Source organism: Pteronotus mesoamericanus, unplaced genomic scaffold (genome assembly GCF_021234165.1).
Source record: "Pteronotus mesoamericanus isolate MK-2021 breed Mesoamerican mustached bat unplaced genomic scaffold, CSHL_Meso_final contig_75, whole genome shotgun sequence".
Classification (NCBI taxonomy): domain Eukaryota; kingdom Metazoa; phylum Chordata; class Mammalia; order Chiroptera; family Mormoopidae; genus Pteronotus; species Pteronotus mesoamericanus.
In genome coordinates, this window is record NW_026555249.1 from 10,882,150 (window position 1) to 10,941,295 (window position 59,146).

At 41.1% G+C, this 59,146-nt stretch overlaps 2 protein-coding genes across 2 annotated transcripts; both read left to right on the forward strand.

Moving 5' to 3' along the window:
- Positions 1 to 13,865: 13,865 nt before the first annotated feature.
- Positions 13,866 to 33,275, forward strand: RIMOC1 (RAB7A interacting MON1-CCZ1 complex subunit 1). The gene is made up of 6 exons (XM_054583978.1): positions 13,866 to 14,167; positions 17,349 to 17,455; positions 19,663 to 19,806; positions 20,913 to 21,044; positions 21,928 to 22,042; positions 28,570 to 33,275. Exons 1-6 carry the CDS (start codon positions 14,068 to 14,070, stop codon positions 28,851 to 28,853), a joined length of 882 nt encoding a protein of 293 aa, XP_054439953.1. The 5' UTR covers positions 13,866 to 14,067; the 3' UTR covers positions 28,854 to 33,275.
- A 1,183-nt stretch (positions 33,276 to 34,458) lies between these two features.
- FBXO4 (F-box protein 4) lies at positions 34,459 to 45,702 on the forward strand. Its single transcript, XM_054583979.1, has 7 exons — positions 34,459 to 34,648; positions 35,826 to 36,061; positions 38,563 to 38,783; positions 41,337 to 41,412; positions 41,526 to 41,701; positions 44,836 to 45,011; positions 45,490 to 45,702. Exons 1-7 carry the CDS (start codon positions 34,460 to 34,462, stop codon positions 45,577 to 45,579), a joined length of 1,164 nt encoding a protein of 387 aa, XP_054439954.1. The 5' UTR covers position 34,459; the 3' UTR covers positions 45,580 to 45,702.
- The last annotated feature ends 13,444 nt before the right edge of the window (positions 45,703 to 59,146 follow it).

Genomic DNA, 59,146 nt, shown 5'->3' on the forward strand with positions numbered 1-59,146 from the left:
TGAGGTGTGAGCAGGCAGGCCTGTCGAGACTGTCCCGAGACAAGAGGGGCACGATTCGGACTCGGGCCCTGATCCTGGCACCCCGCCTTCCCCTTCTTCCCCATCATCTAAGTTTGCATTTCTCCGGATCTTGGATGCTGGGGTCCCGGAAGCCCCGGGGATTACTCAGCAGATGCGAACAGAGCGGTGTGGATTCGTTTGACCTTAGTTTTGTAACTTTCCTAAGCCGAATCGGCATTGCTTCTCATACTCAGGACTGTCATTAAGGTATATACATAAAGTAACTCATGCCAACTTCCTGGCCTCGTTATAAATACTCATATATAAGAGTTAGGCATTATTCTAAATTTATTCAGGTGGCAGTGGCGGGCTGGCATGGCACACAATCTTTTGAAGCCTTATCTCGACCAACTCCTTAGTAAAGGAGCCAAGTCTGACTTCTTAGAGTGGAAGGACCAAGCGGAAACTCAAGAAGCATTTTGTTTAAGGACTGACCAGGCTCTGGGAATATGGCTGTTAGTTTTGAACCAAAGCAAAACAAGATAATTACCTGAAACCTTGGCTTCCTTAGCGAGCAAACTAAGGCCAACGACCAATCCCGGTCTAGTTTAAAGTGTCCATAAAAACACTTTCCCTTTCATGGTATTCTCTTAACTCTGAACTCTTCCTCCCCTCCTCCCCAAATGAATATAATATATATATTCTTCACCCAAGGATATGTTTACTGATTTTAGAGCGAGAGGAAAGGAGAGAGAGAAACATCAATGTAAGAGAAATATCCATCTGTTGCCTCTTGTACTCACCCTGGCTGGGGACTTGAACCCACAGCCTTTTGGTGGACAGGAAGATGCTCCAACCAACTGAGCCACCCCTGCCAGAGCTAAAAATATCATATTTAAAGGAACAGAATACCAAGTGAGACTATCCAATTACATAAGAAGAAATTAACTTAGTAATGTCCTGTATTTTCAACACATTTGAAGAAGTTGGATACAGGGGAAATTCAGGTATGAGAACTGAAGTCCCATTAGTAGTCCTAATACAGCACATAGCAGCTGTTGTGTGGCTTGCAGAATGCGAAAAAGCCAACGCTCACTGCTGGGCCTGCCCTTCCACATCTGCCCTTCCAGAGGGCACACGAAATGGAAAACAGCATTGGCAACTCAGTCCGGCAAGTGGTCATATGATTCACTCTTCTTGGCCGCTCTTACTCTGTTGCTCCTACCTATGTGACTCTAATCAAAAAAGAAAATCAGCCTCTCTAAGGCCAAAACATACTGTACTATTTTTTTTCTTTAGTCCTCACCAGAGGATATGTTCATTAATTTTAAAGAGAGAGGATAGGAGAGAGAAAGAAATATCCGTGTGAGAGAAATATTGATCATGCTTGCCCAGGGATCGAACATGCTTGCCCAGGGATCGAACCAGCACCTGTGTTTGTGGCCTGACCAGGAATCAAACCCGCAACCTTTTGATGTACGGGGCAACATTCTGATGATGCTCTGACCAACAGCCACCCAGCCAGGGCTATACTATACCATTTTTTGGTATAGTATACCATTTTTTGAATTTATGGCTTCATTTTGTACTTTTTAAGTAAAATATGAATATCTTCAACTTGAAAAAATTACAGAAAAGTTCTTCTATACAGATTTCCCTTTTGGTTCCACAAAGCCATCTCAGTTTTAACCTGTAAAAACCTTTTCAAAAATATATGAATTTTCCTGAACTAGTAAGAATAGTTCCTCCTTGCTTTGAAGGGTAATTAGTGGCAAGTACATCATATTCTGGAAACTTTTCTTTGTGTAACCTTGCGGACCTTAACTTCCGCATTTTAAAAAATTGGGAGAATTGGATTGAGTTCAAAGCTTTTAAACAAAAAGGTCTGATTCCAGACAGTTAATGAGGAAAGTTTATTTTGTATTATTTTATATATAACATGTATTACATTATGTATGAAATATATTTATAGTGTATGTAAATATACAAATTATATATTTATATACATATACTATATATATCTCTTTCAATCAAGTGAATATAGACAATATGTCAGAATTGGTAAGATTGTATAACTCATCATTCTCTACTTGTGGGATTTTTTTTATTTAAATTCTTCTAAAATGTGATGAATTAGCATCATCTCTCATTATTGAAAAATAGGACATGCAAAAAAACAAACAAACAGGACATGCTGCCTTCACAGTCTGTGGAGTATTCCTGAAGGCTAATGTTGAGGGAGCTTGAAGACTTGTTTTTCAAATGTCATTTGACTGGTTTAACTACCAATAGTTTTTAACTAGATCATTTGTGTCAATGAAGCATGAAGGCTTCACTTCATACAATGGTCCTTTAAAATATGGAAGAGAAAGTTTTTCAGACAAATCGTTCTTCTTTAGTGGATTTGAGAGACATAGATTTGAAATTTTACATGAATTTGTATATTTTGTTATTGTTTTATAATACAAATCATCACCCCCTAATTTACCTATTTTTAATCTTATTTTCATAGATTATTTGAAGCAGTGCTTTGCATTAAGTAAAGTTTTCTTAATATTTGCTCAGTGGATTAAAAAAATGAATTTCACTATAGTTTTCTTAGGAAAAAAAAGTGAAATAAATGCATGAGATAGTTATAGAAGCCTCAACTCCTGGAATGAAAACAAAAATTGTGTTACGGTTCTAAACATACCGTAGTGATTTTGTATGCATTCCAGTCTGATTATGTTACTTCTGCCTAAAATGTCTCCATAGTTTTCCCCACTGCCTGACATCTTTTGTGTATATGGCAAAAACCATGAAGTCATGTGCAGTAATGGATGAACCTATCCTGTGAAAAGAGTGTCACTTAAGTGCTAGGCGATTGCTTGCTAAAGATAGATACCTTGTCAACTGAATGTCAGTTTTGCACGTAACAAGTTGTGCTGCCGAGAACTTCAAAGACCAGACCCCTGCGCTGAGGCGGGTCCCTGGGACAACCCAGCCCCTTCCCGAGTTCCTGACTGGGAAAAAATCAGGAGAGTCAGAAGAATGTACTGTTTGTTCTGGCCAGCACCTGGCGGCAGGCCCCTGCCTTCGGTTTCTCAGAGCTTTCGCTTACAATGACGAATCCTTCCTCCCTCCCTTTGGGATGTTTGTGTATCTTCTACTATTCGGGGCTGTTTTGCACAAGACCCCAAAGCTATTCCCTGGAAATGTGATTTACCAGAAAGGAGGGGCCCCTGTCTCTCAGTTTCAGTGGAAGAGTAAAACCTAACTTAGTCCACGGTCGGCCAGCAACCCTTTCGACACGACCCTTTGTACTGTCGCTGCCCTGACCGCGCCCACTCATTCCTACTCGCTCACTCTTCCCCAGAACACCCAGTCACCACTGTACAAGTTGGAAGGGAGCTTAGCTCTTTCCCCTACTGTCAGTAGCCACTGAATAAAAATCTGTTTTCAACATTTTAATGTCCATTTTTGTTTATCCTTGACAATGGCAATAAAGGAACAGGATACTCCATGTAATTTCAACGTCATTACAAGTTTAGCAAACTAAATATAATTTCTATAAATATGCTTAAGGCAGGAAATTTGTACTTAGGAATGTAAAAGGAATATGAAAAGTCAACACTTCTTAAATAATTATAAAGAAATAACAGCTAAATAAACAATGTAGAATTATTAGCATAAGATTATGTATTAGAGTTCAAATCTGAAATTTGTAGGTATAGGACTTGAACGGTGACAAAGATGGCCCTTTTATTTTTATTTTAAAATTTTTTTAAATTACTGTTGACATTCAATATTATTTTGTATTACTTTCAGGTATATAGCACAGTGGTTAAATAATCATATACTTGACAAAGTGTTCCCCTGGATATTTCTAGTACCCAGTGGGCACCATACATAGTTATTACAATACTGTTGACTGCATTTCCTATGCTGTACTTGAGGTCCCTGTTGACTGTTTTGTAACTACCAATCTGGACGTCTCAATCCTTTCATTCTTTTCACTCAGTCCCCCAAACCCCTCCCCTCTGGCAATGATCAGTCTGTCCTCTGTATGAATCTCTTCCTGTTTTGTACATTCTTTTATATTGTTCTTTAGATTTTACATATAAGTGAAATCGTGAAATTCATTTTTCTCTGACTTATTTCACTTCACGTAATAACCTCTAGGTCCATGCTATTGCAAATGGTAAGATTTCATTCTTTTCAATAGACAAGTAATAGTCCATTGTATATGTGCACCACAACTTTTTAATACGCTGGTCTATTTTTGGGTACTTGGATTACTTCCATAGCTTGGCTGTTGTAAATAATGCTGCAATGAACGTATGGGTGCACATATTCTTATGAATTAGTGTTTTGGGTCCCTTTGGTTACATGCCCAGAAGTGGAATCTCTGAGTCGTAAGGCAGTTTCATTTTTAATTTTTTGAGGAACCTCCATACTGTTTTCCACAGTGGCTGCACCAATTTGCATTTCCACCAGCAGTGCAAAAGGGTTCCCCTTTCTCCACATCCTTCCCAGCACTTGCTGTTTGTTGATTTATTGATGACAGCCATTCTGACAGATGTGAGGTGATATTTCATTGTGGTTTTAATATGCATTTCTCTGATGATTAGTGACGTTGAGCATCTTTTCATTTGTCTCTTGGCCATCTGTATGCCTTCTTCAGAGAAGTAAGATGATCTTTTTAATCAGTAGAAAACGATGACCTAGTCCCTAAATTTGTGTTACGACAATGTGTTGTAAATTCAGAAAAAATAATAGGTCTCTATGTCTTAGGGTGTATATAAAATACAACCCAGGGCAGAGCAACATTCATTACAGATTGGCTGGATTTTGTAGTGTGAAAATATAGGGAACCGAGAGTGCTCATTCAGGTAATCAATCCTGTGACCCAGGCTATAAAGCGGGAAAGAAAGTGGCCAGAAGGGAGACAAAGGATTGAGAGAAAATTTCTAGATCAAAGGTCTGTAATGGTTTGAGATCTTGAGAGAACTGCACAGGTTATATGAGATAGAGGATGAGTTTTGGAGTTTAAGACTTCTGAGGTCCACAGCCCTGTTCACCGGTCTACCAGGACATCCCTTGGGCTTCGTTAGGGTTACGGCGGGGTTCCGGTGAAGGTAAATGATGTAAACCAAGATTCGGTGTCTTCACTGAATGTGAGGGGAAACTGGAGGTAAGGAGGGAGGAAGAGAGCTATGGTTAGGGAGCTTAACTTCAAGCAGATGAACCAAGTATCAATAGTTAAGTGTCCACAGAAACAAACACATGGAAATTTTGAGGAGATGAAGTTATTTATTGACATCGGAATAAGGGTTTTAAGGTGCACAGTGAAAAAGGGGAGAAGAAAATGATTATAAGGAAGAAACTTGTTGTTAGGAATAAGCGTGAGAGATGAGGTCCAGAACAGTAAGGAGATGAAGGTATGAAAGTGAATTGGAGGTTGTGGGACTTCCTAGCCCTGAGCCCTGTGGGACCGTAGGGCTGAGAAATATGGTTGGAAGGGGCTGACCTCAAATGACTGAAGTTGCTTTGAGCCAGGGAAAGTGAATTGAGTTTGTCAGAGCCAATTAATTATTATAGCCAATTAAGTCAAAGGGAGGGAAACTTCTGGACTGAATACAAGAAATGAAACTATAGGTCTCCTGGCTGAAGGCTGAGAATTCGGTACTCTCTTCTAACGTAGCCTAAGACAACTCTCCAAACAAGATGATAGCAAGGAATCAAAGACGAAGCCACACCAAATTCATAGATCAGTTGAAAATCCTCATCAAAGCATTCAACCAAAAACCTTATCCAGGTTACACTATCAAGGAAAAGCCTGCTTTAGAAATCAACATTGGGGTCTAGAGTCCAGATTTGGTTTCAGAATCGAAGAGCTAGGCTCCCAGTCAAGAAAAGATCAGGATCTGAGGAGAACTTTGAAGCAAGCCAAGACTCTGCAGGGAAGCTTCAAAGTAGAGAAGAAATTGAAATTTATTAAATTCTTAGATATTGGCCCTGGCTGGAGTGGCTCAGTGGATTGAGCACCAGCCTGCAAATCAAAGGGTCACCGGTTCGATTCCCAGTCTGGGTTGAAGGCCATGTCCCAAGTAGGGGCACATGAGAAGCAACCACACGTTGACATTTCTCTCCCTGTCTTTCTCCTTCCCCTCTGCCTAAAAATAAATGAATGAATGAATGAATAAAATTAAATCTTTAAAAAATTCTTAGATACTGAATTTTATTGTCTATTAATTATTATTGATAAGTTGAGGAGAAAAACTAAAGCTGCTTAAATCTTGTGCCCAGCCAAAGTACATTAAAATCATCTTTAATCGCTAAAGTTAATGTAAACATTATACAATGGGGCAGGGAGAACGTTTACTTCAATAGATTAAGTATTTAGAAATTAAATGATGGGTTTTTCTTATCAGCATGCACAAAGTGATGTTCTTGGGCTTTAACGTGGTGCTAAATTAATGACCAACTGTGGCTGATTCTACCTTTTAAATATCTGTCTTATGCCTCCCTCCCTTCTCCACCCAAACTAACACCCTTGTTTAAGCTATTACTCCCTCTCTCTCTTTCTCCAGGATTACTGCAACAGCCTCCAACCTGGTCTTCCTCCCTCCAGACTTAAACCTCCCAGTCCTTCCTCCTTACCACGCCCTTCAGAAATCTACCCCTGTCCTTACCCTGCTGAAAACTATTCCGAGTCCCTCATTGTCTAAAGAAGACAGTTCACAGTCCTTATCATGGCTTCCCAGGGCTCCATAACGTGTCCCTGCCAACTCCAGTTTCACTTGTTGTTCAGTGCGACCAGTAGGCTCCCATCTAATCAAGTCCAAGGAAACCATCCAATCTAGTTTTTAAAAGAACCCTCCATTTTCTAAAAATTTCTAGATATCCATCTAAATTACATGCCTGTTCTGTGCCTCACAAATCCCTAGTCTAGAGTAATGCGTCTTAACGGTGGAGTGGCTGGTATTTCGGCGTGGCTCTTCCACTGCTGACGGCTGTTACGGTAGGAATGCTGTAAGATTATGTCAGTGCCTCAGTCTTTCAATTTGAGGGTAAGAATTTCTATGGATTAAGCTTTAGATGCTCAGTAGAAGGCATTTTTAAGGCAGCTTTATTGAAATACCATTCACATACCATGTAATTCGTTCATTTAAATTGTACATCTTACTAGTTTTCAGTATCTCCGCAGGTGTGCGCAACCATCACCGCAGTCAGTGTTAGAACACTTTTACCGCCTCAGAAAGAAACCTCGTGCCTTTAGCCGCCACCCTCAAGTCCCCCATTCACCCCAACCCTCAGCCACCATCAATCTCTTCCCTCTCTCTGTGGGTGTGCACGGCGTGAGCTTTTTAAAAAAATGGAATAATGTAATATGTGGTCTTTTGTGTCAGGCTTCTTTCACACAACATAATGTTTCAGGGTTTATTCATGTTCTCGCATGTGTCAGTACTTCATTTCTTTTTATGGCGGAGAAATATTCCATGGTGTGGTTACACTGTATTATGTTTATCTGTTGGTAAAAATTAGTAAGTGTAATGTAAATATAAATACATTTTTTTCATTTAAGTTACTGTGTCTTTCAGCTCCAGAATTTCTATTTGGCTTAAAAAAAAAATAGCTTCTTTCTTTTTGTTAAGATTCTTTACTTGGTGAGACATCATTCTTTTTATTCTGAGAGCATGTTTATTAGAGCCGGGGACAGTGAAACAAGGAAGGGCTTAGGACAGGAGAAGAAACAGGAGAGCCGGGGGGGGGGGGGGGCTCTGGTTTGACTTTCTAGAAAGGTTATGGGAAAGAAGGGAGCCCAGGTGGGGCTGCTGTGAACTCACAGGGCAGTCAGAGAAGGGGGCCTTGGAGACTGGATCAGAGGGTGCGCCTGGGACGAGCGGCTGCGGCCCATTGCATCTCTTCAAGTGATGCGTCAGGCAGGAGAGTGGGATAAAGTCGCACTTTCTTAAATTAAACGTTTTACTTTCAGGTGTTGATTCACATGTGGTAAGAAGGAATGCCAAGAGAGCCCGTCGTCCCCTGCCCCAGTTTCCCCAGTGAGGCATCGTACAAAGCTGTGGTCTGAGATCACACCCAGGAAACGGACACAGCTATAACCTGTGGACTTGTTCAGATTTCACCAATTTTACAGGTGCTGGTGGGGGGGCGGGGGGCGGTGCAGGCAGGGGGGTGCGCGCACACGGTCGTGTGTTTAGTTCTGTGGAAGTTTATTGCACAGGCCCTGTGTCCACCCCCACAGCCCGGATGTGGACCAGTTCCAGCGCATGCCCCTCTTCTACAGCCAGAGCCACAGCCCCCTCTCCGTGCCCCCATCCCTGACCTCCAGTAACCCCTTAGCCACTGCTCTGTTCTCCGGCTGTGATCGTGCCATTTCAAGAATGTTATATAAATGGAATCCTACCATATGTAACCTGTCGGGTTTGGTATTTTCCATTCACCACAATTCCCTCAGGGTTCATCTGTGCTGTCATGTGTGTTGAGTCCTTTCTTTTTATTGCTGAGTCCATGGTATGAACATAAGTAATAAAGTTTTAAAATGCTCTTGTGGGAAATAGGGGAAGGAATTGAGGAAGAATCACTAACTCAGCTGAGGGTGGGAGCCATTAATTTATATCAAATCCATCTTCTCTGCGGTATACTTTTTATAGAGCAGCACTCATGTTGCCTTCGTGTGTGATCGGAAAAGCCGACGATGGCTGAAGGTTGGGGTTTCGACCTGCAGTTAGTTACCATTTATTCCTTCTTATTTACTATTTACTATATGGTGGGAGATACACTGACACTCTACATAGATCATTTACTATAAGCCCCAACGCAGCCTAAGGGGTAGTTATCATCGTTGGTCACATGAAGAAAGTGAAGCCTGGGAATTTTCATTAATTGTCCCCCAGTCCTACAGTAAGTGTAAAAGGACAGAGATGGCATTTGAACCCAGGTGTCGCACAGTCTGGAGCCCCTGTTGGTCATCAGTGTGATGGAAAGCCGCCCCGGAGCCAGTGAGGCAGGGGCAGTTTGGGGAAGCGGAAGGGTGGGCACACAGTACCGGTGGTAGCGCCGGCGGGAGGCTTGAGATCTAGGAGCTGGAGTTCCTTAGGTCCTAGGGAGGTTCCAGGCTGTGCCCTGCCACTAGCTAGTGCTAACTTAAGCAAGGCGTGTAAGTTTTCTGAGCCTTGGGTTTTTGCCTGTAAAATGCGGGGAATACTGTATGTACCAACTTAAAGGAGTTGTTGAGAGGATTCAGAGGTAAGATGCAGAAATTCTCAGGGAAGTTAAAAGTGCTACACAAATATAACTTATTTGAATAGTAAAATAATTCATTTCTAATACCACGACCTCTCTTGCTATGTGAGCTGTAAATCATGTTCTATGAACCAAAATGTATTTTTGCCTTCCAAAATTTGAATTACAAAAAAAGTATAATAAATATGTTAACATGCAAACAGACACAAAGATATATTGTATGTATGCATAGATATATGTGTGAGAAATATTTTGGTAAGACCTAAGAAATGCAATAGAAATTGTCTCCATAATATCACAAGGGTTAAATTATAAAATGTGGTCAGATTTACTAGACAAGGGTATGTCAGACTTTTGGATAATTTTCTCGGCAGGACTCAAAGATGGAAAGTTCTCATCATCTGTATCCACATAGGAAAGTTGGTTAAAACTGGGAATAAAGGTAGAAGATTAATAAAGACCATGAAGACTGCGTGGGAGGGGCATGGGGAAGGGAAGCCGGGCGGGCAGGACTGCTGGGAACTGTTCTGGCGGCGTCATGTAGACTTCCCCGTGCCCCATGTGTGTGTTGGTTAAGTAACAGCCAAATGTTCTTTTAGGCAGTGAACTGAACCGCTCTCCATTGCAGACAGAGATGAGGGACAATGCAAGTACCTTCTGCAGAGGACGTTTGTGGTTTTGTTCCTGAACAACTCCTATCACCCTTTTCCTGGCGCTAGGACCCACAGTTTTTAAAATGCAACCTTCCTTTCCCTTCTTTCAAGTCTAATAGTTTGAGTGGGAGGGATTCACCTCCCCCAAGCGTGGTAGGTAATCTCAACCTTGCCTTGGACACAGCGGTGTGATCGGGAATAAGCATGTGATCAAATGCAGGTGAACAAGTCTGTCAGGCTCTTCGACTTGTTCTGGTTGTTAAAGAAAAGGCTCTTCTCTGACGATCCCTCAGCGTGAGGTTGGGAGCCCAGCGAGCTGCCTGCCCTTTATCACCCTTGGGTCAGCCTGTTGGAGAACGAAGCAACACAAAGGCAGGGAGAAGGCAGTTCCCAGAGTGACTTCATTTTGGCCTCAGTTTTACAGTTACATCAGCTGAGCTTAAGGTATTTTAGGTCTAATTTCCTGTCAGTCACAACAAAACAGCCTCCGTCGATTATGGCAGAGGTGGCCAATATCCATTCTCATTTCCTCCCACAGTAATAAGACTATGGTAACCAACTGTTCAGCACTGGAGTCGTGTGTGTTATGAAAGCCCTTAGTTCCGGGTAAACCAGGACATTTGGTGACCTAGAAGGCACGTGGGCTGCCTGGAATAGAGCCTGCATTTTCCAGCCTATTATATATAACCTGGGATGGTCTTGTGATCAAGTTCTGCCTAGTGGAATGTAAGTGGAAGTGGCCAGTGCAGCTTCCAGGAAACCTCCGTAAGAGGAGAGAACAGGAGCTCCCTCTCTTCCCTTCCATTGGCCTGCTGCTTACTTGGCACTCACTCTTCTACCTCCTAACAGAACCCCAATTTTAAACAGATATCCATTTCCACCCTTCCTCACTCAAGTTTGGAAATGGAACTTGTTCTGGTTACTTTTACGTGTCAACTTGGGTTAGCTATGGTATTGTTATCTAATCAAAAACTAATAGCGTGTGTGTGTGTGTAAAATCACCCCATTGGTTCCATTTCTCTGGATAATCCGGCCTTGTGCAGATTTGATCATTTTGAGACCAGTTTTGACCCTGGTGTCTGTCATTGGTTTCGAACCCGGATGTGTGACCCAGATTAAACCAACGTATGAAATTCTGGAGTTCTTATAATTCTAGGAGAACTTTCCAATAGCTACTGCCTCTCTGTTCCTATGACAGTCGTTTCCTTGGACACCTGACCTGGATGGGCTGAGTCCTTTCACTGTCAGGCCAAGGACGAAGCCAACAAACTGTCTGGGTCTTTTAAGCATATTTTTCCTTTGTCTGCAGACTCAGTGTTAAGCTTTGTCAGTAGAGGGAACTAGAGACACATTGCAGGAGGCAAAAAGGCCTTCCCAGCCCCGCTTCCCTTGGAAGGCTCCGGCAGCAGCTGAGTGGGCAGCTTCCCTGGCCTCAGGCTTTGCCTCACAAGCAGTGTCCCTGGCACCCCTGGGCGGGTTTGCAGCAGAGTGCCTCCTCACCATGTGCAGCATCCTAGAGGTGCAGCAGATTTCTGGCAAGTTCCTAAGGGTGAGGTTCCAGCCAGTCCCACTGGTATAGACGCAGCTCCCCATAGCCATGAGCTCTCCCACAAGGTCTGGATTTCTATCCCAGCGGATTTCCTTCTCTCTACTATTCCTCTATTCTCACCAGCCAACCCATTATGACTCCAGTCCCTCCTTATAGTTAATAATTCTTCCTATCAAATTTTCCCTGTTCAAATTACCATGTGGTTTCTCTCTCCTGATTGAATCCCCAGACTGGTACACACCCCTACTCTTCACCTGGATTTTACTCATCCTTTAGGTTTTAGTATCATTTTCTCATAGAAGCTTTCTCTGATGTCTCAAATCAAACTATATCCCTTTCCTTTTTATTCATAGCATCTTCCACATTTTTAAAATCATGCACTTCCTGTGATATTATGCCTTTGTCTTCCCCCAAAAGATAACAATCTCTAGGAGGATAGTGATCATGTTTATTTGTTGCTATAGTGCCAGTGCCTATCATAATGCCTGACCCAACAATGGGTCATTAAATTAAAAGGGAAGTAAATGTTTAATGAGGTCCTATTACATGCAAGTGGCTGGTGGCAATGAAAAAAAAAAATAGAACTCAAATCCTGTTCGCGGGGGGGTTGGCAAATTTATATGAGAAAGTAAGACCCATCCACACAAAAAAAATATAAAGCAGGCAAGGGAAGTTTCCAAGAGATGACATAAATTGGAAGTACTAGTAATTCAGAGGCAATCAAGAATTTTATTTTTTAAAAGATTGTATGTTGTTATATAAACATCCTGAGAAATTAATTTCCTCTTAGGTAACGGGATTTTATCTATTAGGTAGAAGTGTGGAGGAAAATGGAACAAATGAGATCAGTTATTTATTTTAGAAGATACTTTGGGTAGATTCATAATGAGTTACTAATTCCTGTCAGCAGTTTTTTAAAATGTAGCATATTATTATTTTTTCTATTCATGTAGGTTTCCTGAAGTAAAAATAACTAACTATAAAATTGGAGAAAATTACTCATATTTCTTCTTTTCTAGGGTAGGTGTTCTTCGGCTTTAAGAACTTTGTTGAGTGTGCGTGGGTGAGAGCTGGCTGTTATCTGTTGATGTCCACAGTCAGACAGTCTTCTGGGTAGATGGTTACTGTGGCATGATCTTGGACAAATCACAGAATCATGTATTCTGGAGTCTGGAGGGGTTAACAATCTCATTCTGTCCTGTTCCTTCATCTGGAAAGGAGAGGTTCTCCTGTACACTCTCAGATCCCTTCCAACTCTCTGAAGATGTGCACACACTTGAGAAATCAGTTGAGCAATAATTCCTAGTGTTGAGTATGTTTCCTGCTGAAAGTCCATGGTGCTTTAATGCATCAGCGGAACTGTAAATTTTATTTAAAATACACAGTAAAGTTTCGCATTTTTCTGAGTCAAATGCTTATTAGCTTCCACTCTTTAGCCCACGTGGATCATATAATGCAACTTTCCTGGCCTTCAGCTTTCTGATTAAAGAATAATGTACTGCCAAGATAACATGAAGTTTTTCTTCAATTAATGAACATTTTCTGAATATGAATTACGTACCAGGCACTGAGGACACAGAATTAATACATAATTCCTGTCCCTTTGTTTAATGTGAAGAAACTGGTGTTTCAAGATCAGTTTGAAAGACGTTGTGGTCAATCACTTACACATCACAATACACCATTTCTTTTAGTATAAATAAATAAAAAAAGACTACCTTCCATAAGAACTAAGATAGAATGGGGATTATTCAAGATGTACTGTGTCAAATTGTAAAATGGACAAAACCGAGTTAAGGATTTGTTCGACCACCGGTTTGAAAACAGGGAATGCAAAGTGTTGACGAGGGGCTTTTAAACTCACAGAGGAGAGGATGCTCTTTACACTCAGCGAGCGCTTTCAGGGAGGGTCTCGAGATGCGTAACAATAAACATTTTTCCAAATGCAAAATGTTGGTATTATTGCACGGGAGTCGGTCAAAGTACATTAAACAAGAGCTAGCCAATGCAAATCAGACATAAAACAAACCCAGCTGCTAAAATTAAGTTTTAGAAAAGCGAAACTCAACCACGTAGACTGGGAACTTCCACTAGTGTTCGGAACTCTCCACCCAATTACTTCTCGGCGGCTTGGATGAGCTACAAGAGGGGCATCATCAGGCTTTCCATTTCTGACCAGCAGATGAGAATTAAGCACCTTCCTCACCACAAACCCAAATCCGACTTCCCCCCTCGGCTCCAGTCCCAGGGACCGCGCGCTATCCGCCCACCCAGTTCCTCCCAGCACCCCGTGGAGAGAGCGGCCTTCCCATTGGGTCAGCGTGGGATGGACGTCTCCGATTGGCTTAAAGGAGGGGCGGGGGAGAGGCGTTTCCCGACGGCACACCCGCCCCTAAAGCCTCCCTGCTGCTCAGGATTGTGGGAGGGAGGGGAAGTTCCAGGAAAAGAAAATACCCCGGAACGCCCTTTCCGGGCCCGGGTCTGCTCTCCTCCGGAGCCGGGGTCCTCTCCCCACAGCCGGGCGAGCTCCGCCCCCACGCCGCACCCGCTCTGAGGGATCAGGTGACCACCGGCCCGCGCGGTCACGTGGCTGGGGCGCGCCTTCGCTTTGTGGCCATGGCGGCCGCAGGCTCCAGTGTGGTGAGGCGAGTGGAGCAGCTCGGGGACCTAGCTCAGGCCCACATACAGCAACTCAGCGAGGCCGCTGGCGAAGACGGTGAGGGAGCGGGGCGGGCGGGCGAGGGAGCGAGCGGACAATGTGCAGAGCTGGCTCTCCGCGGCCGTCGGGGCTGGGGCTGCGGCCTGTGGTCCCTGTGCGTCCCGCGCGCCGTCGGTGGTCCGGCTCGCGGAGCTCCCAGGCCCCGAAGCCGAGGCGTTGGCGTCGACGCCGCGTTTTCATAATCTAGGAAAACTGCTTACAGCTCAGATCCATGCTTTCATTGTTTCGGTAGCCACTGGGGAAGAGGGCAGAATCCGGATAACGACCCACGAAAGTTTACGCGAGTGGTTAAAGCTGATGACAGCGCGCGGGCGGTGGTGGTCTGGGGCGCTGGAAGGCGCTGGGCGAGTGTGACTGTCCCGCCTAATGGCTACGTTGTGAATTTCTGTCTTGTTTGGGATTCTCAGCTCAGCTGTAAACAATACGCTACGGACGAGCTTTACCTGGTATAGGGCACACGATCCTTTGACGTGCACCGTCTTAATTCCCACAGGGCTGTCTGGATCAGAAAACTTCTTTTGGAAAAGTCCAAGCAGTTTCCTTAAGCCAAAAAAATAAAGTAAAATAAAAAAGTCGAGAATTGCCTCGACTTCTGGTTTTAAGTTCAGTTTCCTTTTATTCTCAGCTGCCTGTAGATTTTACATGATTTCTGTTTTGACTTTTGAGCCTTTACTGCAAGACAGATCGGCTTTTAAATTCTTGTGAACGCATTGTGATCACACTCATAGGAAAACAGTAATGAGATATCTGTTTACCCAAGTGATTGAATAAAGAGTTGGTGAATTTATTGAATAGGGCCTGTGATGAAACAGCTCTAGTTCTAGTGAAGATTATTTGCCGAATTATTTTTTTCTTAGGAGCATGTTCTTCAAAACCCACAGAATGCCCAGAAGCTGACCTCTTTTTCGGTTTGTGGTAAGTGAATCCCAGGATTCACATGAATAGTTAGTTCATGGGCAGCGGTAGGTCTCACCTGCAAGTGGATCTAAGTTACTTATAAATAAGCTATTCAGTGACCTCGCCCCGCTCCAGCTCCACTGAACCCGTCTGAAGAGATCAAAGGTTTTTTATTCACTTGTCCTTGAACCCAAAAGCCATTCACCTTTTCTCGTGGAAGAGTTATTTAATCCAGGCTAAAATGAAGGCTGTAAGTCAGTCAAGTGATAGATATTCGTGTTTGGAGGCTTTATAGTTATGAAAATTTACTAAAGTGAAAATGATACTGGCGCATATTGTGAGTCTTTAGTATTACTGGCATGGTTTTCTTATTTTAAGAAGTTTAATAAAGATATGGTCGTATGTGTTTGAATTGAAGTTGGCATTCTTTTCCCACACAACAAAATTAATATACATTTAAAATTTGTCCAGTAATGTAACAACTGTATAATTGTATTTGGTTACAGGGCTTAATAGTTATCGTTGGGTTCATCACGTTAGATCAGATACAGCCAAATATCCATTGAGGAATGTTTTCCGTTCTTCCATTTTTGTTACCTTATTTCTCCCTTTATAAGCACGCTATGTTTATCGTAGGGAATTTTGCCATGAGATGGACTTTTTCCAGAAATATGCACTTTTGTCTTGCACGTCATCATTTTTACTGCATTTTTCGAGTAAAAATACTGCATTTCATAAAAATTTTCTAAAATGTGAGCTATTATTGCTTCACCCTCAGTAATTATGCCATGAATTCATGTGAGATACACCTAAAGTGAATTCGGTGCAGGTCTTACATTTAAAATAATCCTACAGATTATGAAGAAAATGTTAATGCAGTCTCTTAAACACAGGAGTGTCGTGTTCCACACAATTCCTGTTCATGAGAGATTCTTTTTTCCTGGGTTATTCACCTGACACAACTCTCCTGGGCTGAGGAAAGACGGGAGGCCAGTGCTGAAGAAGAAATCAGGCCAGGTGAATAGTGTGCCTCACAGCAATCAGAATCTGGCCTGGATACAGGTGAGGCCTCGCCAGGGAAAACAAGGCCATCCCATGATTGACCGCAGGCCTAACCAAGCCTGGCGGTGCTTTCGCTCCTGCTCTGAACGGCTTCCCTGTCTACAAGTGCTAGAGGCTGGATCGGCTGGGCCCGGACTGGAAGGGCCTGCACCCAGTGCTCGATTTTCTGTCCATCGGCCAGTGAGGAGGAAATTTTATTTACCTATGTGTGTATGTATATTTATTTCCGGAAGGAAGTACAGAGGGGCAAACTCAGGGACTTGAATGTCATGATGGTGGGCATTTCCAAATTTGATTACATGAGATAGTGCAGAAAGCTGGGAGACACCTTGGTGTGAATGCTTTGTGGTTAGGGAGGAAAAATTCATGAGAAAAGGTGAAACCATAGAAGCGAGGGGAATATGATGTTGAAGGGAAGAAATTAAAAGACCATGTAAGGGGAAGGAAGATATATCAGAAGGCTTTAGTTCTAGCTCTTCTAGGTTTTGAAAGGATGAAGTAACTTATTCCATACCTAGGTTTTTTAAAGAAATAAAATATGCAGATGCATTATATAATTTTAATTCTAATTGCTATTTACATAAATATGTAAATACAACTATGATAGAGTTATAATTGAGTGCCAATATTTTATGAGACATTAATCAGGCTCCTTTGGAAAATACATTTATGAAATTTTAAGTTTTCAATGGAAGCTCTTTCTGTAGATTGATTATATATTTGTACTATTCCAGAAAAAATTTTAAATTTATTAAACATTTTACGTGTTTAACATCATAAAAAAAACAGTATGAAACTACAGACTGAATTTAAGAAATGACAGCTGAACCTAGAAACTTTTCAGTCTAGCATTCCGGAATAAATTTCCATGGTAAATTAGCTTAATTAGGATTGGGCATCATGTTATACTTGCTTTACATAAGATACTATTACTATCATGCTGCTTCTCCAATGCCATAACGTAATTTTACTTAATCATTTCAGATACATAGTACTTCAACAGTCTGAAACTATGTGAAGTAATTGCCATGTTCATTTGTTTTTTTAATTTGTTGATTTTTTTTTAGAGAGAAACATTGATTTGATGTTCCACTTCAGCATTCATTGGTTGATTGTGCCTTGACCCGGTCTCAAACCCACTACCTTGGTGTATCTGAACCATGCTCTAAACAACCTAGGTACCGGCCAAGGCTAATCGCCATGTTTTTCTCTCTTACAGATCACTTTTTAATCCGGGCCTCTGCAGCTCTAGAAAAATTGAAACTCTTGTGTGGAGAAGACAAAGACTGTTCAAATCCATCCAGTCTACTAGAACTTTACACACAGGTACTGAGACAGATGTGGCTTCTGACATGTTAAGGGGCCAGATTGCTTAATTAGATGGTTGAGTCCAACATTTAAGTGTAATGAAATCAGTTTATTCTCTATCTAAAGGGTTCAGTTTTGTTCAAAAACTATGTATAAAGCATATAGACTTGAAACTGAGGCAATATGCAAAGAAGATTTAGTAGATGTATGTTGATAAGAAAAGTCAGGATTAAATCTTGCTGATACCAGAATTGCTTCCTTTTATAGTAAGTAAGCAAAACAGTACTACATCCTATGTCCAAGGTCCTAAAGGTTATTCAGAGGAAATGGAGGATCTATAAGGGCCCCAATTATTTTTTCCTGAAATTCTCATTTCCTTAGGATTCCCTGCTATTGTCATGCAAATCTATGTTTGTTCTGTTCCCCCTTTTCCCTTTTTTTTTTTTTACTTTGCTTTCAAAATCAGGCTTCTGTATGGACAAGATCTGTTTTCTTGGTTTTCTCAAATGCTGCTGAGACAAGTGGACATTAAACATTATTTCGTTATAGAAACAGACAGACATACAGCATCTTACAGTTGCTAGAGGGCTTCATGTGCCCTTACTTGATAGCTCAGGGATGGTAAAGATGAGGTGGTAAGAGAAAGTAACTAATTGGTAGCTACGGAATACGCATGGGGAAGTAAATAAGCATAGAAATGCAGTCCGTGATGTTGCGATAAGCAGGTGTGGTGCCCTTTGGAAGCTGGAAATACTGAGGGGAGCACTAGGTAAAGGTGACTGTCTACCCACTGAGCTGTGCACCTGACACCAGGACATAATGAAGATGAAAAGGCAAATAAAAAAGTAGAGCAAACATTGGTAAGCTTCCAAAGTACACTTCACAGCATTCAGATGCCTGGCACTGTGCTTTCTGTTAGGAGACAGAGAAGGTGGTTTCTGCCATCAACCGTCATGGTCAGATGAGCCTGTAACAACTACCCACAAACCCCTAAGAGCTGCCGCAATTTGGCAGAACCTGGCCTGGCTTTCTTTCCTTTCAGAAGGCTCCCTGCGCTTGTCTCATTTGTTTCCCATGAGAGAGTTCTAAACATTTTTATTTCCAAGAATAAGGCAAAAGCCCCTAGAGGTGTAGATTTATATTCTCCAGACCCCCTTGTACCCCACTTGGTTCTGAACAACAGGTCATATTTTGTAGGTTGGTGACCTCGGCCTTCCTGGCTTAAGCCTCCTGCACAACAACATTTAGCACCTCTGTAGTATGCTAGGTGATGTTCTAGGTGCTTTACATGTTAATTCATTTTATCCTAAAAGCAAAGAACTTTGAAAGTCATAGTCCAGTTCATGTTACCAATGAAGCAACTGAGGTTCAAAAACATAAAATTGACTTGTCCTTTGGTTAGTCAAGTGATTAATGGTAGAACTGATACTAGAGCACAGCTTTGTTGGTCTTAGTCCAATAGACTCTAAAAGGGGATTTGGGTAGTTTTAAAGTACTAGAACGGAGTGTCTTGTATTTAGTTAAGAATGCTGGGGTCTTTGCATTTTCAATGCGTAGTGTTGGTGATATGCTGCCTTTGTTTGGGGGGGCGGGGGCAGGATCCATACCCCTCAAATGTTGAATCTGCATTTGGGAAAACAAATCCTTTGAAAATTCAGTTGACAAAACTAGAGATGGGGATGTTCATTTGATACAGCAGCCATCTAAAATGTTCAGAGTATACATGTATAAAAAGCAAAGAATATAATTCTGCTTTTCATAATTTTTTATATGATTAACTTAATTAAAACATAACTCCATTTTATTTTTTGAGGGAAGGAAGATTAGCACTAATTTATGTTTTTAGTAAAATAGCTATGAAGTTTTCCATAAAGTTCATGTCAGATTGTATTTACAGCTAGACATTTGGCCTACTTTTCAAATTTAAATTTTTTACTATGTATTGAGAGAGAGTGAGACAGAGAAACATTGATTTATTGTTCCACTTATTTATGTATTCATTGGTTGGTTCTTATGTGCCCTGACCTGGGATTAATCCCACAACCTTGGTACATTGGGACTTTGCTGTAACCCAACACAGATAACCTGCCAGGGCTTCAGATTTAAGTATTGTTCTAGAAAACTTAAATGTCTAGTAAAATGTCTATATATGTGCAAAGTTAAACGGTTGAGAGTTAAAAATGATTGAAATCATTTACAGATACTTGTTTTCTCTTACATATCAGGCTATTTTGGACATGACATACTTTGAGGAGAACAAGCTAGTAGATGAAGATTTCCCTGAAGACTCTTCACAGAAAGTAAAAGAACTGATCACTTTTCTTTCAGAACCAGAAATTTTAGTTAAAGAAAATAATGTGCATCCAAAAGTAAGTTTTACACTCATGAATGATGGTGAAGCTGCTAATTCTTGCCGTGTGGGCTGCTCTTTAGCGTCTGTAATTTTTTCTTCTTGAATACGCCTTTGTCTCTATTTTAAATTAAGTTTGATGGAGAGATTTATGAGGGTTTAACATTTCACAACGGAAGTGTTATATTTTAGGAGAGATGTTTCAGAATATTTGCATGATGGAATTGTATTTTAATTACAATGCCTGATCATTTTCTAAGCACAGATATTTGCTATTTCTGCTCTCTTCACTTTTGCAGATACTGCATTTCCTTGAGGATCTCTAGTAATTTAATTAGCACATCTCTTGTCCTTTTTACAGTCCTCATCCTCCTGGACATTTGCTGCCTTTCTTCCCACGGATCAACCTAACCCTCCAGCCCCGCGTGCTCCTCCTCTACACCTCTGAGAAGTCTTGCCCTTTCCCCAGCATCTCCCCTTTCTCCCATCCTGGAAACAGGCACCCCCGAGGACGGCTCCTCGTCCCCTGACAGCCTCTCTTCTGTCTTGGCTTCACAGTCTGTGTGTATACTCTCTACTGCCATCTCTGTTCAGACGGCTCCACGATTTCTATCTCTAGCCGTGGCTGCTCTTTCAGGGGCACAATTTCTCATCTCTAACCGCCTGCTGCCTCTTTCCCCCAGATGTCTTGTGCCGTATGTGTTTATGAGGGGATGCTGCCTGGGAACAAATAATCTCAAATTTCAAATGACACAACACAGTAAAAGTCTGATTAAAATAATGTTTGTATATATGTATTTTTATTTTATTCTAGCAATAGTAGAAATAGATATTGTTTCAAGTAACATGTATTTCTGAAAATTTTCCTTTTGAATCAGATTATGGAATATTTATAGTTCAGATATATCAGAATTTGCGACTAAAATGTTTAAAGAATATTTTCTACAAATATTCATAAGTGAAGTATTTTAGTTTTTATGTAATAATAGCTTTCTGTATGTGAAAATAGATAAATGAAGAGCAAGTTTTGTGAAATGAGAGTGATTTTAATCTCTCAGTATTTTGAACTTTGATTTTTACAGACATCAGGTTTTTCTTCTTAGCTGTGCCTTTACTGTGTTTCAGCACTGCGACTTGCTTGGGGACGAACTCCTGGAATGTCTCTCTTGGCGACGAGGAGCCCTGCTTTATATGTATTGTCATTCTCTAACCAAAAGGAGAGAGTGGCTCATGAGAAAATCTAGTTTGCTTAAAGAGGTAAAAAGACATTTCTCATATATTCTTGATTATGGACATTTATAGGTTTCAAAAGGCTGTCCTAGGTATAGTGTTAAGACTATTGGAACGGAAGGGTCTGCATTCCAGGTCTTTTGCTGTGTAATCGTAAACACATTGGAATTATTGTGAAGGTTAAGTAAGATAACATGTGAAAGCCCTTGTAAACCGGAAAGTTCTATAAGCTCAGGGTTTTTATTTCTTGAAATACAGTATAAGGTAAATCACTGTTAATTTTTAAGCATACTTTTTGGCCTGAAGAAAGCAAATGTGGTTGCGAGCCTCTCTCCCCGATAGCAGATAGATCCTGAAGAGTTCATGTGACTGCTCCTGGAAAATTGTGGCTCCCTGATTTGGTTGGACTCTTCTGACCAGATCAGTAGATCTTACCGTTGTCATAGTGCTGTGTAATAGCACCAGGGGGTCTAACTTGGGTTGATGGCATAGGCCGTTTACATGGGCCTGGAAATGAGAGGCCACACTTTCCGATGTGGAAGTCTGAGCATGTCATTTCTCAATTACAGTAAGTGCATACATAATAAATTGCTGAACACATTCTAATTATCCTTTCTCTGATCACATTTTGACAAGTATATGACTGAATCATGTATTTTTGGTTAAGGATTTTTTTTTTCTTTTATACCTTTCACAACTGGAGGATATGGTGGGTTACACTTTATAATAATATATATTATAAAAGTTTTGGGGTGGTGGATCCTTAGACCATTGAAATGTAATAGCCATAAGACACATCTATATATGAGCTCATTTTCTCTTGAGTAAAGAATGGGGGGAAAAATAGCATTTGAAATTTCTATAGCTCTGCGTATAATACTTTCAATCTTTGGCTTTGACTTCCATTTAGTACCTTGTTGATGGAATCAGTTACTTGCTACAGATGCTAAATTATCGGTGTCCTACCCAATTAAATGAAGGAGTTTCTTTCCAAGACCTAGACACAGCTAAGTTACTGAGCGAAGGTAATGTCATCTCTTTTTGAAGTTTTTGTTTTTTAAGCTTTTTAAAGTATTAAGAAGTTTATTTTATTTCACACTGATTTAAGTAAATTTCAAGTTACATCATAGACAAAAATAATAAAACAGCTTCTAAAAAGTCAAAGATATTCTTGTATATGCTGCTAGCATCTTTGTTTAGTAATTTTGGGAGCATTGTATATCATGTTATATACTTATTTTTGCATCCCCCATCTTCCCAATCTGGTACCAGGTTCTGCTACTTGTAGCAGAAACTAGAAGAAACTTTTAAACAAGACAGAACTTGACTGCCCTTGTACATAAAAAAGATCCAGAGCTGGTTATGTCGGCTCCGTGGTGTCGTCAGGTTCCTATCTTTTCCTCCATCATCTTTGGAACCAGAGCCCTTTAGCTTCAGAGGGAGGCACTTCATGTAGATTACCATGTGCACAGGACTTCCCAGAGCCATGCAGGATGCCGCGTCCATTCTCGGTACCCCAACACGCTCTTGGAGCACCTTCCATCTTACGCATGTCTGAGCCTACAGGAATGGCAAAGGATGCTTCTTTCACTCAGGTCTGCTCCTTTGGAGCAACCTTCTCAGAAGTTTCTTACAACATGTACAGCACTTTCATCTATATTTCACTGGCCAGACTTGAATCATCTGGATTCATGTAACTACAAAGGAACCTGGAAAGTATAATCCTTAACCTGATGTATTGCCATCCCAAATAAAATTAAGTCTCTTTATTAAGAAAGGAAGAACAAATATTGGGTGGCAACTGTTAGCTTCTGCCACAAACATCTGCAAACTTAAAAATGTTAAGACTGGGATACGGTAAATCATCTGGGTTTTAGACTGAGGTGCTGGAGGGAAGAGCCACTTATTTTTACCATCTCTCTTTACAAATGGAGGAACTGAGGTCCTGATAAACCATCTGTACCTGTTCATGGTCACATAGCTGGCAAGTGAAGTACATGATCGTGTGTGTAAATTTTCTTTTATACTTCATCTGAAATTTTGACAAGGAAAATAAAAAATGGGAAAAGGAGAAAACTTCTTAGGGAAAATTTTGTTTTTTTTATTTTATAAATACATTTTAATTCTCCTTTGTTAGCTTCTGTGAACTTTTCTATTAAAAACATTGCATGGGAGAAAAAGCATCGTACGTTATTAATAAACGACTGGCTAGTGATATGCAGAAGTTTTTACTTTCAGTTAATTTGACAAATAGCTTGTCTTACAGAAGTTTTATTGTGAATACAAAGTGCTCTTTTAGCAGGCATGACACTTTAACAAACACGGGGTGTTTTGATTTATTTATGGGACGTATTTATTCCAGATTACTAGTGAACTGACTAGTTGCATTAAAAATGGCTTTTCTAAAAATCTCCTGATGCAACTTTTTAGATTACTTTAGAAGAAAAAGTGGGGTAGGTACTAAATCCTATTTAGAAGCAAAGAAAGTGCCACAGGTCACCTGTTTCCCTTCTCCCACTTTAGTCATAAGGTAAGGTACTCTTGTGGCCTGAAACTTTTTCTCCAAAATGCATGTGATCCTGGTATCTTTTCTTAGTCATAACTTGCACTAGCCCTGGCTTTTATTGCTTCTATAATGGGAATCAAAAGGGACAGAGGAGGGCCGCTTTTTTCCAGAAGCTCAGAAGACTATATTATGTCCATAGTGGTATTAGCATAGTGATTCGTTCTCTCTTTCCTGCTGTTGGCCTCTTGCTCTCACCTAAAGTTGTTGGTTCCGGTGTAATTCATCTCTCTTTAGATAATTAGAAACCAGCAAGCCTGCTTTTCATAGGCTAAATTATTCCTAAGTTTCCGCTAGCGACATTCAATTATTTTTTTCATTTTTTTTGTTAGCCAGTATAAAACTTAATTCCAAAAAATCCTTTATGCTCATCAGGGAGAAAAGTTCTGTATGAGTCATCAAAATATTTTTGTAGACAGATCTTAATGATAACTTACAAATTTTAGATAAAACTCAAGGCAGTATATACTTAGTAAGATTTTTTTTCTTTTTCTAAAGTAGTATCATCATGTCCTTTGAACATTACTTATATGTCACTAAATTTTTAGCTTTTAAAAATTACCAGGTAATGCATTTAGTAAGCCTTTTTACCTCATCTCTGAACCTCATTCCTCTGTGTGTTCTTTCACAATTAGCTTTGTCGGACTAACCTGGAGTTACATAGTTAAATACTGTTTAGTACTGAGTTTCGCACACCCTGGGTTTATGCCCTTTTATACCACTGAGGACCCACCACCTCCTTCCATCTGCCCTTCTGCTCTTCACTTACCCCAGAAACTGGACTTCACATCCCCTAAAGCAGCGGCTCTGAAATGGCATTGCTGATTACCTGGGTCGCTTGTTAAAAATACAGATTTCTGTGTGCCATCTGCAGGTTCTAACAACATGTGGAGTGCAGGAGTCTGTTTTCAGTGAGCCCGCATCACCGCGATGCAGCTGGACTGAGACCTCGCCGCCCCCAGGGATGCCAGTCTGCCCGCCTTTTTAACGTGAAGGCAGCCTTTCATCCTCCCTCTCACTTATTCTCCCTCTCCCTCTGCATGTCCCACTCTCTAGTGTGTTCTAGGACATGCACAGGGCAAAGTGAAATAGTTTATCAAAGGCCATGCTGACCATTAACCAAAAAAAAAAAAAAAAAGGAAATTTTGTAGCAGCAAAAAGACTATAGTTACAGAGTAGTAGGTTCCTTGAGGAAGTAGAGAGGAAGTGCTTAACTTTTACTTTATTCATCTTTTTTTTTCCTTTTTTTAAAACACTGCTCATCCTTTAAATGCAGTAAAGTTTAATGCAGTGGTTTAGCACAGTCTGTGGATCAGCAGGGTCAGCATCACCCTAGGTTCTGGGGCTTTGTCGTAAGTGCGAATCCGTAGACCCAGCCCCACACTCGAACCTGTCATTCCGGAAGTGGAGGCCCAGCAGTCAGCATTTAGCACAGCCTCCTGGCAACTCTGAAGCAGGCTAAGGTCTGAGGACCATGCTTTACCATATAGCCATTCATTCTTGCCCTGGTAAAAGTCTTCCCGTAGGCTGTCTGTGTGCCTTGTTCAGCGGTCACTCCTTGGTACTGTAAAGAAGGCTGGGGGGATTCATCGTCCAGGGCCCCTTGGGACTGGAGGACTCATGAGTCGCAGCCCAGAACTCCGTCCCTCCAATTCCCGCAAGCACCCCTGGTTCCACCCTGTGCCCAAATACCCCAGCCAGCCCCCTCTGACTCTTCATCCAAACTCAGCCGGGAGGGACTTCTGTCACGGCCGCTCCGCAGTCGTGCTAGAGGAGCTCAGAGATCCCGACCCACTTTCATTTGGGGAATTCTTTCAGATGACACACAACAATTATTTAGGGCCACACTGCTGAGGAGCTCTGGACAAGGGCCAGAGACCGACAGAGCCCCTAACGGTTGTGCTCAGGGGGATGTGCCAAGAATGAGGGGGTGTTTTCCAGTTGCTGGCCTCCGGTGCCTGGCTAGGGATGGCCGGATGGCTGTGCAGGGCACACTGCGCTTCCTCCTGGCCTTCCGGTTGGAAGCTGCTACAGAGAGAGCGAAGGCTCCTTGTGGGTGGTGCGCATCGCACCGGGCCAGCGGCTGCCTGAGGGCCTGCATACCACCTACCACGAGGGCTCCAACAGCGAGGGCGTGCAGTGGGTCTTCCAAGTACTTGGGCAAGCACCCTGTCATCGGGCATGAGTGACCTGTTGGAGTTGGCCAAGTAGGCCGCCTGCGTCGAGGTGATCCTCGTCTCGGATGCCAACACCTTCGGTGTGGAAGGGCGCTGCACCCCGCCAGCCCCCTGGGCCTGTTCTGCTGAGTCCTTAGCGCCTTGAGCAGGGCCTGCTGAAGGTGCGGCTGTTCCCTGCGCACAGCTGAACGCATTGCTCTGCCACCTGTGCGAGCACCGCGTGCGTGCTCAGCGACTGCCTGCATGAGCAGGCTCAGGACAAGTATACTTAGAACACCTTTTTCTGCGGCAGCGGCACCGCCACGTGACCTCTGCCCCGTGGGGCTGCTGGCCAGCGGCGCTCTGTGCCCCGCCGCCTTTCTGCAGGACGCGCGGACGGCTGAGTCAGCTCTGGCCGCGCAGCCTGTGGAAGGCCGCCTCCCCCGACCTGCGCCTCCCTGTGCGGCAGGCGCCGAAGACGCGCTGAGACAGCAGGCCGGGGGCGCCCGGACGAGGAGGCCGGGAAAGACTAGTTTTAGAACTACTTTTACCTTTCGCTTTGGTATGCCCCTCTGGGAATTTCTGCGATTCCAGGTTCGACAATTGCGGGGGTCACTGAGGGAGTTCAGAGCCGTCCATGTCTATGCCGTTAAACCAGCTAGGCTGCCTTTCTCAGATCCTTGGAAACCAGTTGAATTCTGGAGTCTGGCCCAATCCGGGTGGTGCGCATACCTGGGAAGGCAGTAGCGTTTCCTTAAACCTCCTAAGAACTGGGATGAAGGTGTTTCCTTGCAGGTTAGAACTCTGTTGACTGGGCTGTGCAACCTCCCTTCCCCCCAGCCTTAGTCAAAGAGACCCAGGCCCCGCAGTCCTCCCTCATCGGACTCCCAGCAGAGAAGTTTGAGCTCTCCGCCAACAGCCCCAGGCCAAGATCTTGCTTCACCCACGTCGACCACACAGTACTACATCCCTTTTCTTGCCTCCCAACGGGCCACCGTCATCAAAGAAAAAAAAGCCAAAGACACCGTCGCCTCCTGGTGGTGAAGCGAGGTAGCACCATGTGCAGTTCGAGTCGGGCTATCCATGGACCTCTCAGTGCTCCGCGGAGTCCCCTAGCACCTCCCTAGCCTCGTCTTTGCAACAAGACCAGGGACTTAATCTAAGTAATCCTCATGGGCTGGGCCCTCTGCGTCCCTCTCCTCCCACATGGAACAGAAGGTCATGATGTTTAAAGCAGAGCCAGAGGGAAAATAAAGAATGACGCCAACTTGGAGTTGGCATAAATTAGACCCCAAGCCTCTGGCCAACGTTCCCACCCTTCCCAAGTGGCTTCACTTTGTGGTACTGACTGCAGCTCCTCCCAAAGCTGTAGCCTGCTGAAAAGTTCAACCTCCCCTCCGCTTCTGCTTCTGTCTTTCTTCCCTCCACCAATCTTCTTACGAATAATTAGGCAGGGTGTAGGTTCACAGACATAAAAAGGATATGCATTCAGTGAAGTGCTGAATAGAACATACAATTCCGAATAACATCTAATGATGCATTCAGCTTTGTCCTCTGAGTTTTCTGGTGTAAGTATGAAGGAATAAAGTAAAAAATGATTGTGTAATATGTATTGTACTTACTAAGTGAATGTTTTATGCATAGAAAGTATAAGTCATATAGCATAGCCTTATCATTTTCATGGATGCAAGCCTCAGAGTCTGCCTTAAGTGATTATTTCTTTTATTAATATAGAACTTTAATGAGTCAGCTCTTCCGCTGAACCTGTTCCTTCTAATGCTACTATTTATAAGCCATATTTGAGCTGAAGTGAAGGGGATAGCTGTAGGGACAAATTCTGAGACTATAAAAGCTTGCAATAGAGTTAAGATGACAGATGCTATAACAAGTTTTGAAAGTTGAATTTTTCTTCTATTTTTGTGTCTCTAGTACCATCATAGTCGTTTCTGAGTAGCCCTATTAGGTGAGCAACTGAGATTATGATGCTCATTTATTCGAGGTAAACTTTTCTAATCACAAATACCTGTACATTAGAATAAGTAATTTATTTGTATTTTAGTGGCTTTAAGAAGTTAACTAGTTATATAGGTTTTATTAGTCAACAATTTATACCCAGGTCTTTTTGATTCTAGGTCTTTCTACCAAATTAATATACTTTGTATGCCACAAATGTTTAATTATATAATTGCCTTATTCCATGATAAGAATGCTTTAACTTTTGATGAAAATTCTGCATGTATTCATTTTCCTAGGAACATAAAACATCTTAGATATAATTTAACCTCTTGACAATTTAGAATTACCTAGCTTCTCAGAGCCATGTTTGTACATGACAATTTCCGTAGGCCCTTGTAGAACCGTGGGTGTAGGAGGTGTAGGGCACTTGACAGGAACTGTAGTATCAACTCTAGAGTACACCGTAAATCAAAGGTGTGTTCATGGTGGCCGTCCAGGAGACTCTGAGTACTCAAATTGTGTGCAGAATTTGGGGTGTATGTCCTAGGGGAGTTTCCATTGATTGGATTAGATTCTCAAAGAGGCCTTAAAGAGAATCTCAGAAAGGTTAAGAACACACTGATCTAACTGATGTTTTTACAAACTTCTCTGACAATACTCTTTTGAAGGATGAGGGAAGAAATTCACCTCTTAATAGATAAACTATAGAGGTAAAAATTAAATGGGGATTGCACTAGCGATATTTGGCTTTTGTAAGTGTAACTATTAAATAAGGAAAAATGATTGCTGACATAAAAGGGATTTATTAGAGTTTTAATAACCAGAGTTTCTTTGTAAAGTTTTGAATTCTAATCTCTTCACTGAATGACTTTCCCAGGAATATTTAGTGACATCCATTTGCTGGCTATGATGTACAGTGGAGAAATGTGTTACTGGGGGTTGAAGCATTGTGCAGATCCACAGCCAGAAAGCCAGGAAGTGAGTGCCGGTGGTTCTGGAGCCAGCTACGCTGCACGCAAAGAACCCTTGGATTTCCGAGAAGTAGGAGAAAAAGTTTTGAAAAAGTATGTATCCGTTTGTGAAGGACCCCTGAAGGAACAAGAATGGAATACAACAAATGCAAAACAAATTTTAAACTTCTTTCAGCATCGCTCTAACTAGTAAGTTTGTCTAGTCTTTTTCAAACAGAAAAACAAAAAGACCCATGAAATGGAAACGTTCCAGGAAAGAAGACACATTGATACTGAATTTAAGAATGTCACACTACTTACAGATGTCCAGCGTGGTTACCCTTTTTAAAATGCTACCACCATATTTCCTTATATATTCTTAAATCTATGAAGGAACAGTTATTTCATTTCTAAAATGGCATGTATGCTATTCTAACTCAGCCTGAACTATAGATATCCTATAACTAACACTAAGGAGGAATCCAATTTAGCTTTACAAAGATTTTTTTTTCTGTTGCTTCAGGATTTGTTTTGTTTTGTTTTGTTTTTTATTGTGGTAAAATATAACAAAATTGACTATATTAATTATCTTTGATTATTTTTCTATCTCTGCATCATGAAGCCTGCTATGCTTCAAAGGTTAAAATCAAGTAACCTCATTGCTTTAGATATAAGCTACAAATAAAAATTGGCAGAATTATGACAAATACTCAGATTCCATTGCCAGAATAAGATAAATAGTGAAAGCCTTCATAAGAGAATTGTTTAATTATTTTACCATGTATTGCTAATGGCATTTAAATTTTTTATCCCTCCTATTAGGTACTTTATAAAAACTTAAAATGATTCTGCTGTTTAAAAAAATATGCGTGGTTTATCAAATAAGTAATAAAAACCAAGTTTGGTCAGTTCACCATTAGTCCACCACTAGCCCCTATGTCTTTAAGGCACATCTTTTCATGTGTGTTGAAATGTCTGTGTGTTTCTGTCTTTCCTGGTCGGGCGAGTGGTAAAGGCCAGGGAGCCCCGCTGCTGTCTGGCTTGCAGGCCTCCTGTCGCGCTCCACACCAGTGGCTCCCTCGCGTTCCCTGAGCACTTCCATGGCCACGCCTTGAATGTCACCATCCTGAGTTTCTCTTTCTGAAACCTTAGATTTCAGTAGCATGATCATTCCCATCTGCCTAGCGCCGTCACCTCTTCATTTTCATTCATTATTTTCTCCTTGACTCTTTCTCAGTTCTTCACAGCCTCCCCTCGTGACGGCCCCCTTTTCTCCTAAACCATCAGCCTCTTTCGGATGGTCTCCCTTGCCTTGTCCAGCCTCAGGCTGAGGGGAACTGAACGTTAAGTGCCCTCCGCAGGCTCCCGGACAAGGGCCTTCCCCTGGCCTTCAGCCCCGTTGCTCCGCAGGCCCTCAGCCCTCCGTCCTGTCATTCGCCATTTCTGGATGCCCAATGCCATGCGAAGCGCTTGCAGCCCTTGGCAGCGGAGTCGCTCCAAGTGTCTCGCCTCCGGCCATGGAGGGGCCTCAGTGTTGGCCTTTTCTTTTGACTGGTGTGGTCCCTCTCCTTTTCCGCTGGGGCTGATCCATACTACCAAGGTTCTAAAGAGGTCTGGTTCCATTTGCTAGCTCTGCCCTCCTTACTCCCACCCTCCCCGCCTTTTTCAGGAGAGAAGAGCTAGCCTGCTTCCTCTTGGAGACCGCCCCTGCCCGCTGTCTCCTTCCTTTCCCCTGGGTCATCTCTCTGCCCACCCTGAGATACTGATCTTCCCTAGAGTTTGTCCTTTTTCTCTTTTTCCCCCCACTTCTTTTCCTTCCTCCTTTTTACTTATTCTAAATACTTGTGCAGTGTCATTCATAGCCATGGCTGCTTCTACACCTTTAATGTTAGGCTCACTCCTGAACCTGTGCTTGATTCCCAGCTTCCTTCCTGCTCTTTAAGCCTTATTTCCAGCTGCCAATTAAATGTCTTCACTTAGATGTCCCATAGTGATTTTAAGTTCAGTATGTCCAAACCACTAATCCTCTTTCATCTAAAATCTTCCTGTTCTTTTTTCCTCTTTTTTTGATCTCCCGCAGAGCAGAGCGCTGCCGAACACCGTGACCCAGTTTCCGCCTCCCTTCCCCTCACCTCTGCAGCTCACCCTGTGCCATCATGTTCTAGTCCAGTGTTCCTCATACAGCAAAACGCAGGCTCCTTCTGAGAAGCATTAGCCTTCCCAGAAAACCTCTTGGGACGAGCAGAACCCCCTTGATCTGCCCCCATCTCTTTGCTTATCCTTACACAGCTAAGAAGACTTACTTATGTTAACAAGTGTCTACTATGAAAATGCCTTATGCTTTCTAAATGTGAAGATTTAAATGATTTTAAATATGGTTTTTAGACCCACACACTGTCCCTCCCCTACTCTGTTTTCGGAGCATCTCGATCAAGCACAATACTTCCGGTTCTTCCCCACGTGCTGCGTGTGTTCCTGAATATCCTTGCGGACCGGGAACGCTTCACCTTTCTGTGTGGCCCAGTGATACCCACTTGTCCTTTAGGACTCCACTCGCTCCAGTGGTGCTGAATCCATATGGCTTTTTTCAGCCCTTTCCAGGGAGACTTAGATGCTCCTTTGCTTCTGTTCATGTAATCTTGCCCTCCCATGTTATCACAGGGGTTGCATTGCTTTCTTGTTTCCGTTGTGACCCAGTGAGCTCTGTATTTTTAAAATCTTATCTTTATACACAATGCTTAATCAATGGTAGGTCATTAGTCAAGTTTTTTGAATTAATAAGAGACGTGATTCTAAGTGCCGAGCTCTGCACAAAAGGATGGCTCTGCTGCATTCCACACTGCCATGCCCTTGCACCAGAGGTCGACAAGGCAGACAAGGAGAGCGCTCCTCAGGAGTGAAGTATCATGAGAGTTAGAACCCAAGAAAACGAGAACTTTCTCTGTAAAAGCCTGGAACTTCCATTTTTGCCTTCATGATCCCGTGAACCACTTGGGCCTCACTGCTTGGGACAGTTGTGAGGGCACTACTGGGTGCTTTTTGTACGACCTTCCACCCCCACACAATTGGAGGATAATTTGTAGGCCATAGCAGTGATAATGTAATGCTTTTTACTCTAGCATATTACAAAACAGTGAACATTTAACATTTTGTATGTTAAAGCCTGCTAAGTGAATTCTGTTTCATTTAGAATGGAGTAACTTCCAGATACCACCTAAGGGCAGGCCTATACTCACTCAACAACTTTTATGTGCCTACTACCTACCAGGTCTTGTCCTAGGCACTGAGGATGTGCAGCTTTGTAAAACACCCTGTTTCAGAGTTTGCATTCTTGTGGAGGAAGTGCATACGTTTGAAGAAATAAATATATGGCCTGTTAAGTGATCAGTGCTATGAAGACTAAAGCAGGTTAAGGGACTAGTGTGCCTGGAGAGGAGTGGTATTTCCAGGACCTGTCCGCTTTAGCATTTGTATCTGCAAATGCCACCCCTTTGGTTAAAGGCCTTGGACATTAAGTACATTCATAAAGTTTCTTTTTCTTATGGAAGCTCTGATACTGCAGTAAGAAGTGAGTCACTGCATAAGACCTCATCATTTTTATTACATTTAAAGGGTTCTCCAGTGTGGGCTTTACTAACGGGTGAGTCTAAAGGCCTTGGTGCATATATTATACTTAGGGCTTCTCCTTTTGGGTTCTCTGTTACTAAAACTTAAACTCTGCTAACAGATTTTTTCATAATCCTTAAATGTGTACGGTTCTTTCCCTGTATAAATTTTCATAGGTCAACTAGGCTTTGAGACTTAAAGGCCTTCCCACTTGGTGCATTTATAGGGTTTCTGGTTACTGTGAATTGTTTCATGCTGAGTGCCAGCCTGCGAACCGAAAGGTCACTGGTTCGATTCCCAGCCAGGGCATCTGCTCAGGTTGAGGGCCCGGTCCCTGGATGGGGGTGTGGGAGAGGCAACTGATCCATGTTTCTCTTGCACATAATGATGTTTCTCTCCCTTTCTCCCTTTCCCCCTCTCTAAAAATAAATAAAACTTTTAAAATGAAAAGACAAAAGACTTTCCCTTACTCCTTTGCATTCCTAGTCATGGCTAAAATCCCACAATAAGATGACATTCCTACCTTTACAATCCCACTGTGAATTCTCTGGTGTTCATTAACGTGGGAGGTGTGCCTGAAGCATTCTCAGATTCATTTTAATGGCATTTCTGGTAACTCCCAGCTGGTTGACATTAGTTTCAAATTGCTTATCTTTCTCCACCTTTCAGGGTTCCTTTCTGAGGCTCACAGAAGGACTCCCATCTGTCATAGAATCCAGGATTCTGTAGTTCCCTACTATTACTCTCTTGTATTATTATTGTTTTGAAGATGTAATTGGCTTTATTAATGGATTCATGAATGAGGAGCATTCCATCTAGCAACTAGAAGGGTGCTCCTTGTATTTTTTAACACTACAAGATCATATTATGGAAGTATTACATTAGAAAACATTTAATGTATCTACAGTTAAAGTATGTGTTATGTACTCATGCTGGTGTTCTTTGCTGTTTTTTGTTTCCCTACTAGTGAAAATTTCCAAATAAAATGTTTTGGAGCATATAATTTTTTTTTTAAATAAAACTATGTTCCCACATTTGTATCTTGTTCTTTGTTATCTTTATGTCTGGGTGTTGTGTGAGAAGGAAAATGTTTATCATCTCAGTTTACTCTTGAGGTCTGAATGTTATTTCTTCTGGCCCTAATAATTTTCACACAGGAATATAGACTCTGGAACCAGAGTCCTAAGGTTAAATTCAAGCCCTGTCATTTCCTAGCTGTGTGACTCTACATAAATTACTTAATCTTTCTGTGCCTTAATATCTTATTTAACATAGGAAATACAATAGTATCTGCCCCACAGGTTCTTGAAGATTAAATGATCAACATCTAGCACATGGCAAGAGCTCAGAAGAGTGATCACTATTATTTTCCTTACTGTCTAGTTCTGTGTATCAGCATGCCTTGTTCATCATGCTGAAAACTGTAATACTCATCAACCAGAATAACTGAGTGACAAACCCTTCTGGCCAGGGAGCAGTGGACTTGCCACGTCCGCATGTGGTGCTGGCCATTCTCAATGGAAGGCAGAGGTCAGAGAGGAAAGCATGGGGCTAGATGGGCATCTCAGAATGTTTGCCATATAGGTGTGGCCAGAGGAAAACCTACAATTTTCAGATTTCAACCCTGGCCTCCAAATGTGTGCGTGTGTGTATGCACACACAGTTACCAATTTCTACATTTACCAGACAGCCTGATTACGTTTATTTCTGGTATCTTTTGGTCTCAGCTCACAAGTCAGATATTTAACGAAATGTTAGTCATTAAATATTATATATACCCTATTTAAAAACATTACTCTAAGCCATGGTAAATCCATGTGATTGAGTAGTACGTGGCTGTAAAAAGCAAAGAGGAAAATTTATATTTAGGACGGCCTTAGTGAAAACCAAGGTGGAGACGGTGTATGGATGTTTATTTAATAGGGCAAAGTGGAAACAACATCCTGGGTCAAATAAGGAGGTTATAAAGGAGTAAGAGATGTTATGGCCACGGGGGAGGTCACCACGGCCGAGGCTAAGACCTGAAGAGCCGAGGCAGTGACTGCCGTCCAGAGCTTTCAAAGCGGCCGGGAACCAGGACAACGCGGCCACCGTCTCCGTCCCCTTCCCGACTCCGTCGCTGGTCCGACCCGGGACGGGGCCGAGGGGCGGGGCGCCTGGGAAGGCGGGGCGTCGGCGTGACCTTCCGCACGTCGCTAGGGCGCCGCGATCATGGCTGGAAGCGAGCCCCGGAGCGGAGGTGGCTCCCCTCAGGCGCACTACAGCGACTGGGGCCGCTGGGAGGCGGCCATCCTCAGCGGCTGGAGGAACTTCTGGCAGTCGGTGGGCAAGGAGCGCGCGGCGCCGAGCGCCTCCCGCGAGGAGGTGGAGGAGGAGCCCAGCCCCCTGACGCGGCTGCCGGTGAGCGTCGCCGCCGGCCGTGGAGACCGGAGGGGTCGCGCAGGGAGGGTCGCCACTCCCGGGAGCCTGGGCACCTCTCCAGGCCCGGGGGGTCTTGCCCGGTCCTCGCGGCTGCTGCGGCAGTATGGCTCCCTGGGAACAACAGCAGACCAGGAACGCCCTGGCGTTGATCCGTGTGCCCCGCCGCCGGGCCGCAGGTCGCAGCGAGACTCACCTTTGGGGAACGCCCTGGTCGCTGCCCTTCAGGTCGCGCTCAGGTTTTCTACCCCAGGCGGGTCTTGGGACCAGGGCACCCAGAGCGTCCGGTCAAGGAGAGAAGGAGGCCGTTGCAGCCTTTCTGGCCAGCTTAGGAAAGCACCCAGCGCCGGGGTCCTCAGCACCTTCATCCCAGGCTGGGTGTCTCGAACTGCGGGGGACCCCCAAACACACCCTTCCCGAGGGGACCGCGGCGGTGGTCCCAGCCACACAGGCCGCGAGAACCGTGCGCGGCGCTTAGCGATAAACTTGTCAGGGAGATGGGACAGTGGGGAGAGGAGAAATTCTTAGAAATTATTAAAATTGTGCATCTCACCTGGACCGCGGACACTGCCCGCCGGCCGTCAGCAGGTGAGACCCGCGCGCGGAGCGCCCCCGAGGCCGCCCCCCCTTGCGGTAATTCCGCAGGTTTTGTAGGGGACGCCGGGGACAGATTTACTTTTTGATTGCTCGTAATGGTAAAAGCAGAAGTTTTCTGGATAAAGTTCATTTTGAATTTTGAAGAGTAAATTAATTTCTTAAGTAATTTACTCAAATGATGTGGGAAAATAACCATGCAAAGAAGTTAAAGGAACTGGTGGTTTTGCCTGAAAGAGACTAGGACAGTGATTGGTGTTTCCGGAATGTTTCTGCGTGTCAAAAATTAAGTGTTCAGGTAGGGTTCCCTCCTGGTGGCAGGAAAGTGCCTGCAGATGACAGACTCCACTTGGGGTAGGGACCGTGAGGTCGGCCGCCGGTTGCCGAATTCAATCATCCTTCCTCCATTTTGTACTGTATCGTGGGAGGTGTAATTAAGACACCGTTCAGTTGACCTTTGGTTTCCTGGTTTAATAATGTTTCCTCTAATTTATTATCCGAAGACAGTTTTCCAAAATAAATCCCTCCCTCCTTGTACCTACTTGCTGCTTTCCTCTGTTTTCAGATTGACGTCCAGCTGTATATTTTGTCATTTCTTTCGCCTCATGACCTGTGTCAGCTGGGAAGTACAAGTCATTACTGGAATGAAACCGTTCGCGATCCAATTCTGTGGAGGTATTTTCTGTTGCGGGATCTCCCTTCTTGGTCTTCTGTGGACTGGAAGTCTCTTCCAGATCTGGAAATCCTGAAAAAGCCTGTATCTGAGGTCAGCGACGGAGCATTTTTTGACTACATGGCAGTGTGAGTATCTACGTGTATGAATTAAAGAGAAGACACTAAGTTTGACTGTATACAAGTCCTGCTGCTAGATTTTGGGTTAAAGTGTCCTTTTCTGAAAATGGGGGTTAGGCGAAATGACTTCCTTCATTTTGTTATTTCCCTATATTTGAATAAATATACACAGTTCACATGGTAAGAAATGAAACGCTTCTTAAATTTTGTATTATCTTTAGAATACTTGTCATTTTGTTCAATGGCAAATACTTTCCGTAGCCAGAAAACGAGTGGCGAGAGGTCGGAGCGCAGTTCTCAAGGTTCTGGGAAATAAGGTTTTCCTGCCGCCCCGAAGCATTGGTATTGCCAGACATGATGTAGGTGAGAGAACTGCCCTTCGCGAGCAACTGGATCTGTGAGCGTTGCTTTCTGCCTGTTCACTGATTTAACCCTCACCCAATAAGAAAGTATTATCCTTGTGTTGCGGAGGTGGAATCGAGGTTCAGAGTGGTTATGGATTGGCCCCAGGTCATACAGCCCGCAAGGGACTGTTAGATTGGAGCCCCATCGTGCTACCTTAAAAGTAGATAATGTCGTTGGATCTGGATGTAACCTGCTTTACTGAGAGCCCCAACTTTAAGGTGTCATAAATAAAATTAAAAGAATATTCAGTCCTGACCCGGTGGATCAGTTGGTTGGAACATTGTCAATACACCAAAAGGTTGTGGGTTCAATTCCCAGTCAGGGCACATACTTACATTATGGGTTTGATCCTGGTTGGGGGCATATGGGAGGCAACTAGTTGATGGTTTTTCTCTTACACTAATGTTTCTCTGTCCGCTTCCCTCCCTCTCTAAAATCAATAAATTTATCCTTGAGTGAGGATTAAAAAATATATATATGTGCTTTAGTTAAGAATTGTTTCTGCTGTGCTATATTTAGTAGCTACATACAGGATTTCCCCCCCATATTTTATTTAAGTTATTTAGAATCTTATTCCAGTCCAGATGCTGTTACCTTATCTTGTGAGACTGCTTGATTAAAGCACACATCATAGTCCTGGCTGGATGGCTCAGTTGGTTGGAGGGTCATCCTGTGCACCAAAAGGTGGTGGGTTCAGTTCCCAGTCAGGGTACATATCTAGGTTTAGGTTCGATCCCTGGTCAGGGCTCTTACAGGAGGCATCAAATTGATGTTTCTCTTTCCCTTCCTTTCTCTCTCAAATCAATAAACATAGGCTCAAGTGAGATTTAAAAAGTTACTAAAATGCACATGATACATTGTTACATATAATTTCAACCAGTGCTTCTGTACTCTCACTTGCTGGGCATTACCTTTACATTGTCCTACAGCAAACCATAGCATCAAATGTATCTGATGCTGTGACACCAAATTTTCCCCAGGAGTAGTGATAATCATAATAACTACCTTTCGTGATCAAATAAAATTATTTCTGAGCCTTACAACCCTGGGTCAATTGTTGTTGCTCAGATAACGCAGTTGGAAAAACTGAAGTTCAGACTATAAATAGCTTATATAACTAATTAAAGTGGAGAAGGCTGTCCAGATCAACCTAGTTTCAAAGTTGATTATTTTCCTTCTTGAATTACAGGTTCCTACATAGAAATGATTATCTTGTTAGGTTAGTAATTGTCTTAACCACCTTGATTTAGTTAAAGGGCTGTAGGTTTTATTTTGATTTGGGTAACTTTGTTTTAATTTTCGATAACATATAAAATTGCTACTTTAGAAATTTCAAGCTATTGCTAGAAACTGAGTTGTCTCGTTTACCTGATTCTTAGTTTGCTAGGTTGTCTGTAAGGAATATTTGAGTATCCCTATATATTTAACATTCATTGAACTGTTGTTGCATTTGAAGCTGTTAATAAGAGTACCTAAGAAACCCAGTTGCATATTTTTTTAACCTATAGGAATGTTTATGCTAACTGTCCATGTAGTTTATCTTCAGTGTCGTATTTCTCAGTCTTTCCACTATGGACATTTTGGACCAGGTGTTTTGGAACTGTCCTTTGTGTTGTAGGATGTTTTGAGGCACCCCAGTCCTCCACCCACTAGATGCCAGTAGCACCAGTCCACTACCCCTGCTGTGAAGACAAACATGTCTCCAGACATTGCCATGTGCTCCCTGGAGAGTGGGGCTGAGGAGTATAATCTCCCCAGTTGAGAATCACTGCTCTATGTCGCAAATTCTAGCCATTGAAACAAGTGTTAGACCAAATGTTCCATGAGAGAATGTGAGTCAAGGTTAGAGAGTAAGTAACCACTTCCCAGGGAGGACTTTCTCAGTTTCTGGACCACTAGTACTCCCATAGTCCCTCATGCGTTTCCTGTCATGGCGTTTGGCATACGTACTATAATTGCGTCTGTCCTCTACTGCCCTGCATGAGAACTGGAAGTATATAGTTATTGTATCCCTTGCAGCTAGCAAATTACCAATATATTATACATTGTTGAACGAATGACTAGTTTTTCTATGTTAATTTTCTGATTGTGACAATTTTATACAGCTATAAAATGTGCTGTCCATGTACAAGAAGATCCTCAAAATCTAGCCGTCCTATGTATGGAGCAGTGACCTCGTTTTTACACTCACTGATCATTCAGAATGAACCACGATTTGCAATGTTTGGACCAGGTTTGGAAGAACTGAATACATCTTTGGTGTTGAGCTTGATGTCTTCTGAGGAACTTTGCCCAACAGCTGGTTTGCCTCAGAGGCAAATTGATGGTAATTTTCATATTAATCTACAGTATATAATAATTTAACACTTTGAGTTTGACACTTAAGGTAAATAGAAAGAAATTTATTTTTTAATCAATTCTTTGATGTAATGAAATATAGTAATTTGGTTAATGGGAGCCCCCCAGGTGCCTGTGGATTGAAAGAATTAATGTACTTTTTATAAGATGTAAGCTACCTCTTATTTTCTCAGGTTTGTGTAATACAGAATATAAGATTATGTGAAAGTAAATTATGTTGCCCAGTTGTTGTATTTGTACAATAATTACCATATTTTAAAAGAATATTGGCCCTGGCTGGGTAGCTCAGTTGGTTGGAGCACTGCCCCAATACACTCTAGGGTTGTGGGTTTGATCCCTAGTCAGGGCACATGCAAGGTTCAACCAATGAATGCATAAATAAGCGGAACAACTAATCGTTTCTCTCTCTCTCTCTCCCCCCCTTCCCTTCTCTCTCTAATCAATTTAAGAAAAAAAGAATATTAACAGCAAAAACCATTTAGCATCTACTATGTGCAAAGTACTTTCACATACTGTGTATTGAAATTTCATAAAAACTTAATTATCACCTTCCCCTTCTTTCTATGAAAAACTATCCAACAACCACAAAGTTAGGTGGTAAGCAGGATATATAATAAATATAAGAGTATAATCTAGCTTTACGAATTCCTTTATTGAGAGCACCTAAAAGATGCTAGAGATGCAGAGATTTAAACCTAACAATATCAAAAACCTTTGTCCTGAAGATATTTTGTGTAGGTGATGAGGGCAGAGACAAGTGTAGACGTGATTTGAATATGATGTAGTTAGTTTCTGGATAGAAAGTTAAGGGTCCAACAGGAGGTCTCACATGAGCCATTAAGATGAGTAGGAGTAGGCAGTCGAATAGAGACAGGGTAAACATATTCTAAGCAATGAGAACTATGTCTCTAAAAGCACGAAGCTCTGGGTGTGCATGGCACATTTGTAGTAGCTCTGTGTAAACACTGGGGCTAAGTGAGAAGACACTTGTGTGCCATGCCTAACAGTTGGATGCTGCTGAAGGATTTCAGGCAGAGGAGTGAGATGGTCAAGATTGCGTTTAGAGAGATTACTGGCTCCTAAGTGGAAAATTGATTAGGAGTTGCTATAAAGACACAAGAACCCTTTAAGAAACCACTGTAATACTGTGTTAAAACTGAAGGATATAGGAATTGACTGAATATGTAGAGATGGATGCCTCCTATAAGCAATCCACTTGAACAGAAGCTCCATTAGGGCAGGAATCTTGTCAGCTTTATTTTTAGCTGGATCTGACATGCCAGGCACATAGTAGGCACTCATTATATATTTGATGTATGAATCAACGGATGACTTTATGGATAACTTTATGCATCCACATGTCAAGAGCAAATTCTGGGCTAGAAATCAAGATTTGGGAATCATATGGAGTCCATGTGGACTCAGAAGTCTCTGAGGATGGAGAGGAAGATTGTGAACCAGGTGCTGAAATCTTCAGTGAATGTTTGGAGGAAGGGATTATCAAAAGGAAATTTATAAATGACAAAGTCAAGGAAAGAGAGATGGTACTACAGCTGCATGCTGTGTGTGTCTCAAAGAGTTGGAGTTTTTCAAGAGGTTTGGTGAGTAATGGTTAAGACACGGCACTGAGTAGTAAAGAGAGGACTGACCGCACCTCTTTACCCTGAGATGTGAGAGAATAAGCAACCTTGTTACATGAAAGTCCACTGCAAGAGAAGCAGCAAGGCTGGTTTCAGGTGAAGCCACAAGGTGGAAGGAACACTTCAAGAAGCTTGGGGCTATGGGTAAATTTGCTGATTATGAAGTGGCAATTTGATTCTCCAGACAGCTGCTGGCGTGATTGTTTGAGAAGCCAGTCTCATTATGCCTCAGACCTTGCAAGATTAGGGAAGAATGGAGGGATGGGTCATTGGCAAGGTGGTGCAGAACAACATGGAGATCATATTGGGCTGAGATTAGATGTGCTGAGAGGGTACTCCTGTAAGTTAAACTGATGAAAAGAAAGATCATGGTGGACTTTGTCTAAAAGACAAAGATTCTAAATCAAGTTTAATTCCAAATATCGGTATCTGCTATATTTTTTCAATTTTCTAAGTAGCCATTAGTGGCTCCTCATGAATTTAAAAATAGCTTTTTGGTGGGTGGGGAAGCCATTTCATTGAATGTGTACATGGACTGTAAGAAAAATGAGAAACATAAAAATGTGAAAATCAATCTTAGTCTTTAAATAATAGTACCTGTTACGATGTAGCTGCTACTGATATGATAAAGTTAATGAAGATAGTGAGGGTGATATGAAAAGGAATGTTATAAGCCTAGCAGTTCTTTGTTCTTTATATTTTTATTACTATGAGAATGAAATTGCAAGCAGCATCTTATTTTCAACACAAACATTTCATTTTAATTCAAAGCTATGTGTAACATACCATAGAATTTTTTCAGTTCTGGGTAGTTTTTACAGTCTGATCGTTTTCTGTCTTTATTAATGACTTTTTTTGATAACTATAGTTTTCTTCTTTAGGTATTGGATCAGGAGTCAGTTTTCAGTTGAGCAACCAACATAAGTTCAACATCCTGATATTATATTCAACTACCAGGTAAGGCTCCCTACTTGGTGATTTACATGAGACATAACGACTGGAATATTGTAGGGAGATGCCACCTGTTTAGTGTCTGTTTATGTTTTATGTTTACATTTTTTCTCATACAGAAAGGAAAGAGATAGAGCAAGAGAAGAGCATACAAGTGCAGTTAACAAGATGTTCAGTCTGCAGAATGAAGGGGATGATCAACAAGGAAGCCGATACAGTGTAATTCCACAAATTCAGAAGGTGTGTGAAGTTGTTGATGGGTTCATCTATGTTGCAAATGCTGAAGCTCAGAAAAGTAAGCATTATATTATTTTCTTCTTAAAGTCACTTGCTCTGCAGAACAAATAAAAAATATTTTTTAGGCTTTACTGGACTTAAGAATATGATGTTTAATTTAATCAATGTGATTCTGTTACCATTAGTTAATAGTGGGTTCTCAAACCTTGACGTGCATTAAGATCACCTGGGGAGCTTGTTCAACACCCCTGCCTGATTCCTGCCCTGGTCGATTTTGGTTCATAGATTTGGATTGTATCTTGGGCACCACAATCCACGTTTCTAACTTGGTTTTTCAAACAAGTGCATACAGAATTTTGATGCATACCAAAAGGTAATGCCAGAACTATATGATATTATTTTGTTGTATACTTCTGCACTTTTTGTTATTGCTATTTTGTCTGCTTCTGTCCCTATTGAAATAATTTGTGTAGATAACTGAAAATATTTACCTTTGTTTTAATTACCTCGATAGAGAGATGTGTGGAGTGAATATTTAATTAAGTAGGTTAGTTAAGAACACTCTCCATATGTTCTGAATAATTGCCACTCGCAGTGATATGTAAGCATGAAATCAGAACCTTTTTGGGCCACAGCCAGTGTTGTAATTTCCCCCCAAATCACTGTAAACAAGCTAGGACATAAATATTTGATATATTGTTCTCACTCAAAACAAGGTAGCAGCAGCCCATTGTTGAGAGAATTTAAAGTTTATGGTGCACTAAAGCCAGCTATAACTAGAAAGACAAACCCTGCTTACGTACTGACTAGTTGGACCTGACCTGGAGTGTTAATAGCCTGACAGAAAAAGCATGCCCGTTGCCAGGAGTACATCCTCTTTATCTCGGTCTGTACTGTTTGACATGAAACATCTCACATTAAATTAAAAGTTTATAAAACACACACAAAAAAATCAAAATGAAATGACCCGTTGTCAAAAGATAAAGCTATCAATGGAGCCAGACCCAGAGATTGCCTGGACATTGGCAGTGTAGAAAGGGGCATTAGAAGAGCTATGATTAATATGTTAAAGGATTTAGTAGAAAAGGTGAATAATTTGTGTTAACAGATAAGGATTTTCAGCAGACAGAAGGTAGCTGTGAAAGAGTAAAATCGGAATGCTAAACATGAAAAATAGGATAACAGGTGAATAGTTTTTCCAGTGGATTTACCAGCAAGGGAAACCTACAGCGAACTGAAGATAACTAAGTTGTAATTATCCAATTTAAAGCATAAAGAGGAAAAAGAGTAGGAGTGGGGAACAGAGCATTTAAGAGCTGGGGATATCTATCAAGTGATCTGACTCGGGAAGAGATAACTTTTTCTTAAAAGGCCAGATATTAAGTGTCTTAGGCATATGAACCATATGATGATCTCAGTTACTCATCTCGACTGTTAGAGTGCAAAAGTAGCCATAGACAATTTGTAAATTAATGCGCATGGCTATTTTCCAAAAAAGTTTTATTTATAGACAGATCCGCTGGTCTGACTTATGTGTATAATTGGGTCTGAAAATATGAAGGGAATAAGAACAGAGAAAAAGAAAATTTTGAACAGATAGTGTCCTAAATTATTCAAAATTACTGAACGATAACAAGCCACAGATCCAAGATGCTCAGAGGACTCCAAATCTGATAAATAAAAAAAATACATCTAGGTGTGTCATAGCCTAATCAATGCAAGCCAAAGGTAAACAGAGTATCTGAAAGGCAGCCAGAGCAAAAAGAAAGCTACCTATAGAGGGTCAAAGGTAAGGACCAGGACTGCCGGAAGGAATTGCTGTAAGCTAGAAGGCAGTGAAGGGAAACCTGTACAGTGTTGCAAAGGAGCAAAGACATTATATCCAGCAAAGAAATCTTTTAAAAGTGAAGGCAAAATCAAGACTTTTTCAAACAAACAGAACCTGAGAACATTCATTATCAACAGATGAACACAAAAAATATTAAAGGAATCTCTTTAAGCAGGAGAATATATCTGATGGAAAATTGTATCTACATAAGAAATCAAGAACCCTGGGATGAAAACAATAAAACTATATGTAAATATTTTTTCTAATTTTAATTTCCTTGTAATTATGTAAAGGAAAACAGTAACTATGTATTGTGGGTATATGCTGTTTTTAAGTCAAATATATGATAACAGTATAACAGCATGAAGGGAGGAAATGGAAATATACTAGTATATTATTGCACATGTGAAATTGTGTACTATTTAAAGGTAGACTGTTAGAAGCTAAAAATACACATTGTAAATCATATACATTGTAAATCTTTGAGCAGCCTCTAAGAAATGTCTAGCAGAGGTATGTATAATTAACTATTAAATAAGCCAGTAGTGAATATAAAATAGAGGCCTTAGAGGGAAATGTGCGTTTTAGCTCACTCAAGTTATTTGCTGAATTCAGTTCCATATGGTAGAACTGAGGTCTGGCTTCCTTGCTGGACGTCAGCTGCAGGCTGCTCTCGGCTCTTGGAGGCCTTCTTCCTTCTTTGTTGTGACTCAGTCTGTCTTCAAATCCAGCAATGGAGAATCTTTCACCAGGAAGAACCTCATCCCTTTTAAGGGCTTACCTGATTAAGTCAGCTAACTGAAGATAATATCCCTAATAGGAAAGTACAGCCTAATGATGATAGTGATACCGCATTATATTTGCAGGTTCTTCCCACACTCAAGGGGGAAGGGATTATACAAGGATGTGAGTCATTGGGGATCACTAGAATTCTGCCTCCCACAAAATGTCAGTGACTTATTAGTTCCAGTTAAAGGAAAAAATTGTCAGTTTGTGTAAAAAAGCTATATCCGACTATATATTGAAATTTTTGAAATTAAGGACTTTGAAAGAGAAGGTAGTGCTAGCCACAGAATTTTTGAGAGGAAAATATCTATATCAAAGTATTTTTTTTAACTATAGAGACATCTGAATGATACGATGATTCCCCCCTTCCTGCCTGATTTCACCTAAATACCTGTCCTTGCAAGGCTACTTAATGTAATTTTATGACATATTAATAAATGAACAAAGCAAATAGAGATGGTTTGTTATGTTTGGATTCTGGTAATTTTTCAATTTCCTTGTTTTGTTAGTTTTTAATTTTATTATTTTAGCAATCATTGCAAGTAATGCAAATTAAGAGGTTTGACTACATTCCTTAGGACATGAATGGCAAGATGAATATTCTCGTATTATGGCAATGACAGATCCAGCCTTTGGATCTTCAGGAAGACCAATGCTGGTTTTAGCTTGTATTTCTCAAGCAAATGTAAAAAGAATGCCCTGTTTTTATTTGGCACACGAGCTCCGTCTGAATCATCTAAACCACCCTTGGATGGTAAGGTCCTCTCTTCCCTGGCGAGAAATACCTTATTTTATTTTTCACTGTTTTTATTTGATTTTATCCTTTCCTACCCATTGTCTTTAATGAATCAGAACAGTATTCTAAAGTCACTTTTAAGACGGGGGTTGGAGGCGGGGAGAGAGAGAGAGAAAGAAACAGAAACATTGACTTGGTTGCCTTCTTGCACAGGCCCTGACGAGGGATTGAACTAGTAACCTGAGTATGTGCCCTGACCAGGAATTGAACCCGGAATCTTTTGGTCTATGAGATGATGCTCCAACCACCTGAGCCACACCAGATCATGTCTTCTTATCTAAGCTCTCTAGAAGACAGAACTTGAGCGACTCATCCAAAGTTTACTGGGATTTTTTTTTTTTTGGTCCCCTTTTGTGTGTGTATGTGTTTCCTAGGAAAATGTCCCTCATAATCATAAGATTTCTTACTGATAATGTTCTCTCTTATCTGCTTATAGGTCCAGGATACAGAAGCTGAAACTCTAACGGGTTTTTTGAATGGCATTCAGTGGATTCTTGAAGAAGTTGAATCTAAGCATGCACGATGACCCTTGTTTTAGACCTTGGGAACTGAAACCGTTTGACACTAAGGTCATGATGTCATATTTCCTCAGCCAGCTCATTTTGTCCTGCCTTTTTGCAGGTAGGCTTTATATTGTAGCTGCTGTATTTTTAATACAATTTTTGCTTTTTACCTTAAATCAACTACAAGAAAAAGTTTCAGTGCAAGCATTTTTAGCCCCAGAATGAATATTTTAAGATTTTTTCCGATAATTTTTTATTTTCTGTCTTTTAAAAAATATTAAATTCTGGAAAAAACAGGTTTGTTGCCTAACTCATTCCTTGTGGTTTCTGTTCTTTTCAGTTTAAAGATTGCTTAGTGGGAAATTGCAAATTTGCTAAGCTTTCTATAGGTTCTTTTCAAGGGTCCTCAATGGGTTATCGGAAAAGAAGTTTCAGGCACACTCATCCACAGTTTGGCTTCAGCAGCCTGTAGTTGGGCGCAGGATGAGCAATGCTGACAATCCTGCTTCTCCCCAGAAGACTGGGAGAGGGGGTCCGTGCCCTGGACTGCCACAGTCCAGGTCAGAGGTTGCGTCTTGCTGAGGTTCTGTCTCGGAGGAGGGAAGGAGAGAGTGGGTCTTGGTTCAAATCCCACAGATGCTTGCTGTTCTTACTGAGTTTCAGTAGATTTTTTAAAGTTTCTTCATTTGCTGTATTTTTTTAGTGCCATTTAGAGACTGGTTTTTTTAAAAAATAATTTTCTTTTGTTTTCATGGGAGCCATTCCATGGAACTCCTCAGGCTGTTATGCCAAAAGTGGATCCCTTATTTCTTTTTAATGTGTTTGATACTGGCATTCTTAAAGAACCAGCTTCAGGTTTTATTGATTTATTCTATATTCAGTATCATTGGCTTACATTCTATTCGATATCATTGGTTTTACTTCTCTATTTTTCAGCTTTTTTTTCTAATTTTATTTCAATCTCTCTTTTTTAGTTTAAGGTAGAAATTTAGGTCATTGACCCCAATTCTTTTTTAAAAACACAGTCATTTAAAGCTGTACATTTTCCCCTAAGCCCTCTTTAGCTGCATCCACACATTTTGATATGTATTTATTATTATTCAGTTAAAATATTTTCTAATCTCTTGTGATTACTTTTTCAATCCATGGATTATTTAGTATATTATTTTAGTGCTTTTAATAATATCTTTATTTCCTAGATATTTTATTCTTACTGATATTTCATTCAATTCTCTATCAGAGAACATATTCTAAAATTTCAGTGTTTTTAAATTTATTGAAACTTTCTTTATGGGCCAGTTTATAATCTATTCTGGTGAATGTACCATACATACTTGAAAAGATCTTATATCCTATAGTCGTTAGGTTAAATAGCTATCTTTTAGGTCAAGGTAGTTGGTGATTTTTAGATACTAATTCATAATTGAGTCAGCATAACAGTTCTTCATGGTTTAAAGCTAAACAGGACTTCTCAGAACCTTTAATATGCTGATATAACATGAATCAAAGAATATCATTTACTGTAGAGTACTCATTTATTTTACTTATTTAATACTTAATCCCCTTTTCATATATTTAAGGGTATGTATAATCCTAAGAAATTATTTCATTTAGGTTTTATAGTTTACTTGCATAGATTTGTAACTACTACCTTATGATTTTTAAATATATACCTTTTCAAGGATAAATTCTTTTTTATTGTTTCTTTCCATTTGTATACTTTCTCTTTTTTTCCCCTCTTGACTAGGTTAGCTAGTGCTTTAACTATACTTTTATATATTTTTTCATAGCTATTGTTTTGGTTTATTTAGTACTTTGCTCTTTTATACCTCATTAATGTCTGCTGTTATTTGTGTTCTGTTTTTAATTTTTTTCAATTACAGTTGATGTACGATATTTTATTAGTTTTAGGTGATCATCCTGGTAAATCTAGTCCCCATCTGACACCACACATAGTTATTACAATAATATTGACTGTGTTCCCTTTGCTGTACTTTACAGCCTCATGAATATTTCGTAACTAACAATTTGTCCTTACTAATCCCTTAACCTTTTCACCCATCCCCCGAGTCTCCCTCCCATCTGGCAACTGCCAAAATGTTCTCCGTATCCCTGTTTCGGTGATGCTTGTTCCTGTGTCTTGTGTTTTAGGTTCCATATTGAAGTGGAAGCTTATGGTATTTATCTTTCTGTCTGACTTATTTCACTCAACACAGTACCCTCTAGGTCCATACATGGTGTCACAGATGGCAAGATTTTATTCTTTTTTATGGCTGAGTCATATTCTGTTGTATATATGCACCACTTTATCCAGAAATGGACACTTAGATTACCTCCATATCTTGGCTATTGTAAATAATACTGCAATGAACATATGAATGATAGATACGTATTTATTGCCATTTTATTATTTCTATTTTTGATCTTTTCTTCTTAAAGAAGACCCTTTAACATTTCATGTCATACTGGTTTGGCCATAATGAACTCCTTTAGCTTTTTCTTGTCTGGGAAGCTCTTTATCTATCCTTCAATTCTTAATGATAGCTTTGCTGGGTAGTATAATCTTGGTTGTATATCCTTTTCATCACCAAATATTTTGTGGCAATCCCTGCAGGCCTGAAAGGTTTATTTTTTATTTTATTTTATTTTCTCCCCTTTAAATAGTTTTCTTTTTTTATTAAATATTTTATTGTAATTCTATTACAGTTGTCCCAGTTTTTCCCCCTTTGCTCTCCTCTGCCCACGGTCCATTCCCACTCCGTTGTCCATGTCCCTGGGTCATTCATACATGTTCTTTGACTAGTCCCATCCTCTTCTTTCCACCCTTATCCCCGTCTCTGCACCCCTCTGGTCACTGTCAGTCTGTTCCTTGTTTCCATGCCTCTGGTTCTGTTTTGCTCATTTCTTTTGTTCATTGGGTTCCTCTTATAGGTGAGATCATAGGTATTTGTCTTTCACCAACTGGCTTATTTCACGTAGCTGCTTATTCTGCAGTTCCATCCATGCTGTTGCAAAAGGTAGGAGTTCGTTCTTTCTGCTGCATAGTATTCCATTTTAATCTTTGCCCTTTGAGGGTGATGTTGTCTGTAGGTTTCTTGTATATGGCCTTTATTATGTTGAGGTGTGCTCCCTCTATTCCCACTTTGCTGAGTGTTTTATCATAAATGGGTGCTGGACTTATCAAATGCATTTTCAGCATCTATTGATGTGATCATGTGATTTTTATCTTTCATTTTGTTTATGTGGTGTATTACGTTTATTGATTTGCAAATATTGTACCATCCTTGTGTCTCTGGGATGAATGGCGTATGATCTTTTTAATGTATTGCCGGATCTGGTTTGCCAATATTTTGCTCAGGATTTTACCCTGTCTGTTCATCAGAGATACTGGCCTGTAGTTTTGTTTCTTCGTTGTGTCTTTACCTCATTTTGGAATTAGGATAATACTGGCCTCGTAAAAAGGTGTGGAAGTCTTCCCTCTTCTTGAATTTTTTAGAATAGTTTGAGAAGGATAGGTGTGAGTTCTTTCAATGTTTGGTAAAATTTGCCTGTGAAGCCATCTAGTCCAGGACTTTGTGTGCTGGGAGTCCTTTGATTGCTGCTTCAGTTTCACTAGTTATTGGTTTATTCAGGCTTTCTGCTTCTTGATTCAGTTTTGTAAGATGGTATCTTTCTAAAAATTTGTCCATTTTGCCCAGGTTGTCCATTTTATAGGCATATAGTTGGTTGTAATCTTTACAATCCTTTGTATTTCTGTGTTTTCAGTTGTAACTTCTCTTTCATTTCTGATTATATTTATTTGGGTCCTCTCTTTTTTTCTTGATGAGTCTGGTGAAAGGCATGTCAATTTTGTTTATCTTTTCAAAGAACCAGCTCTTGGATTTATGGATCCTTTGAATTTTTTTTTTTTAGTGTCTGTGTCATTTAATTCTGTTCTGATCTTAATTATTTCCTTCCTTCTACTTGCTCTGGACGTTGTTGTTGTTATTCTGGTTCTTGTCGATGTAGGGTTAGCTCTTTCATTCTTTTTTAGGTAGGCCTATATTGCTATGAAATTCCCTCTCAGGACTGGCTTCATTGTGTCCCATATGTTTGGGGCTGTTGTGTTTGTTTTCATTTGTTTCCATAAACTTTTTTATTTGTTCCTTGATCTCATTGTTAACCCATTTATTATTTAATAGCATGTTATTCAGTGTCCATGTATTTGAATGTTTTTGAGTTTTCTCCTTGAGGTTGACTATTCTAGTTTCAAGCCATTGTGATCTGAGAAGATGCTTGATATGATTTCAGTTTTCTTGAATTTGTTAAGGCTTGTTTTGTGTCCTATCATATGGTCTGTCTTTGAAAATGTTCCATGTGCATCTGAAAATAATGTATATTTTGCTTCTTTGGGGTGAAACGTTTTGTATGTATCAATTAATTCCATTTGATCTGGAGTGTTATTCAGTGCCATAGTATTGTTGTTTATTCTTTGTTTGGAAGATCTATCCATTGTTGACAATGGGGTGTTAAAATCTGTTACATTGAACATGTTGCTGATGATATCTTTCTTGAAGTCCTCCAAGATTTACTTTATATATTTAGGTACTTCTGTGTTGGTGCATATATGTGTACAAGGATTAATCTTCCTGATGGATTACTCCCTTAAATATTATGTAGTGTCCTTCTTTGTCTCTTTTTGTGGCTTTGTTTTGAAATCTATTTTGTCTAATGTAAGTATTGCTGCTGTAGCTTTTTTAAAAAAAGATTGTTTGTTTGTTTGTTTGTTTATACACAGAGGGGAAGGGAGGGAGAAAGAATGGGAAAGGAACATCAATGTGTGGTTGCCTCTCATGCACCCCCTACTGGGGACCTGGCTTGCAACCCAGGCATGTGCCCTGACTGGGAATCCAACCAGCAACCCTTTGGTTCACAGGCTGGTGCTCAATCCACTGAGCCACACCAGCCAGGGCACTACCCTAGCTTTTTTTCCCCATGTTCATTTGGAATATTTCTTTCCATCCTTTCACTTTCAGTCTGTGTAGACCTTTTGTTCTGAGGTGGGTCTCTTTAGGCAGCATATGTGCGGATCATGCTTTCTTATCCATTCAGCCACCCTATGTCTTTTGATTGAGCATTTAATACATTTACATTAAAGCCATATTATTGATCAGTACTTACTGATTGCCATTTTTTTCCCTTTATACCTGTGGTCCCCTCTCTCTTCCCGCCCCCCACCTTTCTTCATCTTCTTAAAGCAATCCCTTTAGCATCTCTTGCAATGCTGGTTTGGTGGAGATGTAGTCATTTACCTTTTGGTCTGGGAAACTCTTTATTCCACCTCCCATTTTAAATGAGAGCCTTGCAGGGTAGAGTAGTCTTGGTTGCAGGCCTTTGCTTTTCATTACTTGGAATACTTCTTGCCATTCCCTTCCAGCTTTAGTACTTCTGTTGAAAAATCAGCTAGTAGCCTTATCAGAGCTCCCTTGTATGTTACTAGCTGTTTCTCCCTTGCTACCTTTAAGATTCTCTCTTTGTCTTTAAATTTTGCCATTTTAATTATGATGTGTATTGGGGTGGGCTTCTTTGAGTTCACCTTGGTTGAGACCCCGTGTTCTTCCTGGACTTGCATGACTTTCCCTTGTCAAGTTAGGGAAGTTTTCTGCCATTAGTTTTCAAACAGGTTTTCTATCCTTTGCTCTTCCTCTTCTCTTTCTGGTATCCCTGTGATATGGATATTATTACATTTCATATTGTCCTGCTGCTCTCTTAACCCCTCTTTGTTCTTTTTGAGCCTTTTTTTCATTTTGTTGTTCTGTCTGGGAATTTTTTTTCTACCTTGTCATTCAGCTTGCTAATTTGATCCTCTGCTTCATCCAGCCTGCTTTTGATTATTCTACTGTGTTCTTCATTTCAGATACTGTATTCAATGTCTCCTGGATCTTATTGATAGTTTCTGTGTCTTTTTTCTTGCTAGTTTAGTTCACAGTAAATTCCTTGTAGCTTTCCTGGTGTTCTTTGTAGTTCTCACTGAGCTCTTTGAGCATTGATACAACCATTATTTTGAATTCAATGTATAATAGTTTGCTTGCCTCAATTTCACTCTTTCTAAGGATTCGTCCTTTTCAATTGGGGGTTGTTTCTTTGTCTCCCCATTTGAGTGACTATTATTGTTTGTTTCTATTTATTAGATTAATCAGCTTTGACTCCCAGTCTTCATGGTGTGACCTACTGTGGTAGGAGGCCTGTAGGACTCAGTGGTGCATTCTCCTTGTTCTCAGCTGGACGTTCTTGGGACATCCTTTATGCCATTTATGAGGGCTCTCTGGTTGTAATTGGTTTATAGTTGTTGTTCGGTCATTCTTTGTTGGGTCCTTCCCTCTAGCTGGCTGGTTGAGAGTCACTCCACCCACCACATCTTGTATGCTGTTGTACAGGTGCTGCTAGAACAAAACCAAACAACCCAGGAAACGAACCCACACCCCCAAAAATAACCTTCACCCTCAACAACACTATCCATGGCAAATGAGCTAATATTAATAAAGGTGTAAAGAGATTAAGACTATTATAACAACATAAAAATAAATATGAGATGACTAACTGAAAGAAAAATGAGAGGGTACAGGGAAGAGAAATAGTAAGTATAGGGAATAGAAAGAAGGTGCAAAGAAAGAAAAAAATTACATCATAAATAAAAGGAGGGAAGAAGGCAAAGTGGAGTAAGGAAAGGGAAGAATATAGTATGAGAGTGAAAAAAATAGGAACCAAGTTAGAGAAAAAGATCCACCACTGCAATATCAACATCAGATGAGGAAGAATTAATATAGGTGGAATGGGAATAAGAAGGAAACAAGAAAGAAAAGCCTAAGAGATGTTTAGTGGAAAGAAAAGTGATTTTGAGAGGCTAGAGAAGAAATATTAAGACTAAGGAACGGAAACTAGGCTAAGATGGAAAAATTCAAATTTAAAACAAAGGGCAGGAGGGAGGGAAAACAGTAAGAGATGGGAATAGTTAAATTTGAGATTTGAAACAAAAATAGTAAAGATCTAGAAATAAAATTGAAGAAATTCAAAAACCACCACCATATCAACAACCAACAAGCAAAGATTGATAAAGGTGGAGAGAGAATAATGGTATTTTAAAACAGGGAAAGAGAATGGGAGGTGACTAATGAGAAAAATGATTTTGAGAGGCTGGATGAGGGAGGAATAGTAAGAGTGCAGAATAGAAACCAATCATAGCAAGAGAAAAAAAAAAAATTTGTAACAAATATAATAAGAAGAAGGAAAAAGGTAAAATGGAGTAAGAGAAGGGAGGAACAAAATACGAGATTTGAAATAAACTAAAATATAAAAACTAGTGAAATAATAGGCACAAACTTGAAAGAGAAGAAATGAATGTTAAAAGGCTCTGCAGGAGAGAAAATAATGCAAATAATGAAGAAGACCATGGTGGAGTTCATCTCAGTAGAATCCAGTGTTTACCACTGTCTTGTCTTTCTTGATCTGCCCCTGGTAATACCAGATGGTGTCCTAGCCTGGCCCTAGGTAGCCTCTTCAAGACTATACGTGATCCACAGTCTATGTCTGTCTCCTTCAGATTTGGCTGGTCCCCACTGTTCTGCCCTGCTGGCTTTCCATCAGCCCAGGACCCAGGAGTGGTTCATTTAATGACCTGAGAGGACTGCCAGTACTTTCTTCACCTCTGTCCAGAGGAGGCCTCTGGTGTAATCAGGAGGGTGGGAACCCTGGGTCACCCCCAGAGGAGGCACTGTTCAGGCTTCAGTGAAGGTAGTGGGAGTGTTCCCCAACCCTTTTGCAACTCGCCTTGGTCTGTCCCAGATTCCTTCCAATACTGTATGGTTTCTGTTCATTTCCCATGAGAGGACAATCTATGTAAAAGGGGAAGGCCTTTCCTGCATGGTGCAGACAGCAGCTCTGTCTAGGTGCTGAGACTGGGTGGGGCCATGAATACCCTTTGCTGCAACCGTCTCTAGTTTCTCAGCTCTGCTGGTTTCAGTGATAGGGCCTGGGGAACAGTGTAGCTTGTAGTGTCTGGTAAAAAGGGCCCTTTCAGAGCTTTTTCTTTTTTCCCCTGGAGAAATGCGCCCAGCAGGGGGCTCCTGATCAGGGCCTCACTGATCTGCAGAGCCTGTAATCCCACAGGTGGGGGTTGGGCTCACCCGTCTGTGAGGGGACCTGCCTGGCAGCAGAGAATCTCAGGCATTCAGCTCCTGGCTGTCCAGTCCCCAGCCTGTCTCTCTCGCAGGAGATTCTGGCTGAACTCAACTCTCTGTACAGTCCCCTGCACACCAGCTGTGTTGGGTTGGGTTTTACAGCCCCTTCTGGGTGACTCAGTTCCCCTGAGCTCTTTGTTGTCAGAGCCTCTGTGCATGCACGCATGTGCACATGAGTACCAGGTCCCTGCCAAGTCTTGAGTCTTGCCTCAGCTCCTCTTTTAAAAGAGTTTCTGTGTGACCTTCACACTTTAGCACCAAGCCCTGGGGGGCCTGTTCTTGCTCTCTCCCTCACCTCAAAATCACAAAGTCTTTCTCAATCAGGGCTGGCCACAGCCTGCCAGAGCTTCTAACAGTTTTTGATAAAGTTTATCTCTGGGTCTCTCCCAGATGGAGCTGGGAAGAGTCCCACAGCAATACTATGACAGGGCAGTGGTGGAATGCTCTCCCCACTCCCTCCAGTCATTCTCAGCCCCAGGCAGGTGTGCTTCTGCTGTGCTGTTTCTGCAGCCAGCACCTCCCCAGCCATCTATCTTTGCCCCTGGAGCTTGTGCTTCCTGAGCTGATTTGCAGCCACCTCAGATCTGCACAGCCAGAAGTACTGGGTTGGGCAGCGGTGGTGACAGTTCCTCTGCTAGGAGAGCCTGGGCCACCAGCTCACACGTTCCCTGGAGGAGGCAGGCTCTTGCCCATTCACACGCACGCCCCAGCTCTTGTCTGCATATGCACGCACTCACACACGCTTTCACTCTCTGATGGATTTTTGAGTTGATTGCTCTGTGGTTTAGCTGCAAAACTGTCGGGGCCTGGGAACAAGTGGACAGAGCTTCCAGCAATTCTGCAGCCATCTTGGATCCTGGCCTGAAAAGTTTTTGTTGAGAAATCAGCTGACAGTCCTGTGGAAGTTCCCTTGTAGGTCACTAACTGATTTCCTCTTGCTGCTTTTAACATTCTCTCTTTGTCTTTACATTTTGCACTTTAATTATGATGTGTCTCTGTGTGGGCCTCTTTGGGTTCATCTTGTTAGGGTTCTCTGTGCTTCTTGGACTTGTATATCTATTTCCTTCACCACGTTAGGGAAGTTTTCTGTCATTATTTTTCACATAACTTTTCAGTTCCTTGCTCTCTTCTCCTTCTGGCATCCCCATGACGCCAACGTTGCTTTGTTTGCAATTGTCCCAGAGGCTCCTTAAACTACCCTAATTTTTTTTGGATTATTATTATTGCTGTTCTGATTGGGTGTTTTCTGCTTCCTTATTTTCCAAATTGCTTGTTTGATCTCTGCTTCATTTACTCAACTGTTGATTCCTTGTAATGTATTCTTCATTTCAATTAGTGTATTATTCATTTCTGCCTGCTGCTTTTTCATGTTTTGTATCTCCATTTTTATGTTTCCTGTCTCTTTGTTGACATTCTCACTGAGATTATTAAGCATCTTTATACTAGTGTTTTGAACTCTGCATCTGGTAGATGGCTTGTTTCCATTTTGTTCATTTTTTTTTTCTGGAGTTTTGTTCTGTCCTTTTATTTAGGACATGTTTCTTTGTTTTCTCATTTTGGCTGCCTCTCTCTGTTTGTTTTTATGTATTAGTAGACCTACTGTCTCCTGGTCTCAGTAGAGTGAGCTTATGTAGTAAATGTCCAGTAGGATCCAGTGACACAGCTCCCTGTTCACCTAAGCTGGGTGCTTCATGTCCAACCCTGCTCCCCAGTGGAGGGTGAGACCTCCTCTGTTAGTTGGACCTTGGTTGCTGTCAGTGGAAGAGAATTATTCCCAGGCCAATCGGCTGAGAGGACTAGCAGTGATCACCATAGAGGATCTACTGTACAGAGGCCGTCCCTTGAAGCAGGACTCGCTTCAGTGGGGATCTGGTGCGCAGAGTCCACCCCTTGAATGTGTTGATCGTGGAGGCACAGCTTGAAGTGCTGGCTCTGGGGCCTCTCTGGAGGTACAAGCCCAGATCAGCTGCCACCTGTCCCCTGCCAGGGGCCACCCCGTATGAGCTACATAGCGATCTGTAGATGACTACTACTTAGGCTGAACTTGGAGGTACCCAGGAGAGGCCAAGCTGTGAACCAGTATGAGTGGCAGCTAGTGCTGGCTTGAGGTCACTTAGGGGGAGTTATGGGGAATGCCGAGGCCAGATGCTGCTTGTTTGCAGTTTGTGAACCTTTGAGAGATTTAAGAAAGTACATAGCATGAGGCAAGACAGGTGGTTCATATGGAAAAGCCACTGGTAATTGCTTGGGTGGGCCTGCAAGTTGGATGGGGTCAGGTTTCAGGGAATCGCCATGGAAGGGTGAACAGCGTGAGCCACGTGGGTGGAGACTCAGCTAGGGCTCACACCTGTGCCTGCACGGAGAGGGCCCGACAATGGTTCTGCCAGCACTTCTGTCTGGGTGAAAGCTGCCCTTCCAGCCTTTGAAGCCAGATAGTTCAGTTCCTCTGCATGTCCCCGGTGCCTTTCGCACTGCTGCCCCCGCCCGGGAGCTCGGAGGCAGTGAGTCTGAGTAAGTCTGTGTGTGGGCCCTGTCAGAGGAACGTGGGACTCCAGGAGCCCTCTGTCTCACTCAGCCACAGTCTCTGCTGGATTTTACAGCCACAAGTTTTGGGAACTTACCTTCCTGGTACTTGAACTTTTGGCCTGGGGTGGAGGGTGGCGTGCCTGGTGTGGGGCTGGGACCCCTGTCTCCTTAGGTGGAACCTCTGCAGCCTAGTTATCCTTCCTGATCTTTAGCCACCACGTTTGCGTGGGCGACCGGCTGGTTTCGAGTCTCCATTCCTCCCACCCGTCTTGATGTGGCTCCTGTACAGCCCCAGCTGCAGGACCTCCATTCGGTTAGGTTTCTGGCGGTTCTGACCGATGGTTGTTTGCAGCTTAGTTGTGATTCTGAGGTGGATGTGGAGGGTAGGAGCACCGCGTTTACCGACGCCAGCTCTTGACTGGAAGCTCCATTCTATTTTATTTTATGGTACTTTTGCTAATTTGTTGGGAATTTGTTTTCATTTGTTCATTTTATTCATGTAGGTATTTAAGGCTACGAATTTTATTCTGATCTCTGCTTTTATTGTATTCCACAGATTCCTTAATATAGTGGGTTTATTATCATAGTTCTTTAGAAATTCTGTAATTTTTATTTCTTCTTTTCTAAAGATAGAAGGTTTAATAAAAGGTTTTAAATTTTTCATTGAAGGGCCTTTTTGTTGTCTTATTTTTAATTAAGTTTTAGTTACTGTTTTTATAAGTAGAAAATGTTTTATTTATTTTACTTTATGAAACTTATTGCAGTTTTGTGGTGACCACAAAGATGGTCAAATTTATTGAATGTTTTGTGTACACTTGATAGGAAGGTATGTTCTTTTTGATATGTGTCCATAATATATACCTTATTGATTACATTATTTAGGTTGTATATATCTTTATTTTTTGTTTTCTTATCTGTTTTTGAGTGACAGTATTCAAGTTCCATGTTATTACTGTATTTTCATTTATTTCTCCTTGTATTTTTTTGTGTTATGTTTTATTAAGGAGCTTATTGCAGCATTTGATGAATATATATTCATAGCTGTTATTTCTTCACTATGAATTGGATCCGTTAGCATTATGAAGCAAACTCTTTGTCTTATTTAATGTTTTTAAGACTAAACTCTGCTTTATGGAATATCAGGACTTTTTATTTACTTGCATTTACCTGATCTAGCTTTTCTGAATCAGTTTAAGTGGGTATGTTTATTTAACAGTTGGGTTTGTTTAGCAGTTGGTTTTGCTACATGAACCAATTTGAAAATGTTGTGTATGTAATAGGTTTTAGTTAAGTCCACTTTTATTTATTGATATAATTATTACATATTATCGTAAGATTTACTATGTATTTTATATATTGGATTTCTTTTCATGTTGTCTGTTTATATTTTTATTTGTTCTCTATCGTAATATTTTGATATTACATATTTAGTATTTATTATATTAAGATAAAATATGTACTTACGTTCTCCATTTATATTTTTGTTCATATTTTTATCTTTGTACTAATATCTTTGTTAATGCCCATCTTTTAGTAAAAAGATACTTTTCCCTTCACTGTCACTTTCTTGCTGATCCTTAATACCTCTCTATTTCATTTTCATTAGTTTGTCACTTTTAACTTTTGCATGTCCCTTATTACGAGCTCAGTCTAAGCTGCTATTCCTTGGATGTCATCAAATATAGTCTTTATTTCATAGGTTATTTTTTCTTTTTCTTCAGTTTTGTTCCTGAGTTCAATCAACTCTCATTTTACATCTTCCTGTTTTTATGTTCATTTTTATTTTGAACTTTTAAATATATTCTTTGAAGTTTTTTTTATACATGCAAATGCTTGTTTTGGTACCAGTATCAAATAATTTTAAATAATTTTATAATTGTAAAGATAGATGATACATTGATAAGTAAGTATGAAAATTGTAAATATGTAGGGGAAAAAAAGGAAAGGTTTGTGCTGTGCATGGCATTTCAGGTGTTCCTTTTTTTTTGTTTAAAATGGTATAATGAATCTTTTGTCTTTAACGCCATTGTAGTTGGTTTGCCCCACTAAAGTGAGTGTAGAAGTATTTAGACATAACGCCTCTTAAAATGTCAACTCCATCTTTAACAATATCACACCCCTGACTTTGAGGTCCTCTATGGTCAGAGACTACGACACCATTGAGGTTCATATAAAGTCACCGTTCAGTATAGTAAAGAAAAAAAAAAATTTAAGGATAATTTTAAGTCATATAAAGTCACCGTTCAGTATAGTAAAAAAAAAAAAAAAAGATATTTAATTTAGATATTTGATTTAATTAAGGATGTTTCATTTAGACTGGTATATTTTGTAAACAGTTTTTGTCTGCTTTGTGGTTGTTTTGGGGGAATAATTTTCATCATGTGAAATGTTTCACTTTTCACTTTTTGTTTTCTATTGCAATACCTTTAGTATGAATGTTGTATTTTATTTTCTTTTAATTTTGGAATATCTTATATTTTTCCTAGGCCAGCGATAACAGCCGTATGTAGAAAAAGATGTTTGATTAGATTTCTTAGCCCCCGAGTGTCCTCTTCAGCTGGAATGGTAAAGTTCAGGTTCTTTAAATAGTGTCCACATTCTTTGGCAGTGCAGAAGAGAGAGGGTAATAATGTCTTAGGATATTTCGGTTTTCTTTTGTTTCTGCAGAACCTGTAGTTTCTACCCCTTATGTTCCTCCCCCTCACCCCCCAAATCCATGGGAATCCGTCTTCAAACCCATTTCCTCTGCCAAGCCTTCCCACGCTCCCAGAGAAGGGGTACAATTTCCATCCCTGATTGCATATACTTTCAAGGCCCTCCCTCCCAGTTCCTTTTTCATCTGTACTTT

Excerpts from the sequence above, each read along its gene's own strand:
- RIMOC1 (XM_054583978.1), top strand. The coding sequence starts at position 14,068 with ATGGCGGCCGCAGGCTCCAGTGTGGTGAGGCGAGTGGAGCAGCTCGGG. Across the intron at positions 14,168-17,348 it reads CGAGGCCGCTGGCGAAGACG|ATCACTTTTTAATCCGGGCC; the intron begins GTGAGGGAGCGG and ends TCTCTCTTACAG. Across the intron at positions 21,045-21,927 it reads AATCTAGTTTGCTTAAAGAG|TACCTTGTTGATGGAATCAG; the intron begins GTAAAAAGACAT and ends ACTTCCATTTAG.
- FBXO4 (XM_054583979.1), top strand. The coding sequence starts at position 34,460 with ATGGCTGGAAGCGAGCCCCGGAGCGGAGGTGGCTCCCCTCAGGCGCAC. Across the intron at positions 41,702-44,835 it reads AAATGCTGAAGCTCAGAAAA|GACATGAATGGCAAGATGAA; the intron begins GTAAGCATTATA and ends TACATTCCTTAG. Across the intron at positions 45,012-45,489 it reads ATCTAAACCACCCTTGGATG|GTCCAGGATACAGAAGCTGA; the intron begins GTAAGGTCCTCT and ends ATCTGCTTATAG.